The sequence below is a fragment of the Ictidomys tridecemlineatus genome, unplaced genomic scaffold, assembly GCF_052094955.1.
Source record: "Ictidomys tridecemlineatus isolate mIctTri1 unplaced genomic scaffold, mIctTri1.hap1 Scaffold_78, whole genome shotgun sequence".
Lineage (NCBI taxonomy): Eukaryota > Metazoa > Chordata > Mammalia > Rodentia > Sciuridae > Ictidomys > Ictidomys tridecemlineatus.
The window spans coordinates 442,744-514,832 of NW_027525752.1; the positions used below are offsets into that span (position 1 = coordinate 442,744).

A 72,089-nucleotide genomic window follows, 5' to 3' on the forward strand; every position below is an offset into this window, starting at 1 on the left:
AAAAACCATTTTTTTCTTGCTTTAAATCATTGGAGATTAAATTCAGAAAGCATGTATCCCAATTTAGAGTAAATTAGTTTAAATCAAGGCAACTAAAATAATTTTTTAGATAAAAAGATTTAATATAATTAAATTTCCATCAAAAGCTTATTGAAGTTTGATAGGAATATTATATGTATTCTCTATTATCCAGAGTTAAATTAGCTTTACTTTGGAAGGTAAAAAACAAACTTTTTAAAGTTTCTTTTCTTCAATTAACGTTGCAGATATATAAGAAATTTGGAAGGCCTTATTTAATAGTACAAGATTAAAGTAAACCATAGTATGTACTTCTAAATACATATGAAATTTAAATCAGACAATAAAAGAATACTAAATATTTTGTTAGTAGTAAGTTCTCAAATATTCTGTACAACTTTTTCTACTTTTCAGAAAATTTAAAATGTTAAATATTTATACCGTTCAATTCCTAAGTGATGCCTCAATTTAAATGAATAAGCCATATCTCATAATCAATTTATAGCAAATAAAAATGAATATTAAACTTAAATACTACCTGTGCATTTCTCATGTTGTTCATCCGTTTGAGATTTAATTTTAAATAATTTCATAATCAAGTTATTTATAGAATTATATAACTCATTAGGAGATTTTAAATAATTAGATTTTTAATAAACCCAATTATTTAAAAGGCTGTGTCTTTAAAGTATTTCCAGTTTGTCTTAAATGGAATATTTCCACCTTAATTGAAAATTAGAATAAAATATGCAAAATGATTTTAGGAATCACATATGCTTAGTTATTGGTGCTATTAATAATGGCAAAAAAAGAATGATGGAAAATGTTAGACTGTTTTTCATTTAGTTTTCTTTCTTTTTCAAGTCTATCATACTCTAGCAAAAAAAGCATTTATGAGTGAAATTTTTCCCAAAAAATGTGAAGTCAGGATGCTGCAGTCTGGCTGGGCACAAATCACTAAGCCACCACAAAGCACTTGTATATCAAACAGAAAGCTTTATTGCCCAAACTCCACCAGCACTCCAGGCACACTCCTCGCTTACTCTTCCAGCACTCCACAGGGCTCCGCCCCAACTCTCTGGGAACCCCATGACAACTCAACTCCAAAGTAGTGGGTGCCCGAGGCAGCAAGAGCTGCCCTATTGCCGGAAAGGTCTAATATACAACTGAATACACAGCTTAAATAACCATCATCATCTCAATGGCTTGCTGATGGCACCTTTCAACCATTCCCTCTGGCAAAATGCCAGGTGTCATTCTGACTAGGCTGTGGCCCTCAACATCAGGATATTAAATGATGATCTTAATTGTCCAAGATTTATTTTGGTTTAAAAAATTAGAAATTATTTACCATTGCAATAGACTAGAAATATGGAAACAAGTTTTGCAATGGGAACAGCTATCCAAATACATAGTGTGTGTGTTTGTGTGTGTGTGTGTGTGTGTGTGTGTGTGTGTGTGTGTGAGAGAGAGAGAGAGAGAGAGAGAGAGAGAGAGAGAGAGAGAGAGAGAGAGAGATCCACCTGTCTGATATCCTGTTTCTTTTTTTAACCTTTAAATTGTGTTCTAAAAACTCCAAAGTTCTACAAGAAGATTTTTATTTCTGTCATTTGTACTGTATGATTCTGAAGGGACAAAAGTTTACACTTAAGCAAATCAACAAAGAAGCAATATAAATACAACAAAAAGTCTTATTACATTTCAATACCACATGCAAATAAACTGCAGTTTTTCAGTTTTACATTGGGCTGTATTACTCACAACTTCATCAATCCACCAAAATATGGAAGGTAATACTTACATTTAAATTGGATAAATAAAGTAGTGAATAAAAGCCTTCATAGTAACATTCAGATAGACCATGACTGTCAACTGTGACTTATTCAGAAGCTATATATTACCTCTATTCAAATGCATCCTCAGAAAGATCCAAAAGAAACTGGCCAGTTAGGAATGCTCTAAAGGTGGTACGATATCTTTCCTGCTTGGCCTTCAATGTCAAAGTCATCATTTTTGACCAAATGTTTTACTGATCAAATATTCACTATGTATTGAATGCCTAGCTCCTATTTAAATTAAGTAAATATTGGTGACACATCTGATATAATGAGTTAATATTGATACTAGTTTTCTCTCTTTGGTTGAAATACATACAGGATTGTGATATGCACACATACATATATAGACACAAACAGGTCATTTGTTTGCATACCTAACATACATAGATTGTGCTGTAATCACTCCTTATAAATAAACCTTGGGATGGTCCAAGACTAACAAGGAACATTGCAATTTTTATTGTCAGGGTTTTTTTTTTAATTGGGAGAAATATTTTAATAGCAACTATGCTGGAAAAGAATATTTTAATACAGAAACATCATCACATATTTCACCTAAATCAAAGGGAAAATATGATTTAATTTTAAAATTTGCATTTTAAAGCAATATTTTTGGAACAATTATCCATCATTTTTTTGGCAGTTAGTCTATGTTGTTATTACAGATAAATAATAGTTTTCCAGTACTATTCTTGGTTTAATAACTGGTTTTTTGTGCATTTCTCATTAGATGTGTTTGGGGTTTTAAAATTTTTTTTAGTTGTAGTTGAACACAATACCTTTATTTATTTATTTTTATGTGGTGCTGAGGATTGGACGCAGTGCCTCACACATGCTAGGTGAGAACTCTACTGCTGAGCCACAACCCCAGCCGCTAGAAGTGTTTTAATATTGTTATTTTAGGTGAGATAATTTTTCTATTATTTTTAGCTGGCTATTGTTGGTATGAAGTAAGGATATTTATGAGTATATTGAGCTTGAATCTATGTACTTTGATAAATTCTTCTATTAATTTTGATCCTTTGTTCATTGACTTTCTTGGAATTTTGAGGTCATCATATCACTTGCAAATAATTAATATTTTTCCTCTCTTTCCCAATAGTTAACTCTCATGTTTTCTGCTGCATTATACATTAGCTAAAGTCACTCCAAATAGTTGAATTATAGCTTGCATGCATGTTTTATTGTTTGGGATATAATAGAATTTCCATTACGTCTCACATGTATTTAACTTTTTTATATTATCATAAACAGGGTTTATCATGATAAATATTTTCTACATAAGAGATATTGTAGTAAATATTTACCAAATATGTACAATAGTCTTTTGATTAGCCTATAATTTTTTAAATTTATTTTTTAGATGTTGATGAAACTTTATTTATTTATTTATATGTGGTACAATGCCCTACTACTGAGCCACAAATCCAGTCCCTGATTAGCCTATAATTTTAAAATTAATACTTGTAAAAATATTTTTATATCATAAAACAAAATTTCCAATAGGAAGTAACAATGAGCGTTTTTTACTGTCATGAAAATTGAAAAAAAATGAGACTTATGTCTGTGGCTTGAAGTTTCAGGAAAATAGGAACTACAGAAATGATAATTTTTAATTAATGATTTGAATAAAACATATGAGTTTTAAAATAAATGTTTATAAATACACACTTGCATTTATTAAAATAACTTCAAAGTAAATGTGTGCTTGATTTTTATGAGTAGGACATATTTCAGGATGTTTTAAGCAGGAACAAAACCAATATTTATTTTTGGCACCAAAAAAGCCTAAAGAGTACAAACATGTATCATGAATATTGAATTGGGATCTTTGGGATTATGACACAAGAGATTCAAAAGACTGAAGTACAGAATTATTAAAATTGAAGTAGTACATGAGATATGAAGGCAAAGAACTGACTTTATCCCTGGTTATGTTTTTAACTATCTATATATTTGTGGATTCATAATTTATTTTTCATGAACTATAATCAGTCTATATGAAATAAGAGGTAAATGACATGTTTCTAGTTTTTCATCAAGAATGTCTCTGTTTTATTTACTTTGTCCATACCCCCATGGCTATTGTCAATATTCTATCATTGAATTAAAGTATTAATAGAGGAAAAACAATAATTGTTCTCTGATATCCTTGACTAATTTGTTTTCTGGAGTGTCTACATAAGCCTTTATAGAAATGAACAGTTGGTTTATTTATATCAAATTGTGATGATTAACTGGACTATTGATTATGTAAAATATATTGGTTAAAATATAAGCAAAAATAATGGAATAAATTTCTAATACAGATCTACACATAATCAGATCAAAATGATGCTCGCTCTTAAAAATAATTTTTCAAAACATTACAAATCTCTTGACATATCATATTTCATACATTAGATTCAAGTGGGTTATGAACTCCCATTTTTACCCCAAATACAGATTGCAGAATTACATTGGTTATGCATCCACATTTTTACATAATGCCATATTAGTAACTGTTGTATAATTTTAACAAAAGAAGTCAATAAATTTATATACGTCAAGAATATCTCTAATTTGGTTGAGTATTTGAAGTTATAAGTAGATTCACACAGAAATTTCTATACACAAATTTACATACTAAAATTTCTATACATACATATATCTACATGGATACACAATATTCATGCCTGATCCTTTACTTAAAAATATCTTAGACTAGGAAGATTATCTTTCAAGTTACTAGTTTTTTTTTGTTATCTTTATTCATAATAAATTTTAGTTTGGTTACTTAAGCTAATTTTTCCCTTAATAAAATTTACATCCAAGTACACACATGGACACTGGTACACTAATATATACAGGAAACAGAGAAAAAAAATAATAGGATAATCCCAAGGAATCTCTAATAAATTTTTGCTATACCAATTCCAGACCCACCAATACACCTAAATTTTGAGAAATATTTTGGTAATTTTTCTAATATCTACTTTTCTGGTTGTAATTGTGCAGTTTTCTAAGGAATTGCCATACTGCTTTCCATATTGGCTGCACCAATTTGCAGTCTCACCAGCAATGTATGAATGTGCCTTTCCCCACACATCCTCTCCAATACTTATTTGTTGTTTGTATTTTTAATAGCTGCCATTCTTACTGGAGTAAGATGAAATATTAGAGTAATTTTGATATGTATTTCTCTAATTGCTAGAGATATTGAATATTTTTTCATATATTTGTTGATTGACTGTATATCATCTTTGGAGATCTGTAAAACTAAGAGAACCATAATAGCTAAAGCCATCCTTTACAACAAGAGTGAAGCAGGTGGCATCACCATACCAGACCTTAAACTGTACTACAGAGAAATAGTAACAAAAATGACATGGTATTGGAACCAAAATAGATTTGTAGACCAGTGGTACAGAATATAGGACACAGAGACAAACCTACATAATTACAGTTATCTTATGTTAGACAAAGGCACCAAAAATATTGAATAAAAGTTAGCCACTTCAACAAATGGTGCTGGGAAAACTGGAAATTCATATGCAACAAAATAAAATCAAGCCCCTATCTCTCACCATGCACAAAACTAAGCTCAAAGTACATCAAGGACCTAGAAATTAAATCAGAGACCTGCACCTAACAGAAGGAAAAGTAGGCCCAAATATCCATCATGTTGGATTAGGCCCCAACTTTCTTAGTAAGACTCCTATAGAGCAAAAATTAAAATCAAGAATTAATAAATGGGATGGATTCAAACAAAAAAGCTTCTTCTCAGCAAAAGAAATAATCAGGGAAGTGAATATAGAGCCTATAGAATGGGAGATTTTTACCACTTGTGCATCAGATAGAGCACTAATCTCTAGGATATATAAAAAAGTAAAAAATCTTAACAATAATATAATGAAATAACCCAATCAATAAATGGGCCAAGGAACTGAACAAACACTTCTCAGTGTAGTTTTAATTTGCATTTTTAAACTTCTAGAGATGTTGAACTTTTTAAAATATATTTGTTTACTGATCATATTTCTTCTGTGAAATACCTGTTCAGTTCCTTAGCCCATTTATTGATTGGGTTATTTAGGTTATATTTTGTTTTCTTTTGGTACAGATGGAAAAAATTTTTCTCCCATTCTGTAGGCTCTCTGTTCATGTTCTTGACTGTCTCCTTTGCTATGAAGAATCTTTTTACTTTAATACTATCTCATTTGTTGATTCTTCATTTTGCTTCTTGTGCTTTAGGAGTCCTGTTGAGGAATTTGGTTCATACACAGATAGGATGGAGATTTGGGCCTAATTTTTCTTCTAGTAGGTGTAGGGTCTCTGGTCTAATGCCTTCATTGTTGATGTACTTTGAGTTGTTCAGCTCCTAATATTATCACCTTGTTGGCTAGATTTCAACCTATGAATATTGAAAGGCGATTAATATTTGGATAATGTTAGACTCAGTTATTTCCTCCATATAGGTATACAGATGGCCAACAAGCACACTAATAGATGTTCAACATCACTAGTCATTCAGTAAATACAAAACAATACTATAGTGAGATATTTTTATAGCAATCAGGATGCTAATATAAGAAAAATTTATATCAAACTTCGCAAGTATCGAAATAGGGAACATTTTGTGCACTACTGTTAGGAAAATGCAATGTTACAGCTACTGTGAGAAAAGTATGCCATTTCCTTCCTAAAAAAGTAGGATTCTTATGAATTATGTTCTGAGTATATATAACCAAAATATTTGAAAGCAATTCTCAAGTCAATAGTAGTACATCTATGTTCATAGCAGCATTATTCACAGCAGCTAAAATATACAGATAAGCTAAATATCAATTGATGAATTTTAATAAAAATATGATATATAGTATGTATACATACATATCTAAAATATGTTGCATTATATATATATATATATATATATATACACACACAAATTCATATGTACAAAGGATAATAATCAATCTCAAAATAAGGCAGTTCTCACATATGACACAATATATGTAAATCTTGACATTATGCCAAGAGAAATGAGTCACAAAAAAGACATTTACTGTATGATTTCACTTATAAAAGTAGACAAAATAATAGATACAGAAAGCAAAATGTTTGATGCTAGGTCTGAAGTCGGGGGAAAAAGAAAAGTATTGCATAATTGAGAAAAATTTTAGTTTTTAAAATTGAAAGCAGTATAGAGGTGGATGACACTAATCGTTATATTACATTATGATTGTGTCTAATAATATTAAACTGTATACTTAGAATTGTTTAAATTGGTAGATTCTTTCATGTATTTTACAACATCAAAAAATGGGAAAAAATGTATTGCCACTCTTTTTATTAATAAATTTGACAACAATGATACACAAGTTGAGAATAGGACTACTATTGCCTACACCTACTTAAAAAAAGTATTGTTATATGCCAATTTAAAAATAACTTTTTTTTTTGGTCAGAAGAGATGGCTATCATTTGTGTGGAGCAAGTCAAGTACTAAATAACTTTGGAATGCTTTATGCCAAAAATGTGTTTAAAGATTAGAGGTGGTGAAATAAACAGATTGCCAATCATCAAATTAAAGACTATTGGAATGTTAATAGTGATTATTGGGTTACTTGATTTCAAACACTGGATAAATAAAAATCCAAGAAGCCAAATTGCTACTAAAGAACAATTTGGAATTATATTTGTCACTGGTATATAATACATATCAACTAGTTAATCTAAAACTTGATTCAATTTTCTGGTCCAATGGGGACTTACTTAATGATTTCAATAGCATTTAGCAATATGGAAGTAATATTCCAGGTATGCCCATTCACATATATATATATATATATATATATATATATATATATATATATATATATATATATACAGTACTAATGCAGCTCTGCAAATGACTGGTTATATAATGGCCCTAGGGAAAAAAAATTAAGAATGCTCTAATATAGAACTTTGGATAAAAATATATAGTTTTCCCTCAATACCTGCTGGGGACTGGTGCTTGGAACCTCAGTAGATACTGAATTCCATGAATCTTCAACTCTCTTATATAAATTGATAGTATTTGTGTATAACCTAAACAAATCCTCATTTATACTTTAAATAATCTCTAACTTACCTGTAACATCTAATATAATGGAAATGCTACATATTTACTTGTTATGCTGTATTTTTCAGGGAATATTGACAAGCAAAAATTTTACATCTTAATTACAGACACACCATTTTCTCTAACTCTTTTCAATTCTGGAGTTATGTAGGATCAACTGTATAAGTACATGCTATTCAAAATTGCTCTTTACATTGTGTTATCAGGCAAGATAGTATTTAAGAAACATGAGACATGTAGAAATGATTGGTGCAACAGCCTTAAAGGGCATTTTTCCCTATTTAGTTGAATATTTATTTACGCTACAGAAATATTATAAATGTTATTTGCTTACCTTGTTTTGCTTTGTGTTAGAAAAGGCAGGCAAGGAGTTTTTTGTTTAGATATGGGGTCTCTCTCAAAAGCTCATGTGAGATAGATAATCCAATAAAGTTCAGAGGTGATTAGATGATGAGAGTTGTAACTAAAAAACTGGCTTTACCCACTGATATGGATTAACTGGGAGGAAAGTGTTGGCAGGTAGGATGTGACTGCAGAAAGAGGTCCCAGAAGGTGTTTGTTTTGAGGTATATATTTTATCTCTGGTGAGCTGAATGCTTGTGCTTGCTCTCTCTCTCTCTCTCTCTCTCTCTCTCTCTCTCCTGTTTCCATGTTCTGAGTTACTTTGTTACTTTCATCTGTTTTGTCTTTCTGCTGCCTCACTTGGGTCCAGAGCAATGGAATTGGCTCTCTATGAATTGAGACCTCTGAAACGTTTTTGTTCTACATTTCCTTTATCAGGTCTTTTGGTCACAGCACCAAAAATGCTAATTAAAACACAAGTTAGGGGAAAAAAGAACATAAAATTACTTGAAATGTGTTAATGAAGAAAATATATGCTATTTGTATACAAGATTGAGTACTGTTATTAGAGGAAAAGGTATAAAGATCCTTTTCATCATTTTATGTTTGTTAAATTACAACTGATGAAGAAAAGTCTATTTTTATAGAGGAATCCCAAATAATAAATGAGGAGAAGGGATAAAATTAACATATAAATTGTTTGTAACTTTAAGCAAGTACATATTCTGAAAAAAGTCACCAATAACCACTAAATATTAGATATGCTATGGTGATAAACAGTGTATTCCCATAGTGTGATATTATTACATAATAGATAAATTGCAAATTGCATATGTAATCAAGCTTGGGATCAATAATTGTAAGTCTTCTGATGTGATTCAAAATGAATTGCTTAACATTATTTACTGGTATTGAAATATTACTTTAGCTAAATTTAATTCTTTTGGTATAGGTTCTGATCTGTATGAAATTTATGAAATGAAATATTTTATAAGATATATATATATATATATATATATATATAAATATATAAAATCAAAAAGTTAATGGTTAAAAAGTGTCATACTTCTAAATTTAAAAAAAATTAAAAAGTATATAATATCAAGTAACAAGACACATAACTGGATATTTGATTAAAATATATAACATTTTGAGAAATGTTTAGAGGGTTTAAGAAACATTAAATATTAAGAAACGTAGATTTATTACTTTAAGTTTAATAAAAATGAATTCTTGTAGGAGAAATTCCATGTGCTTATGAAATGCATACTAATGTATTTAGGAATGAAAAGTAATTTTGTGAGAAGCATTTCTCCACAAATACTTTAAACAGGTTCACACTCACACACACACACACACACACACACACACACACACAAACCCAGAAACACACAAATACATGATAATACAAATGTGTTATGATTACTTTGGAATATCAACTTTATTTAATTAAGAGATGTCTAGAATTAAGAGATTCCTGGTTATGTCAATGAGGGCATTTCCAGAGATAATTGTTTTTTGGGACATCAAAATAAAGAGGGAGATCAGTGCTGGTATGGGCAACAGTGTCCAATAAACTGGGATACAAGATGGAGCAAAGGGTCAAAAAAGGAAGGAGCCCAGACAGAGGCAAGCATGATTCTTGAATAGGTGCATAGATTGCTGCAGCCATCATCAAAGGACAGCAGACTTCAACTCCAACTCCTTCACTTTTCTAACATGAACTCTGACCAGTTATTCTCCAGGTAGTTTCTAGGCTTCAGTCACATACTTGGACCACATTGTTGGTTAAAGGCTCCATCTCCTTAGACCGAGCAGCTGCTGGTTCCCCTAGCTCTCCAGTGTGCAGATTGCCATTATGTTTCACCTTCAGAATATGTAAACAAATCTACGAAATCCCCTTTTATAATCTTACATGGAGATATCCTATTGGGACTAGAAGTGGTTCTAGAGAAATAAAATTATACGTTGATATTTTCTTAGTTGATTTTTTGGTTTCTGGAGTTAATTGTCTACATTGAATAGATCTAATGTTCCTAAAGCTGGTAGTTCATGTCATGAACGCTTTAAAGCCATATACATAGTGAATGAATTTGACACTCATAATATGCCACTTGTGAGAGTCAAAATATTTAGTGACTCTATAAATGATATTTTTAACAGTTTTGGAAAACTAAGGAATATAATAATGTTCCCTGGATACTTCTTCACTGAACAACTAAGAAATATAATAATGTTCCCTGGATACTTCAAAACTGAACAAAAAAAGGAAGTAGCTCAGGAACTCATTTTTTTTTATTTTTCATCCCTAGGTGTGCGTATGCAATCTAAAGTCTTCTTAGTGTGTACTGAAGGATAAATTTCTCTCTTTCAGTCAATGAAAATTGACCATAAACCTCCAACCTCTCATAGATCGAATTACAATGCAATTTTAGCTCTTATCCATAAACAGTGTCTGCAATGAAAGTAAAGTTACTGCTAGGAAAAAAAGGACATTCTGTAATTTTGAGAACAGTTGAGAGGACACTGAATAGGCTGGGGAAATTCCTACATTCTGTTGGGTTTTAGAGGAAGCGACTTTCCAATCCTTAGTGCCAGTGACATCTCCACCCCCAAGTACATACTCTGGTTTTGATCTCTTTATCTCTCTGAAAGAATGGATTCTTCATTGCCTGTGGAAAAAAAGGATCCTTCTTGATTATATTGCCCAGCCAGACAATGCTGGTACTCCTCAGGGCCCACATTCACCACCTACTTCTACTTCTAGACCTATAACTAGACCCAAATCTAAGTAGCCTCATGAAGGAGAGTTACAAAGTGTGAACCATGAGGAAGTGCATTACACCAAAGGAACTTCCTGAGTTTTACAATGTATACAGAGGTCTGAGGAACATGTGTGTGAATGGATTTTAAGCATGTGGGATAATGGTAGAAGAAACATAAAATTAGACTAGGCTGAACCTATTAATATTGGCTGGTTAAGCAGATAATCTGAATTTAATGTAGCAGTTTAAATTGCTAAAAAATTTACTAATAATTTATTCAGTGGGTTGTCTGAATAAGGATCAAATTGTAATTGTGAATGAGCTTAAAATGCCTTATATTCCTTGGTTTACTGTTGATTATGGGACTCAAATTTTCAGAGAAACTGGAATGCTGGATTTTGCAAATAAGACCTTCTTCTCCACAATATAAAGGTCTAGAAGATGAGCATTCATTACTACTTTAAGAAAGATTTATGATAGGAGAATCAGTATCCTTGATGAGCTCTTTCATTGCTCTTCTTTATATGTCATTTTTATTATGAGAGCTGAAATTACCCAATTAGAAAACTGAAATGCAATGAGTATTATTGGATTTCAAAGTATCAGAGACCAAGTGACAGCACTCAACAACTACAGGCAACTTGGTTCATACCATAATGCATAGCAAAGTAGAAGCAATAACTAGAATCTTCTGACTTATGTACATCTAAGACCTTGGATAATCAGTCATGGTATTTTCAGAAGTCATTTTGATGGAAAATTAAAGTGCATACTCCATTTATATAAGCATAAAAATTTCAGAGCAAATGTGCAATAACAGAAAATCATAGTTTCTCAGCCAATGCCAAGACTTCAGTCAGTTTAAGTCTCAAGGGAATAAGTTAAGGGAAGGCAAGTTACTTTTGAAGAAGGACGTTGTTACAGTACCAAAAAGTTAAAATGTTAATCTTTCTCCCATTCTTCCCCTAAGGGGCCTATGGACTTTAACCAGGGTAAATGTAAATTAGGGAAAAGGCTATGATCTAGTCTTTGGGGGACTATTCAATACCATCTCTGAATTGACATTAATCCTGGGAGATTCAAAATGTCACTGTTACCCTCTGTTCAAAATAGGGACTTAGAGAGGTCAGTGATTTATGGAACATTAGCCAAGACTTGAATAGGAGTGTTTACTGGGTCCTGTAATGCATCTTGTGGTTGTTTCCCCACTCCCAGCATGCACATTCAGGATAGAAATACTTAGAATACTGGTTTTCTAACATGTGGATTGATGGTTATAAAGGTGCCAGAAAGGCTAAATCAAAGCTGGTAGAACTTCCTTTGCTTAGGAGAATAGTAAATCAAACACAAAATTGCATCACTGGTGGGATTACATAGATTAGTGTGACCACCAACAACGTGAAGGATGCAGGTGTGGTAGTTCCTACTACAGTCCCATTTAACTCCCCTATTTGACCTGTGCCAAAGGTAGATGGATCTTGGAGAATAACAGTTAATTTTCACTAGCATAATAAGGTAATGACTCCAATAACAGCTGTTGTAGCAGATGTAGTTTATTTTCTTGAGCAGATTAATAAATCTCCTACTACCTGGTAAGTAGCTATTGATCTGGCAAATGCCTATATTTCCACACCTATTCACAGGGCTTATTAGTAGTAATTTCCTTTCATCTGTCAAAGCCAGTAATACAATTTTAATGTCTTTTTCAGAGGCATCAATACTCCAACCTTGTTTTATAACTTAATTCACAGAAATTTTTTACAAAGTGTCACACTGCTCCATTGCATTGATGACATTACGTGACCTGTCTTTGAGTCTCCTAATATTTTCTTCCATATCATCTAATCATTTTAACTCCTCTATGAGATTTTTAATTTCAGTTATAAGATTCTTCAGCTCGATTATGTGATACATCTGGTACTTTGTATCTTTTCACTTAAATTCTCATCATTTTTCTTGCATTGTTTTCCGGACCTCAGTGAGTATCTTTGTGTTTCTTCTAATTCTTTATGAATCAAATATCTCTGCTTAGTTCCTAGGATTTATTTTAATACTTTACTTGGTATATATTCCCCCATATTTTCATTTTATTTCACTCTCTCTGTTGTATTCTATGCATTAGATCAGAAAACTACTTCTCAATCTTGTCAGAATGGCCTCATATACATGTATTTCACTAATTTATCCACCCAAAGATTTTAAGCTATCTATCATATCTATATTCTTTTCCAGAGTGCTGTCTCTTTTGTGGTTGCCCACTGGAGCTTCAGATATGCCACATCCTGTTAATTTCCTAAGACTGAAAAAGTAGAAATGAGACATTCTAGATGTAACTAGAGAGGTTGGAGTGTTGGATATGCATTGTGGTTTCTTCTTTTTTCACAATAAAACTAAGCAGAGGCATTTGTTTCTCACTATCTCTGCAGCAAGTCACAAAAGGATCCATAGGTAATTCTGAGATAACATTCAGGCTGAGTTTGTTAGTCCTGGGAAGGTAGATACTTAAAGTTAGCTCTTTGCTTCTCATGCTCCTTGTTTTCTGTGGTCTAGTATTACTAAAGAGTACAAAGTATCATTAATTCCTAGTTTTATTCTTTAAGAGAACTCTTTGAATGAGAGGTATGGAAATTGTGACATCCATTGAAGAACCAAATGTATAACAGAAAAATTGATAGACTCAGCTTTGTCACTGGGGTGAGCTGAGAGAAAATACAAAGAAGTCATGCCAAGGTCTGACACAATTTGCCAGAGGGCAACTATTAGTTATTTCTGTTTGCTTCCAAATACATGCTTGTTAAAAGTTAGTAGCCAGTGGAAATATGTTCTATAAGTTCCCTTTAAAGATTAAATAGGAACTCTACATGTTTGCCCCCTTTCTCTGGTACTCCAATAGGTTATAGCCCAGGGAAGTGTTCACATACCTGATTAAAAACATGTCTTTTTTCTGTGATCTAGGGATATTAAATCATACACCTTTCCCTTTATGATGCCAAGCTAAGTGGTTCATGATGAAGTACTTGGAAAGGTGGTTATAAAAGGTGGAGCATTCAAGTCATGAAATAAGCCAATTTCAGGCAAAAATGGGGAGCTAAATATTTTAAAACCCTTCTGGAGCTATGAAACCACTGGAAGTGCACACAAGCCCATAAAAACTTTTTTTGGGGATTTGAATACAGTTATGTATAATCAGTTTCTTGTGCTTCCAGCATTAGGAAGTTTAGAATACAATCCTGTTAAAAACTGTAAGATTGGAGTGATCAGTGCCTTGACAAACTCCTTCAGGGGATATTAGTAGACCTGTAGTTATCACTGGGGTGAGCTGAGGCAGAAAGTTTGGAAGTGCATGTCATCCTACCCCAAGCTGGGCACAGGATACTAGTTGTCTACCTCTTTAATTGCTAGATACAAGTTAGTCAGAACCATACCACCAAGTAAAGACTGAGAGATGATGACTGTCTTCCAGAGAGAAACAAGGGGCTGCATTTTAAAATTGCATCTCTAAAGTACTCCTGGGAGATGAACTGCCTCAATGTGCTCTGATTCTTGCATAACATTGCCACATTTATCTGTGGTCTAGTGTGTTTCTAATCTCTTTCCAGCCTAGAGTTAACAAAGTAAGATTTAAATTGTGGGACACTTTAGCATTAGGTACATAATTGAGGTCAAACATTTCTCTCCATGTGGTGAAGTTGAACGTTGGGTATTCTCATCATGGCACAGTGACAAGAATACAGTCTGAGTCCAAGGATGCCTTAGCTTTTATTATTTACTTGACAAGGATTTTCTCAATTGATTGGTGGTTCAGAGTTTCTCAGCTGGCCTCTGACGATCTCTGAGTGACTTGATCTATGGCTAGATGTATACTTGGTATGTCTCTTGGAGGTAGTCTACCATGTGTCTTGTGTCCCCTCTGCTGATTCCATCTATATTCCTCCCTATAACTCAAAAACCCATGTGATTTCCTTTTCAGACCTTTTACTTTTTCTTTATTAGGCAAGAATAATGTTTATTTAATTTACAATCTTACAACATCTTTCTTTTGTATTTATATATAATCATTCTTCAGTATGCATAGGGGCTTATTTCCATGACTACCCCCTCCCAGATAGCAAAGTCTATGGAATCAAAATTCTTAATATGAAAAAATACATGGTATCAGCATACAACTTACACACATTTTTTTCATATACTTGGAATTATGTCTAGTTTACTTATATTAATAAAATCTTAATATTATGAAAATATGGATATTCTGTATCATTTAGTGCATAATGACATAATATACATATTCAGAATAAATGCAGTTTCCTTAAAATGATTTTGATCTATGCTTAGTCAATGCAGAACTTACAGCTTCACATACTGACCTATATTTATGTTTTGTTGCTCCATTGCTCCATTTGCTTACTATGCAGTGTGATCAACAAAAAAAGCATTGTTATCACAATAGATATGAAGATTTTTGTGCCTCAGCTCAGGACCTCTGAAAAAGAATTTGCATTTCACATTATTTTTAAATGGCTCTGGTAATTTTTAAGAAGTGCTAGTTTAAAGGAAAATTACCAATTGAGATAAATTTCACTACTTACTCCTGACAAAGACCTAGGAATACATTACAGAAAAATAAAAGGTTAGTTTACTTTTTGAGTCTATAGAACAGATTCCATTCTGCAATATTTGCACATAATTTTTATTGATTGTTACAATCTTTGGCATAAAAACAATCATGCCCACATTGAAATACAGTTTCTTTTCTTGTTTCTAGTTTTTAACATTATAGCGAATACTTACAAAGATGTTTTATTTTGATTTTGTGTTTATTTTTCTTACCAGATACTTATATTCTTTTCTTAGCAGTCAAAAGGATTTTAATTTTCTGGGTTTTGCTAGAATTATTGTGAACATTATCAATCTATATGTTTAGATATTTTAAAATGATATAAATATATATATTTTCTATTGGCTACAGTCTATGTTTGTTATAAATATGTCATGTAGGAACTAAAATAATTTTTGTTCTCTTATGTATCTTGTAATTTAAATTATACAACAATTGCAGCAGGTGCAAATACTTTATAAAATTTTTGGAAGCTAATCAAATAATCAAATCTCTCAATGGATATGTAGATTATCTAAAGAAGTGTATCTTACAGCAAATTTGTCTTTGGGAGAAAACCATATTATATGATGATGTAGAATGCTTTGCTTTTTTAGACTATATATGAGTATAGAGATTCTAGATTGCAGCAGACATGATATAACTCTATGTGAAAGTATGAAATAAAAAACTGCCCTGAAGTGACAAACTGCAGTAAGTTACAGTGCTGTTACGATGTAGTGGAACTTGAACTTCCTTCATTTATTCATGCCTTTATTTCTCAAATATTTATTTAACATCTGATATAGACTGGACACTGTCAAATCTGTTGTAGATAAAGCATTGAACAAAATACTAAATGATATCTATAGTCACAAACTTACTTTTAGTGACAGGAAATGCAAGCTAAACAATTAAGGAACCAACATATATACTAAAAAGGGGAGGGTAAGTGATATGAATAAAAAAATATTCCTCAAAGAGTAATAAAGGGAACTATTGTAAGTAAAAGTGACCAAAGAAGTCATCACTGTTAGAAAATGACACTTAGATGATTAGCAAAATGCAAGGGAGTGAGAAACTCAGATATGGAGAGCGAAAAAAAGGAGAAGGTTCCATGCACAAAGGATTTCAAGGCAAAGATATTAAAGGATGATAATCTTACCATTGTAGAAATAATAAGTAATAAATATCTGGGTGTGGAATAAAAAATGCCAAATGACAGTGTATATACCAGTTTAATGATATTAGTTTTGAGTATAATAGGCAGACATTGGAATTTTTGGAGCAAAATAACATGATGTTACATTTGAGAAATATTTAATTTTGTTTGACTTGTTGAGAATAGAGCATAGATGAACAAGGATAGTAACACAGAGGCTATTTGGGGGTCTACTGTGAAAGTAGTATTCTGTGAAAGGGGTGATCATGTTTTGAACAGAGTAATGATGCAGGATATACTAATTCTGGAGACTTCTGTTAATCTCTATCTATATACATGTTTTTATATATACATAGACACATTTTTAAGAAGTTATAGTAGACAGAATAATAATCTCCTAAATATGCTTATGTCCTATCCTAAACACAAGAACTCATGAATATACAACTTTACCTGAGACAGGGATTTTGAATTTAAGGAACTTGAGACAGGGGTATCACACTGGATTATCTGCACATGCCCAATGCAATCATCATGGTCCTGAAAAGTTGGAAAGGGAGACAAAACTAGAGAGTTAGAAGGATATACAGATATAAGCAGCATTATTTTTCTGTGAAGATGTTGAAAGAGAACCAATTAATTTGGAAGAGGCTAGGAAAATTGCCTCTTTACACTCCTGAAAGGGATAAAGCTCTACTAATAACTTGATTTCAGATTAGTGAGACCTGCCTAAGATGTCTGACCTATGGAACTTCATGATGATACACTTGTGCTATTTTACGCCATTGTTTTTGGTCACTTACATGCCATTAGTAAACAGATTTTGTCACCTGAATGTGAAGTATTTTGATAACAAACACCTTAAAAAGTGGGTATAGCATTGGAATTGGGTGGTAGACAGAGACAAGGCAGTATTGAAAAGCAAGATAGAAAAGACTCAGATTGTTTCAAAAGACCATGAATAGAGACAAGGATGTTAGCAATTCTGCTAGAGACTCTTCAGTAGGAAATGAGGATCATGGTTCAGAACATACTTCACTAAACACAATACTCAAATCATCTGCTGATAGGAATATGTTTGTTAAAGACACTGCTGATGAGGACTGAATAGGAAATGAGGAATTCCTTATCGGAAATAGTAGGAAATAGAATCCTAATTATATACTGATGGACAGTTTAGCAGATTGTGCCCTGCAGTTAAGTGAAAATCAGAACCTGAAAACATTTTATAAGACATTTAGCTGATGAGATTTTTAAAGCAAAAATGTTGAAAGTGTGCACTGATGTTTTCCTGATGTGAAGAATAAAAATGTAATAGTCTCATACTCAATAAGTGGATTTGAGGTTGCCCCCCCCAAAAAAAAATCTTTGCTTTTACATAAATAGTGCCTATGCCTTTCTCCATTTTGAAGTTTCCTCCAACACACTCTGCAGTGGATGGCACCAAAAGGTAAGGAATGCCTTAGACACAAGGTTTAGTACCACACTGTGATTTTGAGAAGGAATGACATGACTGTAATTAATTGGCAAACAATAACAACCAAAAATTAAAGGGAAAATCAGTAATATGTTGACAAGACATGGCCAAGCTCTCTATGCTCATAAGGGGAATCAAGTTATTCCTTCCTACTAGTTTATGAAACAAGCTGGTATGCAGCTATATACAGAGCTGCCACCAAACTGCCCCTGAATTTGTGTCCCTACCCTTCCAGTGATTTCTCCCTGCTCCTTCTTCTGAGTTCCTCCACCACTCCCTGTCTCTACTGCTCATTTGGTTCAACATTCCATCTTACAGTGTGGTCAAAGTTGTACCCTGCCAAACTCCTCTTGAATTCCTTCTTGTGTAACATCCTTTATTTACTGCCCAACACAATATCTCATATAGAACAGATGCTCACTTTGCGAGTGATTAACAAAATGATTCTAATTTCAATAAACTTTGATTCATCTCAAACCAAAAACTCAAAAAACTTTCAAACCTTTCCATACAAATGACAGATGTCTACTAGGTAAGCAAGTTCATGTGAGTTTTTTCAAATTTTCAGATTATGATTCATAATCATCCTGAAATTCTGTAAGAACCTAAATCAAAGAAGCCAATCCTATCTTACTATTTCAGTGTTATGCACATTGATTAAATGCATATATTTTGGCAAATTGCAATTCAGGCACAGCATATGTGATACTTGGGCATAATAAAATACTAAATTAATTTCATCCTAAACCATTTGGAACTATTGCAATTATACCGAAGGAATTAGAAGGAATAGTGTTGTTTGTTTGTTTGCTTGTTTGTTTGGTACTAAGGATTTAACCCAGGAGAACTCTACCACTGAACCACTTCCCCAGCCCCTGTAATTTTTTTAAAAAATTTTGGGACAGGGTCTTGATAAATTGCTTAGGGCCTTGCTAAGTTGCTGAAGCTAGCTTTGAACTTGAGATCCTCCCACCTCAGCCCCCAAGCAGCTTGGATTACAGGCATGCACTGCGATGCCCCACTAGGAACAATGCTTTAACCCCCAGAGAAATAACTTTTAGAAATCAATAATGAATATAATATCTCCACTTACAAAAAATTAAAAAGAATGTGAACAATGAACAAATTGCTGAGAAATGTTTTTAAAAGCATTAGCCTCATGTATGATAACCTATAGGAATTAAAGCAGCTAACAGAAGCAATTTTCCTTTTAAAATTGGCAAAGTTTTCTGAGTGACAATAAATCTCAATGAAAGAAGTTTAAATAAATGAGCATTTGTCTATGCTACTGGTAAGAGAGGATTGTTTACAAAGCAGCTTAAAACAGGTATACTTTAAATCCAGGAATATCAACTAGGAGGATTAAAACATTCCTAGAAAATAATCAAATATAAGCATCAAAAATATATATGACAGTGCTTATCAGATAATTTCTATTTTTAATTGGAAACAATGAAATAAGAACTAAAAATAAAGGAATTACTAAGTTACAATGTATCCATGTGAGGAAATGTTATATACTCATTAAATATCTCAATTACAGTGATAGAAAAAAAAACATAATGAAGTGACATTGTTTTCTATTTAAATTAGCATGTATTACATATGGACAGTGACAGGCAATGAACAAAAGTGTTATATGCAGGCATATCTGGCAAATAGTTGAAGACATGTTTCATCTTTTTATGTGTCTCTATTATCTTAATTCTTTATAATAGGCATGTATGTATAATCAGAAATAATGTTTCTTTAGAAAAACACTAATTGAGGCAAATTTCAGGCATCCCCACCTCATATTGAAATGGTTCCCCCAATTTTTTTTTATTTTTAGGGTTTTATCTTTGCACATACTAAATACAAAAGAGAAAACACTACAAAATCTTCTTTCCCACAGGCTACCTCCTGAGGCATAATAATTACAACTTAAATATCCAAATGTTCAAATGCTCTCTCAGTACCTGTATGTTTCCCCTAGTTTCTGATTTATTTTTCATCTTTAAAAGTTTACAGAATTATCTGTCTCTGAAGACTTACATATGAACTGTATGATTTTTATGTCTCCTTCTTTGGAGAATAGAACTTAAATTATTACTACAACTGAGGGGAAAAAGACTCGTTTTATGTGGTTTCCTAAAGTAATTTAGATTTGTGTGAATTAAAAATGGCATATTTATCATTGTTCAAATGAAGTCCCAATTTGGGGGGGTGGGCATAGCTTTTGCTTTAAGGAACTTAATTTTTATGATCAGAAAACCACTCTTTAGCTACTAAAGTTTTCAACATATTGCAAATCTTTCAGATCTAAGTTCCAAATGAAGTTGCTCTTATAGTTTTTCTATTTCTTATATTTGGGAGAGGTAAGGAGGATTTGGGTCTTTAAAAGTCAGATCAAAATAAAGCACAAAATGTCTTAATAATATCAATCAAAAGAAAAAGTAATACAATGTCAATCAGGTTTGTCTTTTTAAAAATTCTCAAACAAAAAGTAAACAAAATGCACACCTTATTCTGCCCCCTCTTTGCTATCTTCTTCCACTCCTTCCAACCTACCCCACCCTCTGTGTGCATTCCCCACACCCCACATGCACTTCACTCTCACTTATTAACCGAATGTTTTTCAAGTTCCCTTTAGAACTCTTCTAGTCCCTAGGAAAGAAAAGCAATGGGGAATCTCATCACCTAACACCTTATATTTGTTTGAGGCTCAACCTCACAGGAACAGCTTTCTCACCTAGTTATTCTGATCCTGAGCAAAGCTAATTTCTAAACTCTAAAAATACCTTCCACTCTGGCAGGAACTCCACACAATCTCAGGAACAGAAGAAAAAAAAACTCTAGCTAACATGAAATCATCAAAAACTGAGAAATTTGGACCCCAAATTGAAGGGCACAGTGTCTCTGAATTCCCCCACAGGGCCTCGGGTCTCAGGTAAGGAGATCCCACAAAGTAAACCCTCAGGACATGATTAGAAGCTCTGCCTTGCTCTACATAATACCAATGCACTGGAATTTCTGTGAATCACAGCAGAGTAGAATCTCAGACTTTGAACTCCACAGGAAAACACACAGCAAAAATAATAGCATAATGCAATGTTTTCAAATGCATAAATCTTCATTTGTTTACTTTAAATATTTTAAAATATGTCCTATTACATTTATTCTTGATTAAACCTCTTCTAGATAGTAATTCATTAATGGTTTCTTTACAGTTGCTGTGCAAACAGTTCATTCATATCTATGACATATCAAATCTCAGAGACATGTTCTTTAATTGCATTTATTTATTTCTAATCTTCTTAAGCTCTTACTACTGTAATGCCTGACTAAATATACACTAAGCTCTATTATTTAAAAGGTAAAATATATTTAAGATATATTTTATCAATAAAATTCACAACTCAACAATGTTCTATAATAATAATAATAATAATAATAATAATTATTATTATTATTATTATTATTTTTAGCCTCAGACATTATTTAAAACTTCCTGGTAGGATAGTTGTGGTTAAACAAAATAAGTTCTGAATGGTTGCTTGAGATTTTGGATTGCCCACTAAAATGCCAAAATTTTCATTGTGACTGTAGTTGGGATCAGAGAACTTTTATAATACGATTTAGAAGAGATATCAGAAGAACCCATCTAAAAAACAGGATATATATCTTCCTATTGTTATGATTTTTAGGCCTTGAGCAGCTTCCATGGCCACCATGAAGATGTCTCAATAGTTGTCTACTACTGGCTGAGACATAAAAATGTACTCATTTCTTTGGCTTCAGAAAGTTGGGCCAGAAAGAAATAAGAGTGTATTTTCATCTGTTATTTTTTCTTTTTCTTAAGAGTGAGTGAGAGAGAGAATTTTTAGTATTCATTTTTTAGTTTTCCACGGACACAACACCTTTTTTTGTATGTGGTGCAGACACAACACCTTTTTTTTGTATGTGGTGCTGAGGATCAAACCCGGGACCGCACGCATGCCAGGCAAGCGCGCTATTGCCTGAGCCACATCCCCAGCCCCTGTAATTTTTTCTTGATTCAGTTTTTCTGCTTCTCTTAAAGCTGTGATTCCCTAATTTCAGCATCATCATAAGCTTGTTAAAAGACAACTCGCTGGGGCTGGGATTGTGGCTGGGTAGAACACTTGCTTGGCATATGTGAGTCACTGGGTTCAATTCTCAGCACCACTAAAAATTAAAAAATAAAAAGGTGCATTGACAACTTAAAAAACAAACAAACAAACAACAACAACAACAACAACAAAAAAAAACCCACTCGTTGCTTCCGCCCCTCAGAGCACCTCATTGGCAGGTTTAGGGTGGAGCCCAACAATTTGCATTTTTAACAAGGTTCCCAGTAGTGCTGAGGCTGCCAGTCAGGACACCATACTTTGAGAATTACAACAGTTGATATCTGGGATGAGAAAAACCAATGGTCTCAGGTGAAGGGGACTGCAATAGTCTCAGGTGAAAGGGATCACAGAGAAGATTAAAAAAAACACACACACTGAAAAGAGAGGGAACATTCCAAAGACAAAATCCAACCTTCACACTTTCTTCAGAACTTAACCTGACTGCAGAGACCACTGAAACACTTCTTGCCCACTCCTGGACCCTGCAACTGCCTGGAATGTCTGCTCCCTCCCAACCTTCTATTCCTGCAGATCCCAAACATTGGAAAGCTGCAAGACATGGTCTTCAGGCTGCTTCTCTTCTATTACTCCATTAGCTTTACATTCCATACACTGATGACTCCCAATCACTATCCCAGACCTTCCCACCCTAAAAACATCCAAGTGCCACTGACTATGTGACATTTACCAGCTTATGGATGAAGAGCATCTTAAAGTAGATACAACCACACAACCTTGATTGCAGTCACTGCCTGCAAAACTGCTTTTTCCCACTATTCATACAGGTCCCTCTGGCTCTCTTTTACTGACCACGCATATCCAATCCTTTCCCTGAATCTGACCCTTCCCCTCCCTCCCTTGCAAACCGTCATCTTCTCTCACCTAGTTAATTATAATAATGACCTAACTGCTCTCCCTACCTCCACTGTCTACCCTCCACAAAGCCTGATCCACACTGGCCAGAGGATATTTCATATCAAACATTAGATTATGCCATGCCTTTGTTCAAAGTGTTCATTGGCTTCCCAAATTTTTCCAGACCCAACATGATCTGACTCTGCCCATTCTTGTTGCATCACCTCCTTCCACTCTCCTCCTCCCTTACCCTGTGGCAGCCACAGTGACCATTCTTCAACATGCCCAGATGGTATCCACCTCAGGACCTTTACATGTGTTTTTGGAATGTTCTCCCTGTGGGTGTGACCATGGCTGGGTCCCATTCAAGAGTTTCTAAGGAAGCATTCCCAGAACACTCCCATCTCTTTGACCTACTTAATTTATTTTTCTATCACTTCTTGATATTTTATGACAGTTTATTTGTTTGTAAGTACCATATTTCCCACTAAAGTGGATGCTCCATGAGGCCAGGGACTTCTGTCTCCCTTGGGCACACTGTAGCCCTATCACAAAGTCCAGCACACAGAAGGCACGGGGGAAATAATTGCTGAATGAATGAACAAATCTTCCCCCAATCGCCATAGAGAGGACTCCACTCTAAAACATTTCTTACCATCTCTTTAATTATAGCAACAGAAATTAAGCTGATTCTAATGATAAAAATTTGTTTATAAAGTAAGTCCTATTGAGTGGACAGAAAAGACAGAAATTATATTGTAAAATATGTAATGTCTCTAAATAGTTCCTCTTGGTGTTCAAACACCCTTCACAAAAAAGTGCTACCCTTCACTTTGCTATGATCTTTAATTGTTCTAACTGGAGGGATGAAGTTGACACCCACCCTGCCCTGCCCTTTGTGGGCTGCATTCCTCTAGCATTTCTGAGCTGTAACACTGAAGGGATTCACTACCCAATAACAGCACAACAAATGCTTCACCTTGCCAGGATGGTAGCATTGACACTAAGTATAAATGCTGTGAGTTCTAACCTAATAGTCTCTTAATGACTTGTAAAAATAAAATGAAGAACCTTGTGTTGAATTTTGTTAGATCTGGAAAAAAAAGCAGCTCTTTCCCAGCCACCTATTTGGACAATATCAATTAGTGCAAGTGTTGAAGGAAGTGAATCTCATGGGTTCTTCCCTCCAGTCACCAGAACTTACTATAGTTATCATAACCTCTGAGAATAGAATTAATGACTGGAGAGCAGCAAAAATGCACAGACCCCCAAAATGCTCAAAACCCAGGATTCTACTTTTGTGATGGTTACAGTTGGAAGAAACAGCACACTCAAAGGTTGCATTACCAGAAAATGTTGCTATTCTCAGTGAGATGCAAAAAGTGGCAAGAGACTTGAGTTTAAAAGTACAAACACAAGAGAATCCCACCTTAATGGGTACTATTATGACATCCAGTTCAATATAATGAGGCTATTTCCAAGATCTGGCCAGCAGCCCAAATTAGCACAGCTTTACTGATGTGGATACAGCAAATTCTGTTTGAACAAGAAATCTCTGGGAAAAAAGATCCTTTCACAGGCTCTATTCATTTAACAATAAATCAAAGGGAAAATATCCTTCTGGTAAAGACAGTAGCTCCCATCCTAGTAAAATATTAGATGTTCTAAATAAAATAATACTCTATGGGACATACTTATTGATGGCTACTTTGTGAAAACATCATTACTGTTGATATTAAATTGGTAAAGAGAAAATGGAATTGGGCCTAGGAGTGAGGATATTATTGCATGCAGTTGAGTAGGTACCAAGTCCACCCAAAGAGTGAAGGAAATGAGTCACTTTGTGGAGACCCCATAGAAAACAAAAGAGTCAACTCTCCATGGACTTTTGCAACACATCTTCAAGGAGTTAAAAATTACTTCATAAATATTAAGAATCATATGAAATTGCCAATATTGGCAATTTCAAAATATTCTGTTTTAATACACAGAAATGGCAATTTCACATAGTTCACCCTAAAACAATATCACCATGGTAAAGACAGCATATCAAAGAGGACATTGGTGAGCACTGGAGTCCAGGCTCTGGGTTCATATGCCTGCTGGACCACTCACTAGCTGTGTTATATCAGCTAAGTCACTCAACCCCACTGACTGAGCCTCTTGCACAAAGTAGCAGGACCTCAGATGTGAATCCTTACTCCTTAAGTTTCCTAAGCAAGAAAATTAATAAAGCAACTTGCCACCCTCCTTCAGCTTAGAGCTACTGATCATCTTCCAGCTTCTCACAGACAGAGCAGCAATGCCTGCAAATTATCCCATACAAAGAAAAATAAATAAATAAAAATTTTGCAAAACCTAAAACAATTCACAACAATTTTTAAATGTAATACATCTGCAAAGACTATTTTGAATCTATAATGATTAAAATTCACCAGGAGTCATAATAGTATTCAGTCCCCCAAATATTGAAAATTCCTCTTCAAAGCAAAACAAAAAATGAGCCCAACATCACTCTAACAGAACAAAAATCAACTCAAATACAGCTACTCTTTCTTCTTGAGGTAATGAGATCACAGAGACTGCCTTGGTCCACATCCTTGTGAGAGTTACTGTTGGGCTCCTTAGCTTGCAGCCAGATACTTTGCTGCCAATTATGAACTCTCTTACTACACACACACACACACACACACACAAAAAAAAAAAAACAACCCACACCACCCAATGAGCCCAACTCTTCCTACAGCTTTCAGTACCCACTCCCATATCTAGTCAGCAGTCTCATAGCTCATATACCTGTGAGTTTCACACCCGTGAGCTCATTCCCCCAGGGTGTCCTGTGTTGTGCCTTGGCACTTTGGGCTCTCCTTTTTTTTAACTGTGAATGGCAGCACTTCCCTCAATGAAAGCAACTCAGTCATCTGCAAGCCTATGAGCAATCAAGTAGGACACCATTTGTACTTATGCTTGTTTCTTTTTTCTGCAGGCACTGTCATTCATTTGGATAGTCCTCAAACTTGTCTCAGCACCTATCATATATAGTGCTCAATAAATCTTTTATGAATGCTTAAAGACACACTCATACTAAAAAAGTGAAGGAGGGGGATGGGGTTGTGGCTCAAAGGTAGAGTGCTCACCTAGCATGGGCAAGGCTCTGGGTTCAATCCTCAGCACCACATAAAAATAAAATAAAATAAAATAAAGGTATTGTGTCCAACTACAACTAAAAAATAAATATTTTTTTTTAAAAAAGTGAAGGAGGATCTACCAGTCCCTTCCAGACACATCAGAATGACTTCTTTTTTTTATTCTTGGATAAATACCTCTCTCCCTAAGGCTCATGCTTTCCTTCCTTCAGCCCAATACCAACACATATCTATTGTGTGCTTACTGCAGACTAAAAATTATTTGATTTAATGTCACTAAAATAACCAATAACAATCAACATTTACTCAATGCTACTTTGTGGGAATCACAGTGCCATTATCTCATTTAAAGTTCACAATGACTCTGTGAAGTAGACTCTATTCCACCTGAATTTGCAGATTAAAAAAGAATAAGGAAATTAAGCCAATTACCCACAGGCATAGAGCTAGTGAGCGGTAGTACTGGGAGTAGTCAGCAGAGTCTAATATGCTATGTTACATAATAAAAATATGCACTGATATCTTATTTCATAACACATTTTTAAAATATCTTCTAATACAACCCTATGTTTTTTAGGACTTGAAACACCCAACTTAGAAGCCTAGGGGGTAGATGGGCATCATGGAGCACACCTGTAATCCCCACTAGTCTGAAGCCTAAAGCAGGAGGACTGCAAGATGAAGGCCAGCCTAGAACTCAAGTTTTTGAAACCCTGTCTCAAAACACTTTTTAAAAAGAGGTGGGTATTCAGGGGGTAGGGTGATTACCTAGCATGTCAGAGACCCTGGATACAATCCTCAGGATCTCTACCACCACCCCCCCCCCAAAAAAATAAATTAAAAGAAACCTAGAAGTTAGACTGCCTCATGTTCTAACAGCAGCAGAATTATAATGTCAAAGAAGGCCCTTTGGCCCTGCAAATCTTAAACAAATCATAGAGAGACTTTGCACCTCCCTGGCCTCCAATCTGCTATTTGATGACCTACTCTGTATCTCACACTTTCTTTCTAAAGATAATTTTTAAAATACAAGAATCCTACATGTAGAAGTACTGTTCAATGTGTTTAATATTCAATTTAGAATACTGGTATCCATAAAATCTTTAAAAACTGTGTTTTATGCATAGGTGCTAAAAAATATTTTATTACTAAAGCCAGGTCAACATGTTGAAGATATATCAGTAATAATTTGAGAAAGACAAAGGTTTGGGGGAAAGCAGTTTCCAGTTATGATGAAACATGCTCAGTTCCAAAAAAACAGTTCAGAGTAAAGAAGGTAATGAAGGAAAGAAAACCTCAGTTAGACAAGAATAGCAAGACAATCGCTGTTTGCATGTGATTTTCAGAGTGACACTGTTACAAGAGTGACTACTGGGAAAAGAATATGTGACAATGATCACAGGTAACTTGCTTATGTCAAAAATCCAATCCTCAAAATCCCATCCTTTTCCTGACAGCTCCACTCTCACTTTTAGCTCCTTTGAATTATGTGCCTTCAGCAAATAGTGTAAACTAACCATATCATTTCTGACTTGTTTCTTTTCCCCTGTATTCTTAGGTATTTCAAGGACTCTCTTCTATTTTGCCCACTAAAGTGTAACTGGTCTTGAGTTTTCCAGATTTCTGCTTCACATATCTTTGCAATTAATCATTGCAACCTGCCACATTCTGCCAAATAGTGGTGATACAGCCATGTGCTGGCAATGCAGAACAATGAGGAACACACAAAAGGCCTCAGCATACACCATAAGAAAGGCCAGTGTTTCATGTTTTATGCACTTTGCATTATACTTAGTAACATTAACAAGATCAACAAAACACTGGTTCCAACTAAATTAGAGATTTGGTAGAAGCTGTTTTTTAGAAACTTCTTTTTCCCTAGGAAAGTAGCCTGTGTAAAGCAGTTTCAACATCCCTGGAACAAAGAAGGCACTTGGGAAATTCTGGTTGACCCTCCCTCCAAGCAGAAATCTCTGCTTCCTTTAGAGCACATGATGATAAGAGCAAAGCACAGGGTGAGCCCAGCCAACTGCAGAAGTCACCACACACACAGAGCACAATGCTCAGAGGGCTGGGAGTCAAGAGACTGCAGAAAAGAGAGGAAATAAAACCTACATTTTTTGGATGTGAGGATTTAAAATTCACATTCATGAGGGAACTACTCTTTTTTTTTTCCAAAAGCATTTTAATTGACATCACAAAATTCAAAAAAGCTAATAATAGATCTTGGAGCCAAATACTTTTCTAGCTACTCCTCTATTATCTCTTGTAGTCCTCTGTAAATCTCTAAAAGGTGGGAACAAGTGTCTACTTTCACAAAAGGAAAAACAAGGGTTAAAGGGGTAGCATGACCTACTTAAGATCTCACAGTTATTATGGAACAGTTTTGATTCCCATCCAGACCCACCTGATGCCAAGACCCATGGCTACCCTGCCTGGTTGCTTAGAATGATATAGGGACTTTACAACCAACAAAATCATAAGCTCACTGCAATATCATCTCCTTGAGCAAAATTCATAGATGGCAAACAGATGGGCTAGGCTCAGAAAGACGCAAAAACATGAATCCTCTACAAATAGGAAGTCACCACACATCCTTCTCAGCTCTGTAATCACCATGGACAATCACTCTCCATGGCATGAGATAGGAGAAAGGGAACTGAGGTTGGGGCAGTCTCTCTTTAAAGCAAGGTGCAACATTAATGCTCCATTGATAGGGATTCAGGTATTCCAATTTGTCTAAACTCCAGACAATCTTTATTTGTATGGCACTTATGCATAGATACGAGCACTTTAACTCAGAGAATTTTTAATCACCATTTAATCATCTGGAAAGACATCACAAACCAATTAGAACAGAGATGTAAGCACCAGATAAAGGGAAAGCAATAGCAGTAAATATAATTTACTAAAATTATAAAGATAGACACATCCTCCCCCATTAAACATGCACATGCCGTGAACCAAACATAACAGCATTCCTCAAATGAGTAGACTAAGTAGGAAACAAAGACATGCTTTTGGGGGTTCAAGTAAAGCCTTCCTTGAATTTCTCCACCTATACACAATACTTGCATGAGTCCCTGCCTTCAAATAAGGCAATGATCCATGTCTTCCCATGATGTGACTCAAAGAAGACAACACTTTCCTCCCAAAAGCTAGACTCCAAGAAAACCAGAAGAGGGTGGGAAGGCAGGTCATTGAGCACATACCAAGCAGCCAACACCTAGGAACTAACAGGATGGTTCTGTGAGTCACTAGGTTAAGGCAACAACAAAGGAAAGACTGGAGGTCAGAATGGCCTGGGGAAAAGGAAGCAGCCAGGAAGTGGCCATGCCAAGGGGCCAGAGGATGGCACAGCATCCCAGAGAATGCTGGAGAGTTCTCCATTCCAGTTCTTCAATAGAACCCCTAGAGGAGAATGGCAGCTATCATCAAATCTTCCCCATTTCCCCCAAAGGCAGAAAAGAGTCAACACACACACACACACACACACACACACACACACACACACCATCTAGGAAATACCCGACTGCCACAACAGGTAAATCATGTCAAATCTGACAAAAAAGGATAACTTCTCTTACTAATCCACATATGTGTGTGTGTGTGTGTGTGTGTGTGTGTGTGTGTGTGTTTGGCTTCTGGGGATTTAACTAAAAGGAGCTTTACAACTGATATAAAACTAGAGAGTTCTTTTTTATTTATAATTTTAAGACAGGGTCTTGCTAAGTTGCTGAAAGTCTAACAAATTTCTAAGGCTGACCTTGAACATGTAATCCTCCTGCCTCACCTCCTGAGTCACTGAAATTATCAGCTTATACCATGCCACTCAACTGAAAATGATATATTCTTAATTGAATATACTGGAGAAGACATCACTGCTACATCTTAGCTAGTGAAATGTATACACTAAGCAGCAACACAGAGGTAGCTTTTCAAATCTTGAATTCAGGTCAAAGCTTATCTTGAAGCTGGATAAGCTGAACACTACAGGCTTTATTCATTTAAATCCATTCCTCTCTCCCTGACTTGTTCCTCTCCGAAACCACAAACCTCTCATTCTCATACACAGAGAAGGACAGGATTCCACAGTTGACACAAAATCCTTTAATTCTGGCTTTAGGAGGATGAGAGATTTGAAGGTAGGTGAGTCAATGGGCATAAAGCGATAATTAGGGAAAAGAAATGAGTTCAATGTTCTATTACACAGTAGGGTAGAATAATGTAACCTATTTCAAAACAGGATTTTGGGGCTGGGGTTGTGATTTAGTGGTAGAGTGCTTGCCTAGCATGTGTGAAGCACTGGGTTTGAGCCTCAGCACCACATAAAAAATAAATGAAATGAAAATATTGTGTCCATGTATAACTAAAAATATTTTAAAACAAAAAAATAAAAGAATTCAAGTGGTCTTAGCAAAAAGAAATCATGACTGAGGTAAAAAATATGCTAATTACCCCAATTCAATTATTTCATAACATGTACTAAAGCAACACACTATAGCCATAAATACAACAGTACAATTATATGCTAATAAACATTTTTATAATGTTCTGGTTTCATCACTTACTCATCATCTCTGAGCCTCAGTTTCCTCACCTAGAAAATAAGAAGTGTGATTTCTCTAAACCAAACATCACTCAGAGTGTTCAAGAAACAAATTAGGCGATAGTACTTTGAAAGAAATACGCAGTCAGCGAATGCTTTTTAAAATATTCAAAGTTTATAAGCTTATAAAAGATGAATTCTAAACCAAATAAATATACATTATTTTGCTAATAAATTATAATAAAGACTATATGAAGGATAAGATTAAATTGAGTAATGGTAGTGTGAATATCAAAAGGGATTAAATATCCCAACTCTTCAGTTTAATAAAATGTTTGGTATTTAAAAAATTACTATTAATACCAATGTGTCTCCAATTTGTTTTGGTAATCATAAAGGTACATAAAAGACCATCTGAAAATGACAACTAGAACTTGGCTATTCAATATTATCATAGTAAAGATTAAACACAATTGTGAATCAAATCTAATTTGTTGGTATACATTAGGGTACAATATTTTTGTAGTTCTAGAAATTAATGTTATTTTGAATTGCCAAAAAGATTATTAAACTTATGCAATGAGTTCTCCATAGATCTGAGGAATGAAAGTAAATTATTTTATATTTGCTGTAACTTGGGAAGTCAAAATGTGCTTCATCTGACATCACTTATAATATAAAAGAGTGGTTTTGCTAACAGCAAAATAAAATTTATTTTGATAATTATATATAATTATTAACTAAGTCTTAAGAAGCATGTCCTAAAATTTACTACTAATGACAATATCATTGCCCTTTAAATAAATTCTAACAAATTTGAATTTGAGCACCCCAATGAATTTAACACCAGTTATGTATTTAAAGAACAAACCAGTACGAGCATATTTTATGTTTGCTTCTTTAAAGAGGTTTATAAAGTTTTATAACCACAGAATATGCTAACATTTAAAAATTCTAATTGTGAAAAACACGTTTTTCATAATGGTTAACTGTGAGAACATGTAATAGTATTAAAACAAGAATAAAAAAATATGGGGCCATTATCATGTGGGCCCTTTCTCCCTTTGATATAAGGAAGGATGTTTCTCTGGCATTTGCCCTAACTGTTTGAGAGAGAGAATTTTTTAAATATTTATTTTTTAGTTTTTGGCATACACAACATCTTTGTTTGTATGTGGTGCGAGGATTGAACTCGGGGTGCACACATACCAGGCAAGTGCGCTACTGCTTGAGCCACATCCCCAGCCCTGTTCTACAAATTTAAAGGAGGTATTTAGAAAACAACAAGCATGGTATATAACACTAATAAGTATTTTTTTTTCTATCTGTTCTACTTTTAGTAGCACAGTAATAGAAATTTTAACATGGAAAACTTTTTTTTTCCTCCTACATGCTCTGTAAATCACTTTAAATGTAAAACATCATGTGAGATTTTCCACTAAAGCAGTGTTTCATCTAAACAGATTAAATAAGCAGAAAAGCTCTCCTTACCAACAAAAAGTGGTTTAAAATATTAAATCTGTCTGATTACACAATTACAAATTACTCACTAAATCTACTTTCTTACTTTCCAAGTACAATATCAAAATAGTACTTACTTATAATTCTCATTAGAATTCTAGTTTAAAATATATTAATATTTAGGACTACCTTCTACAGAAGTCCCCTCACAGAATATCATATATCAATCAAACTTATTGAGGTCATACACCAATGAGTACTTGATGGATATTAGTGGCAGATTGTTTCTAATGTCATCAGTAAACTAGCTCTCATCTGTATTTTTTGCAAGCTTCTACACACAGTAATTTTGAATACTATAAATATGTCATCATAAATGATACAGTGACTAGACAGGAGAATGCTATGTAAGTAGAAAGTACCATGATGTCTCTGGCTTACTTTAGAATTATTTAGCAGGGAAAAATAAACATAAAATAGATATACATATAGGTAGAGACAAAATAAATACAGCCAACATTAACATTTGTTGAAACTAGATGATACGTACATGGATATTCATTGTACTAGACTAACCACAGGCACCCACCAGAGGACTGAGTGTGTGTGTAATGCTTGTGATGTCTCAGACATACAAAGCACTTTGTTAAAGAATGTCCATTTCCTTTCCATGGTAAGTAGACATAATTTTTCACCCTCTAATACTTCTATTGCTCAGAGTGGCTTATGTTATGAGTTATGCATTGCCATTTTCTCTTGTTTATTTTAATAATATGAAAAATTACATTCATAAAATAAATGGTTTTGTTTCATGATACCCCAAAAAGTGTAAATTTTTCACTCTATATTGAAGTACAGTTTTCTTGCTATTGCAAAAATCTAATAATATTTAACACTATTTACTAAAATGAGAGTCTTCTTAATAACAAGCTATTATTCTTGAATACTGAAACATCACCTACACCAAATTCATTTTGTAAGTCTATTGAATTTACTTTTCTTATTAAACTGGGCACCGAGCAAATAGTTTTAATGCAAGCATAATATTTCCAACTACTACATTTTTAATTTGGCAATCTAAAACAATGTGGAATGAATCCAATTCTCATTGATTGGATTCCAAAAAGCACCCTTAACCCACCACAAAGACAAAACAGCATTTTTACTATCTGGTGTCAACGCTCTCAAGTAGAGAAATTCTGAGGTCCCCTAAAAATCACAAGAATTTCAATGTCTAAAAAACCAAACTGCATACACAAAAGGCTCTTTATAAAGGCTTCAACCCTAAGCAATTCTACTTTCACAAACATTATACAGAACATAACATACTTTCCTCAGGAAGTGCACACCCCACCATGTGATCAGACTGAAGGGCCACACCAGCTACCAGAAAGAATTATGGTTTCTAATAAGAATAGATTGAAAAGATGCTGCTGCAGCTTCCCAATGGGTTGCACCCACAGATGGCACCCAGAGCTTAGCTCCTCACCTGTGAAGTTGTCAGGACCAGGAGGGGTGCCCCACTAAGAGTTACAGCTTATGATTGGCTCTCTTGTCAGTCTCGGTTTTTGTTCACAACTTCAGTGATGTTTGCAGGTGGTGAAGCATAACAATGGAAGATATTTCGACTAGAAGCGCCCCTTTCACCAGTGCTAGGATGGGTGTAAGGTAGAGAAACAAGATGAGGCCCAGTGTGCCAGCTGGCCATCCCTGGGGCTCACACACCACCAGGGCCATTACCAGGATGAGGGTTTCCGTCAGTCGGTTTGCATGTGCTTAGGTTCCCACTCCCCACCACCCTGGGGAGCCACCAAGGTTGTTTGGGTGCAGAGCACAGTGTTCCTTACACAGGTGGTAAGCGCAGCGCAGATGGAAAGTGTCGCAGCCATGCACCTGGTGGCACAAGGTCTTCTCCATCAGGTCCTGAGATTCATACCCCATGAGCTCCGCCACCCTGTGGAGAGGATTTCGGGTGGGCTGGGTGCCCCAGTGCCCTCAACTCCCGACCAAACACAGTTCCAGACCTGGGTGCCCGCCCTCAGTTGCAGAACCTGGTTCGTTGCCTCATCTGCAGAATGGGTCATTCAGATCAAGGGGAATCTGTCCCTGACTAAGAAGGGTTGCATTACACTAGAAACAGCCATTTTTGGTCCTGCCCACCCACCCGGAGTCCAGAAAGATGAGCTTCATGTCCAGGCTGGCTCGAAACATGAACATGTTACTGTGCAGCTTGATCTCCGTGACAGCGCTAGGAGGCAGCGAGTGACCCACAGCCACCAGGCCCACATTCTGGTAACAGCCGTCAAAGGGGGACATGTCCAAGCTGTATTGGCCGATCTTCAGGGAGCCACTGCAGTGACTGACCTGTGGCAGAGTGGGAGGGCGAAGGACTCAGCCCCACTCAGGAAGAGCCCCAGAAAGATGAGGAGGGGGTTGAAACATGTGGAAACTACTCAGCCAGAAATATTGTCTGGGCCATGCCCTTCTGGGAAGGGGCCCAAAGTGAGAGGACTCTAAAGTATCTCAAGAGAGTGACTGCAGGTACAACTGAACTCACTTGGGAGCTTGTAAAAATGAAGATGCCTAGACCTCCACCAACCCTAACGGTCTTAGGATGTTCAATCGCATTCAACCTGAGAACCACAGCTTTGAGCTGAAGCTTTGATTCTTAACTTCTTTGGAGGTCCAAATCTGGCGCTCGGCTTAAACTCCTAGGAATCCACCAAGGGTTTCTCACCACTTCAGAGGTTTTCAGGATTCTTCAGACCCATCTCTGAGAGGCCCATGGCTGTGGAGTACTAGGCCAGTCAGACCCAGTCTTTAAGCTTCATTTCCAGTAGTTCATACAGTTCGGGGACCGATAGAGCATCTGGACCCGCTGCTCTTTGAAACAAAGGTACTACATATGGCTCACACAGGACTGTCCCTGATGTGAAAATGACCCTCAGACGCTGCAGATGCCTTGGGTCCCCGCCCCGTCCAAAACACCCAACCACTGCTGGGTGTCAATCTTTCACCTCAGCCACTTACCTTGTAGTCCCGCATGTGAGGCCAGCCTTCCGCTTGGCTAAGACACACTTCATCCTCAGGAAGAAGGAGCGCTCGATCTCGTGCTCTGAGAGAGAGAGAGAGAGAGAGGAGCAGAGGGAAGATCAGGACATGAGACATGCGACTGAGCGGCTCCAGCCACGACAAACTTGGGGAAAACCACAAACTGAGCGCCATGTGCTTAAGCATCGCAGACAAGTGTCTGCCTTACACTGTACAAAGTGACGGTGGTAGGGTGGGTGGGCGGTAGGCACTGCGGTCATCTCGTCGTGGTCAGAAGGGTGGATGTATTCAAAAATGCTGTTTCTGGTCAGCTCTATTTGTAAAGACAAGAGTATCATCACCTGTGCAGTAATAGAATGTCCCATGGAGAAGCTGAAAACTTGGTGTGTGGGGGGGTCTGTTGGGCCATGAAAACAGGAGCCAGCAATTGGCCCTGAGTTCTGATTTCATTTCTCCCCTTGCTACCTATTGCATCCTATGTACACCTCAGCTCCCTTATCTGTGAGATAATAACTAGTAGTCGTTATAGTAGTAGTAGTAGTAGTAGCAGCAGCTCTGGTAAAGAGTATCTTACCAGAAAAAAATAAGTATCTGGCTTATTGTAAAGCCTCAAAAAAGTAGCAATTGCCTGGGCTTTGGGTGGAAGCTAATGGATAAGGGAAGTCTAGGAATGAGAAGATCCAGACCTGTTTAATGAATCCCTCCATCAGCTGAGAAGTCTCTAGCCCAGAAATGCGGACATCAAAGGATTGGGGAAGCCCCACCCTCCTGCTTCCAACTCTGGCTGTAAACACTGCAGGATGGAAGTGTAGACCATTCACTACCTGAGAAAGACCCAGGTGAACTGAGGCTGTGTCTGATATGTACATGATCTTCCCATCTGGGGCCCCCACAAAGATGAAGCCGTCCAGGGTCTGGGAGGCAGAAATAGAGTGAATGGAGAGGTTTCTGGGCCATCTGTTGAAATGCAGGGGTGGGGAAAGGCAAAAGTTAGAAACATTCAGACACAAATGCAGAGAGATAGAAAAGAGAGAGACTGTTGGGAAACAGGACATAGAACCAGTCACAAGAGGCCCTCCTTTTTTTTTCATTCATTCCAATTTTGTAAGCATCTGAAGCATTTAACACACTAGAAGATATCCAGAGGAAGTTGTGGACAATGCTCATGTTGCATAGGCTCAGGATTTACCAAAGGGGACAAAGAAAACATGTTTGTAATAGACATGAACACAAATTCTGGAGATAAATCACAGAAGTAGATTAGGTTCTACTGAAAGAACCAGAGGTTTTCTGTGTCAGGCTTGAAGGGCTCTGTAGGGATGTTGTTAGATCATGAAAAGAATAATAGCAGTGTTTGGGAAAGATCCGATCCCTACTGCACTGGTCAACATGGACGAACCTAGAGTCTAAAATCTATAGAGACAATTAAGCTGGTCAATGGCACTAGAAAGTGTACAGGAAAGGGGGATTTAGGAGATGAGAGAAGGGGAGTCAAAGATGCCTTACAGGAGCTGATGTTTGAGCAGAACTTTGGAAAGGGAGGTTGGGCTAGAGAAGGGAAGAAGAGCATCCTAGGCAGAAGGGATAATGTGGCAAAGGCAGGGACTTTGCAGGAGGATGAATCTGATGTATTCTGAAGTGATGTGCTTGGTGTACTACAGGTGGAGCTGAAAAAATACACCCACAATGAATTTTTGAAATGTGGAATGTCAATTTGAGGAATCTGAAGTTGTTCTTATAGATATATAGGTTTCCAACAGAGGTTTTCTAAGCAGGAAAATAACATACTTAGATATATTATTTTAATCTTGGAAATGACCTACAGAAGGAAGAAAGGAATGGGGGTGAAGAGGTCGGAACAGATAGCTGCAGCGGAGATGGGTCAAGTCTGAAACTGAGTGATCACAAAAGAGATGAAGAAAGATGAGAATCTTTGCCTCTGAGCTGTAGCCCCAGCCCTGAGCCCCCTATTTTGTAGGATGAACAAGTTGAGGGAGGATAAAAAAATGGGCATCTAATTCTTAATGTCAAAATGTGGTGGGGCCTTTGTAGAGCCTAATGGGTAGAAGAGCTGACAGACTGCAGGGATGTTGGAGCAAATGGGGAAGGGAGTGAGCCACTGAAATAAGGAATGGAAGTCAATCCTACCAGAAGTTTGGGGTAAAAAAAGAAGAGATATTGGGTAAGAGCTAGGAGGGGTGAGGGATTGTCTAGGGGTTTCATTTTCTTGTTTATATTGCTAGAAGAGATTGGCTGGGATTATGGTAAAATGGGGGGACAGCTGAGAGACATCTGATGAAAGGTGTTGAAATGAAGGGAATTACAGCACCTTTTCTAGATAAATTCAAAAGTATGGAAGCCAGGCCAGCAAAAAAAGCTCATACCCTTTTTCCTTTGTTCAGTGCAACTAAAATCTCTTGTTTCTTGAGGGAAAAGAGTATGGGTACTAGTAGAACATGAAGGCTGTGGGACCCTGCGGAGAGATTATGTTCATTCGGGTCCTGGAGGAAGAATTGAGGGCTTCCCTTAAACTTCTTAGGTTCCAAGCTACCACTTCCAGTGGACTTGAATAATAATAAAGAGGGTGTGTGGTAGGGGACAAGTGTCAAACCTAAAAATGCCATCGGGAGTTTTATTATTTAAAATATTTGTTCTGTGACTTAGGCCGGCAACAGACAATTTTAAACCGTGTGCACTGCAAACAACAATGTAATCGGCACCTCACATGGGTTCAACTCATTACCTGGGGGTGTGTATGTGTGGAATCCAGAGCCTGGCCTGGCCTGGGGCCAGGGAGTCTGGGAACTATGAGGAAGAGATGAAATGAGTTGCAGACCCAGCTGGAACCCCAAAATGTAGGTTAAAGCACAGATGGGCACTTCTACCAGATTCCTGTTATTTCCTTGGGAAATCCTTTATTTCAGATGGTTCTGCGGCTCTATCTTGGCAGCTTGGCCCTGGGCTTCCAGTGCCAGTGGACGGAGAGATGACAAAAGATGCCCCCTGCCTTGGTCTCAGCACCCTGATGGAGCCTTGCTGGGCTGTTTTCCACACCCCAAGCCTTGGTTGCCACTTGCCTCCCTCTCAGCCTGGAGAGTCGCCCTCCGCCCATCCTCGCCTAGGTAAAAGCTTTAGTTCTAATTTGGAGATGCTGTTAGGCTGAGAGAGCCATGTCCAGAATGGATCTTTACATTTTACTTTTTAGTTAGTTAGTTTTTAAGAAAGCAGAGGCCCATCCAGGAAACCAGGACCTGGAAGGATGTGAGCCACTGGGAGACGTGTGTCCTACCTGGAGGATATGGGAGCCCAGTTCGTGGCCAACGTGGTCCAGGGGGCTGGTCCGACTTGAGTTGCCCCCTGCCTCACCAAGCCCTGGGAAGAAATAGAAACAAACTTTAGTATCAGAATCCCAGCCCGAGTGTCAATTGGGGACCAGTTTGCATTTTTTGTGATTTGTTACCCATTAATGCAAGAAGCCCCTGATAATATTTCCCGTCCCCTCCACCCAACCTGCACACTGGAAAAAGGTTATTCCAGAGAATAAATTTTGTCCCCTCCCTGGGTTCCGAACAGAGGCCAACCTCTGGCTCTGAGGAAACCAGGTGTCTCAGCTAGGAAGGCTCTCCTGGAGTGCTTTCCTGGCTGGACCTCAAGGGGCCTCTGTGCTAGAGAAGCCCCCAACATTACACGACAGCGATCACTTTTGCGTAGGTTCACTAGGTTGTTTAAGGAAAGGAGAGACAATCATTTATTGCCCAAAGTTTTCATCATCGTCCTTACCAAGAGGCAGAGGATGTCCCCCCACATAGTGAACCTCTGCCCGCAAAGTGGCCCCAAAAAACTGGCCAGGTTCATCTGGTCCCTGGCATCCTCTGTGATTGGCTGCGTGACTTTCTAGACATTCTCCTCTCCTGGATCTGACTTTAATCGCCTTCGAAAAAATCCTTGAGCTTGCGGTTGACTTTCAGTCTGACGCTTACCAGCATCCCTTCCTAATCCTTCATCTTCCTTTTCCTTGTGAGCCCCAGCATTTCACACCCTAGTCCTGTCCCCTCCACCTCCAAAAAGGGGCAGGGGGACTTTCCTGAAGTCGGTTACCCTGAGGTGCTAACAATTTCTTAGCAATATTTTCATTGCATTCTTGACATAGAAAGTAATTCCATTCTCTACTTGTCAGGTACCGTCTCCTATTAACAAGGACAGTCCATTCATCTCCTCTGTTACAAGGTTAAGATCTTTTGAGGCTTTGCCAGTTTTTATGGTGATGCCTAAAACAGCAAACCTTCAAGACTCTCATGGTTGATTTTTTAAAAATTAATAGTCTACTCTATTACCTGTGTACATAAAGAAATAAAAAGGCAGAAGAAACTTGGACAGAGCTATGTTGAATTTGTTATAGATAATATCTCTAACGGGGCTTGTGGAATGATATCATCTAGAGAGTGAAGTCCTTCCATTCTTACATCATTGTACAAGGTTTAACATGACATCTTTTTATTTTTTTAGATGACCTTCTTCATTAGGGGAACATTCTTAAAATGTACGATGACAAAAACACTCTAAATGTGGCGCTGGGAAGAATCTTTCACAATAAAGCAAGGAGTTAGGTTTTTTTCAAGGTGTTGGCCAGGAGCTGCTTCCTAAGCAAGCAATCAAAATCCTGGCAAAGAGTAACACTGAATGCCCCTTAAGCTCAAATAGGGTCTTTCTGGGCGTTTGAACATCTAACTAAATCTAAAGATTTCCCCACCGCTTGGTAAACACTGAGGTCCCTGCCTGCAAAGGGACTCCTGACAATCCCCCGTGCAGACTGACCCCTCCTGTCTTTTTAGCCCACCCCAACTTCCCTCCTCATAGTGACTCCACTGCCCTGGTTTCTTTCCTTCTCTGGACCATTCCAGGAGGTCCTTGTCACAGTCACCTGTAAACACCCCTTCGTGTTGTCTCCTTCCACTTTGCTCCTCATGATTAAACCAATCTATTCTCCTTGATATCTGGCACCACATTTTCTTTTCTTTTAAGTCTCTGTTCAGACATTGCTACCCAGAAGAAGAGTCAGAAAGAGCTGACTGTGGAGGCTAACAGGGTAAAGGAAAAGGACCCTGCAGAGAGTGCTGAACTACATGGTTTGCCAACATATTATCAACCACCATAAACTACTGGGAGGGTCATCTGGCATCCCATTTATTTCCCTGTTTCATGCTGATTGGTGGCTGCTAGGGTTGCTATGGATCCCCACCTAGCCTGACTGAGTCAGGGACACCTGGCACAGTAGATCTCTCCGGTTATTTGTAGATAAACAACTTAGCAAGGTGGGAATGTGCCTAGGAGAGCTCTGTGGGTTTTTCCAAGGACAAAGATGATGTCCCTTCCTTGGACAGGTTTTTCACTAAGTCTTCCTTGTGTGGGGAGACCGACTGAAGCCCCCAGAAGTGTTGGAAACCTGTGCATGGCCAACAAACGTCTTCAATGTGAAATTCTGTTGGTCTCCAGGAGCACCTACCCTACCAAATGATCTGAAGATCTCCCGGGCTGGGCTGTTAGGGGTGGGGGTGGGACACTGGTCTAGAACTTGCAGCCACCCTCCACTGTTTCTGGTATCGGGTAACGGCCTTATTATTATGTCCTATGAGGGAAAATAAGACCTTTTAAAGGTCAATAAACAGCCCATCAGGGACGGGTTAACAGAGACCTCCCTCCCCCTCACTTATCCACTCTCCACCCACCCCCACCACCTTTTTAAGGAACCTTTTTGCTTTCACAAAGCATTGCCTTCTCTTTTGGTTTCCCTTGGAAATCTCCGTCACTCGGTTGAGTCTGGCTTAAGGTTTTATAAGGAACAGGCTACCCTCACCTGTCCGTCTTCCCTGACATAATACCAGGATGAACTCGCCCTTTGGGGTACAGAGGACACTCCCCCAAGCCTGCATCAAGGGTCCTCCTTTCCAAAAGTCTCCAAGTGGGCCAGAGACCCCTCTCCATGGACCCCCTCCCTCTTGCGTTCAGTGTCGTGCTCTGGCACCCAATTTCAGTTGCGAGGGGGGAAGCTGAGATTTCCTTTCTGCACTTGACCTACTGCAGAAAATTTGCAAATCCTTTTGATTGTATGTTTAAAATGAGGAGGAAACCAGCTCCCTTGGCGGTGGGATTATAGTGGGAACAAGATCTAAAGATTCTCTTGTAATTCGGTGAGGCCGAGGGAACAGGGTTTTGCAAAGGAGAAAAGGAGCTCTGTGAGGGAGGCGATCACTAAATCATTTTTTTAGACAAAAAGATTTTCCCCAGCTAAAGTGGCTGAAGACAAAAAAAAAAAAACATTATCTATTTTGGAAGATTTCCAAGATATGCCACATTAACCTTAGAAGACAAATTTTGCTTCTCCCAGGCCCCCCTCTTTCCTTCAAGTCTGGTTTATCATATTTACATAAGTAGCATTAGAAGGGATGTATCTATTATGGATCTAAAGGGCTAGCTCACATTTCACGTGAAAACCCCTGTAAGTTTCAAGGTTGCTTTACCCTTGGTTCAAGGTGCCATTTCCATTTAAATACCCCCTGACCCAAGGATTACCTCGATGGACTGACTGCATGGGTTTTGAAATTTTCTGAAAATGAGATTTTGATTTATAAAACAAGAAACCAATTAGTAACCAAATGAGGCTAAGTAGGTCCACTAAAATTGACCTAATCCCACAGGCACCATTTAGGCCCATTCTTGCCGAATGAATAATCTGCCTCAGTCTATCTGTGCCCAAAGCATCATCCAGCTGTGTTATTGCAAGCAGCAAAAATAAATGGATTGAAGTTTTCCTTCCAAATGAATTTCATACCCTTGACAAAATACAGATTACAGACCCTGCATCATTGCTGCGTTCACTCTGACAGGAAGAGGTGGAAGGAAAGAGCGTGTTCTTTCTTGTATTCTGTACACCCTCTACTGCCTCAGAAATGCATGCTCCCTGTAGTTGTTCCCGGGACCACTATCTACTCGATGGATCAAGGTATGCCTTTCAGGCAAGAAGGGGATAAATGCATAAACTAGAGAAGCTGTCCCTCCTTTGGACGACCACCTAGAGACTGGGGCTGGGAAGACCCTGGAAGGCACAACTCCTAATGTTTAGTCCGAAGTCATTTGTCCAAGCTACCTGGGGTCAACTGCGACCAAGGGTGAGGGGGAGAAGGCTGGACCAGGAAGGAAATCCCAAAGCCTATGTATCCTGCAGAGCCTGGGCATCATCACTGAACACAAATGCTAGAATTCCTCCGCCACCTTGATACCACGCCACCTTGGTGTTGGGGTTTCCTGCGCCTCTGCAGCTGGACTCTCTGGGGAAGAGAGATGGAGATGGACACTTCCCATTGAGACAGACTCCTGGATCAGTCCTTGGGCAAAAGGTCGACTGGGGAATGGACATGCACCCTCTCCCTCCTCTGGTGCAGGGGCACTTCTAAGCCACCCGGCCTGTGTGACAGTGCTCCCTAGGGCATCGATGACCCTGCCCTGCCAGGCCTTGTCCTGCACCAGCTCCCCGGGGCCCCACAATGTATGACTCTCCTCTGTCTGCAATGCGTGTGCCCTGCCTTCCTTTGCCTGCCGCTCAGGGGCCAGAGACGCTCTGTGGCTGTGCCTGAGAAGCCACTAATGTTACTGCAAATGTGGGAATGGGGTGACTGGGCCACTGCAGAGAGAATGGGACTCACTGTGCCAACTTAATTGGCCTTGGACCTTCAGACCTTGATACAGGTGAAATGAACTTGAGACTGTGATATGGTAGCTGTCCCTAGCCTAGGCTGAGCCACAAAGGCACAGTAGTCGCCCACTGTGTGGGGAGACCTGAGGAGGAAAATTTGTTTCATTGTGGACATTCTTTTAGCATCCTCAGAATAGCAGGACCATTCCTAAATAATTGGGATTCCTCTTCCTAGCATAAAATTTAAATTTTTGTGGATCAAAGACTGGCAATGAATAACCCACTAAAATCATTAATATTATAAGAGTCTGAAACTTTTTTAAAAAACAAAAATTCCTGGATCTATAGAGAAATGCAGCATCAATCCGTGGCTTTGTATTCTGTGTCACCATTTGTCAGGAAAAGTTTCAAGCTACTGGGATTCCCTAGAACTGAAAAACAACTCTTGTAGAAATCAGGTTTTTTACTCTGTAAGCTTAGTATTGTTTTAGCTTCAAGTACATGATCATACCTTATTTGAAATCATCACCATAGCTTTTTATACCTGTCTTTTTTATATTTTTTCAGGTTATTATTTTTTGGTAGTTATCTGTCTCCTTAAGAAAAAAAGTGTTCCTCCCACCCCAGTGGCTAGACCTACAATTTCTAGCAAATAAATCTGCCTTGCAAATAATCTGCACAAAATTTAGTTCTTCACTCCACATTTTAAATCAACATCAAAACTAGAATCAAACGGAGAAAATCAGTGTAGAGCATAAACTGTGCTTAAAGGCTTTTAAATGAGAAAAACTTCTGTAAGAAAATAAACATGGAAACTTAATGGTCAATCATTTCCTTGAGCAGAAAGAAAAACAGTCTTGAATCACCGATGCACGTGGGAAATGGGCACCGCTTTCTTTTCTTAAGTTCTCTGCTTCAAAAAATATAATACAATTAGGGATTTCAATCTAGAGATGAATATTATAGAAAGGGTCTGTGGAGGTTTGCTTATTCATACTCTCTTTCCTGAACACTCACTCATTTCAATTGTGATTATTTTTATTTTCTAAAGAGGTTTTGACAATGAAATGGCAGATATTACCAAGACGGAACAGCTATAGACTTGAAAACATATTTGATTCCTTCAAAGTTCATTCCACATGCCACTAGGCCCAGTAAAATTGCATTATAGATGGATAATTAATATGTATTTCTTTTTAGTTGAATTTGTCCTATTTAGCACACAAACAAGGTCAAGACATCTCTTTTTTATCCTGTCTTTCCAGCTTTGATAGCACGTAAGATTTATATATTTCTACATGCCTCAATCTTTCCTTTTCTAGACTATTTAGAAAAGACTATTATCAGTCAGAAGATATGTGCTTTTAATGATGTCACAATAATGTTATCAGAATTTCTTTTTTACTTTACTTTTTTTTACTATTAAATCTCAAATTCAACATAGAAATCTAATGTTTTATTCTTAATTATTTGGAATATCCATATCCCATCCTCTTTTCTCTATCATTCCCCCTTTATTAGTTTATTATTCTCTACTCAGGTAAAATAAGTTTAAAAGCTGAAACAGGCCACCAAATAAAAGCTAATAGACTCTTGAGTGAAAAACCACACTTAGCAAGGAAGATTGGAAAGGAAATGATCTATATTTTAATTATTTTTCTCCTTTAAAAATAAGTATGGGGAATTTTATTTGTTCATTTAATTTATAGCTTTTTGCATTGTACGGTAATATAGTTGAATTTGATATGAAAAAAAAAAATTTACAATCTCATTATGCCTATAGCTATGTCACCAGATTTATAATTATTTGAGAGTGTCTTACAAGAATCTTTGTGTAATGGAATATTTACCATAATAATCCCCGACGTTTGCTCTTCAGTCCTATTGCATCCGAGATGACTCTGAGTACCTTTATGCAAAACATGAATCCCAGGTAACTCTTTCCGACCACCCACTGTGAAGACAACAGCATCAGAGCCTAAGAGATCTGTGGCTCCGCCATCACACCCTTGCCCCGATTCCGAGAAACTGCTGTGAAGGGGCCTCGGCGCCCTCGGCTTTCCTAGCAAGGATCAGTCATTTTTGTTTGTTTTTTAAGATACAAAGAAAGGAGCAGCGGGACTGAGCACCCTGCAAATAACGCTCGCCTTCCCTCACCCATGTCAGCCACGTTCTCCAGCCTACTGGGAACCTGCCCAAAAAACTAAATACATATTTTGGAAGACCCTCAGAAGATCTTCAGCCTTGGGTCTCTGCACTGGCGCCCAGGCCAGGCACACGTCCCAGGAAAGTAAGTTTCAGCCAATCAGAATCCTCCACAGCTCTGCGGACAATGCCTTTCAGGCCCGACCTTGGCAGATCTGGAGCTGGGTCTCTGTAACGTGGGTCTCAAGTATGAGGGTTTCTCAACAAGTGGCACTGACTCATCAAGCCCCTCGGGGCTCCAGAAGGGAAGAGACCCAGCAGGGGAGGTAACCCTGGGGGTACTCAGCGCCAGGTTAACAGGTGGCACACTCACCGGCAGCCGCTTAGTAGGCGCCGGGGGAGGGAAGCTTCCCAGCCTAGCACCCCCAGCCTCAGAGCTGGGACGACGCTGGGCCGGCCTAGGGTGTCTTCTGCTTTACCTACTTTCAGTCCTGGAGGGCTGCAAAGGGTGCGAAGACGCCCACCTCTTAATTGTACTCATGTCTATGGTCCAACTGAACAACTATGCCGGCCTCTCCGATTCCCGCTAGCAGAGAGGTGCAGAGCATTCCCTGGCTCCTGTCCCTTGATCATTAATTGGGGGAGGGGTACGTGACGGAACTAGGAGGATGCCGGCTTTGGGACGAAAGAGGTGGTTTAAGAATCCTCCTCCTCGGTTGTTGCCAGTATTATTCCTAATTGGAAGCCCAAAGCGCCCCTCAGTAACTTCTTTACAGCTCAAGGCGCTTAGCTTCCACTTCACTCCCGAGCTCCCTTTCTCCCACCCTTTCTCAATGCCACTCACCAGTCTTCCCACCTCCTATTGGCCGGATGCGCCTGAGGGCAGCGTTCATTGGCTAATGGAGCTGAGTGATGACAGGACGCCCCCACTGCCCCCAAGTGCCCCCGTCTGGGCTCCCAGTCCTACCACCCGCGGGGCCACCGCAAACCTAATGAGACCAGGGTGCAGGGGTCCAGTTGCCAAGCAGCCACCGTCTTTCCGGGCCTCTGGGGCCTGCTGGGTGTTGTGCACGCCCCGTGCTATCCCTGCTCCCCTGGTTGGGTGTCTGAGCACTCAGCTTGACGCACCAGCGTAATGGTGCTGAGAGCACTTAGAGGTTGTGTGCTGCAACCCCCAGGGTGCAGAGGGCGGGCTTGGAGTCTGGGGCTGCCGGCAGGCAATACCGTTGCTTCCCGGAATGAGCAGTCTGCCCAAACGCTATTTTCTCTCCCATTTCTCTGAAACCAGAAGGACACCGAATTCATCACCAGAGGAAATAAATACAATGCCTGTCTTTACTCCCAAAGAAGAGCGTCTTTTTTGAAAGGCGTCGGTCGGATTTGTGGCTCATTTGCTCACTGTGGAAATCTCTGTTGGGGGAGTTTCTTCCTATGGCAAGCAGCAAATGGACACTAGGAGAAAAGAGGCTATATTTCAGGTCCAAATAGAAGTGATTGACAGATATCTCACAACAACCCATTATCTTAAATATCAGCCGACTCTTTAGTTGGGTTTTGTTTCAAAAAATAAAAGCCCAACGTGAATATTCTTTACAGAAAGGATACAGTCTGCAAAATTGAACTTAAAATGTCTACAATTCCCCACTAGGAGCTTTTTAAACGAACACTCCCAAGTGTTGTTGCTGACAAATGATGGTTTAGAGATCCTCTAATTTGGATTGCCCTTTCTTTCTGTCATCTGAGAAAAGACAACAGATAGCAAGTCCCAGAATTGGTTTCCTAATTTGAGAATATCTTGAAAATGCAGAATAAATTTCCTATAGGAAGCCAAGAGACTGGGTCAATTCAGGATGTATTTGTATGAATATACCTCCTCACTTGCAGAACCATAGACATATAGAGGAATTATTATCTGATTTAGTTAGATGTAAGTAGATCTATCCATATCTAACAAAAATGCAGAATCTAGCAGTGTTCCTGCTTTCTACTGGATACAATTCAAACAAGTGGAATAAAAAAGAAAGTCATGTTTGGATTAGTAGTACTTTCAATTGAGCCCAGTATCTGATGTGTTGACAAAAGCACTGTTGGGCTGCTTCCCAACCAGACACATCAGAGGGACTGAACAGAAAGTATTAACAGGGCAGTAGAGGGAGCTAGGAAAAGGAAAAGCAACCTTGAGTTTATCGAGGACTGAATCAAGTAGGTAGGCTAAAATTCCCTTTGTATAGAATACAAATGTAGTAAATATGGGTGCATCTTCCTCATTGGGGTAGGCTCATTTTCTGGCAAGTTCCTACCCCCTTTGCTTTGAAATTCCTTCCAGTAAAGTCACTTACCTTGTGTGAACACCCCTCTCATTTTGAGATAGCTGGTCATGAGTGAGTCTGATTATGGAAGCTTTGTCCAGCTGAGAGGTGATAGCTGAGGGCAAAGGCAGTAATTCAGCAAGTTCATAAAACTCACTGTTTTCCTTCTCCCTCCTAGTCTGGGCAGCATTTTTGGACTTCTCTTTCATTGTGTCTCGTTCCCCCCTTCTTCTTACAACGTGAGCTCCACAGATTCATCCAAAACCAAAAATCAATTTTCAATTAGATATCATACTTGGCAAAAACATAAGACATACTTTAAATGAAGAGGCTGAAGTCTGCACCAGGGAATGCAGTGCTGGTAGTAAAAGGACAGCACAGAGAACAGAAAATATCTTCTTTGAAAAAGTGTACAATAGGAAAGTTGCTGATCCACGGCAATTTGGGCAATCCTGAGGTTTCTAGTCTCATATGCTGTCAGGGCAACCGAGGAACCAACCTTTTCTTGTATTCAGTGCTGTGAACCCCATTCCTTGGACAATCTTTATCCTCCCATTTATGGCGCTGATTGCTGCTGAAAAAAAAAATACTCTAGAGAGGGGTGTGTGCCATTCTACTGATGTTCAGAACACCTTTAAGAGTGTTTGTTTAAAAATACAGACATCTGCTATCTCCTTGCTGCTCAATGGCATAAGCTCTAAGTTGATGTCAGCTTTCTGGTGTTATTTTCACATCTGGGCAACACCTGGCAAGAAGGGGTCAAAGGTTGGGATAGTCAGAAAAGGGGGAAAGAACCAAACAGATTTTGTGGGTGTTTCAAAACTGGAACCAGCTAGTGGGCTGTAATCTAGAAGGAGGAGTCATTTCTCCAGTGGGTGTAGCCACTTGGAGACCTACTCTGGGCAGTACGCATCACCAAATGGTGTACAGTAGCAAGAGATGGTTAGGAAGATTGAGATGTTATGTGGTCTGGTCGCTTTTACACAAAATTCCAGAAAGATCAGATAAGGTCAAGTCAGCTACTACAGTAGCGGTAGCAGTTGGAACCAGTGGGAGATATTCGGAGGGCGTGAAAGAACCTTTCCTAGCTCTCCTCTTTCTGCCAGTGTGGACAGATATCAGGATAAGATGGAGCCACCGGGCTAAGCAAAGCCACTTTAGGGTTAAGAAGCAGTTTTCTATTGTTCTAGACAGGATTCCAGTGAAGTCTGCGGCTGCTCTAAACCCTATCTCTTTTGCAAATAGCGTGCAGGTGTGGAAGTGCTTTTCTGGAGTCTGAAACCTGTACTCTGTAGGGACTCTGGTGGGCGGGGGCGTGTGGAGAGCCTGCATTTCCCCCCTTTTCATGCAGGGTGAGTTTTAAACGGAAGAAATGTAGTATTTTTTCCTCAGAAGCAAAAGGGGAAAAATCAGTTTTGAAGTTTTTACACCAAAGGCGGATGTTGTGGGCTGCCTAGCGGGTTACTCCAAGGCCCCAAGGTATTTCTTTTGTTGATGAACCCAGTAAAGGTCATTTAATAAACAAAGTGAACATAGGGCCCTGAGGTAACAGCCCCTCACTAAATCCTTGGCATACAACTGTGTGAGCCGTGTTTACCCAGAGAGTGAATCAGCACAGCGACATAACACCTGCTTTTCTAATCTCTGAACTCAGTTTGGAGCAAGGACTCTTTCACTTCCCCACCCGACCCAAGGACCCGACTTGGCACCCTCTTGGCAATCCCTCCCACCAGCCCCGCACGCATCTGCGCCTTGCCAGCCTGGGACATGAACCCTGAACCAGAACTTCAGGTGCCTCCCACGTGTTCTGTGAGTTTGCCTTTGCCTCCAGCATGGGAAATTTTAAATAAGTTTCTTGAGACTAAGAGGCTAATCCTACCAATCTCTTTTCCAATATAAGAGGAAAGCAAAGAGATGGGCACAGCGAGCCACCCACACCCAACAGGGATCCTACAGAATCTAGGCTGTAGCCTCCTTTGTATTAAAACTTAGCCCTGTGGTCCAGAGGTGGTCTACACTGCCCCTGGAGGAGACCCAATTAAGTGAGGAAACTGATCCTGATCTATACAGACATCTCCCCCAACCAAGAAGGGCAAACAGACGAAAGGCAGCACGTTGTTTCCTGAGCCCCTTCCACCTTTGGGGCTCCCTAGAATGCTGCCTTCGTGGAACCTGCTAGCAGCTGTGGCCCAGACACCTGGACATGCATAAGCCCAGGGCTCTGGTGGGGTGAGCTGCGAGCTCGCTGTGGTGGATTGGGAATCATGCCTGTGCCTGCGAAGTCTCCTGCACTGCATGTGTTCAGAAAGAAAAAGAGGGGGGCCCCCAAGAGCTGCCTGACCTCTTCGACATCAGGCCAACTCTGACTAGAGATGCTGTACCTTGTATTATAAAAGAACAGGTCAATGCCAAGAGGAATTCCCAAAACAAACTGCCAAACTGGATTGTAGCGCTGCGGCACAGACCTGGGCCCATTGCCATTCCGATCCTGCTCCAGTATAGACCTCCGTCCTGTCTTCCTGTAATTACTCTCTGTTCCCAGCTATCTGAACATTTTAATCAAAATAAGAGTGATTTCTGATGCTTTTCTTTTTAAAACTGCCAGAAAGACACACAGTGTCATCTTCTCATATCACATGTGCACAGATGCACAAAAAACACAGACATGGATTTTACTCAATGAGCAAGGTCAGAATGAGGGATATATTTATAACCAAGATGAAAAATTCAAAGGTGTCCACTTAAACATCTCCGTATGATATATCCAAATGTTCACTCTTTACCATGGAAAAAGGAAATTTTATCCAGAAAACGTTAAGGTCTTTAGAAATAAATACTCACATGTTTCCTCCATGTATACAAGGTGGGTTTTTTGGTTTGCTTTGGTTTGGTTTGTTTTTGTGGTACTGGGGATGGGACTAAACAAGTTAATGTTAATCTTGTCCTTGACCCATTTTATTACTATAATTAGGATGTTGACAACTCTGTGAAGTTGTGATGTTGAAGCAGAAAGAAGGGATAAGCCTACCAGAAAAGAAAGGAAAAGAGGAAACAAAATAAAGGGGAAGTAGCCATTCTTAATGCCTTAAAATTACAGGAAATATTACTTCTTTGATCAGGAAGTTTTGAAAAGTATATTTTCTGCCAAAGAAAGAAAGAAACCACACACACACACAAACATACACACACACACACCCCCACACACAGAGAAAATAAAGCAACTTGAAAGATAAGAGTGGTGAATATAAGAAAGGATTCTGCACAGTTTCTCTAAATATTCTGAATAATATTATCCATCCAGATTTTCAAACCACATTCTAAAACATAACCTTTAATTGGTTACTGAAAAAATGAGTGCTTTAAAACATTTATTAGAAGTTGCAATAGCTACAAAGGAAAGTCTGAAACTGTTTATTCTGAAGAGAGAGTCAGGTGGGTTGCCTTCTGTTCCCAGAGAGGGCCATTTTTACAGTTTTTTCCCCTTCCAGAAACCAACTAAGAATGATGCGTGCACATAAGCCAGCAATTGTGGACCTAGGAACACAACAGAGATATTCAAACCTGATGATGAACATGGACTAACAACTTCAGGTTGAAAGATACTTTGATTCCTAAATTGTTTCTGTATTTCAGAGGAAACTGCAATCTTGGTAAAACTGCCTATGGGGGGACCCTGCTAACAGCCAAGAGGGACGGGGTAATGTCATTGGCCTGGGAAAGGCTGAAATCCCTGAGAATGGGCTGGATTCAGAGGGCAGGTGCCTATGTAACTTCAGGTCTTTAACACAAACTCTTCACAACCTTTGAGGCCTTTTGGACTAGGTTTCTAGAGAATTTCTACCTCTGAGTCCCCTTCTCAGGACCCAGGTGGCAGTGCACCCCAAATTATGTCACAAACACCTAGCCCTGCACTCTTGAGGCAGGGTGAATAAGGGATTCTGGTGAGGTGAATTCTTTAAATCCATAAACAGATTCTCTACTTCCAGACCTGGCTGATCCTCAGGGTTACCTAGTACAGAGGTGGGAAAGGAAGGCATCTTTTAAATATGGGCTGTGGGGGACCTATCTGATTTAGGAATCAGAAATTCCTTTTGAACTCCCAAATTGGCATTCTGTAAGATGAGAGGCAAGGCGAACCTGATCACCAGGCAGCCACAAACGTGGGTGGGAGTGGGAGTAAGGGTCCACTGATCCAGAGGCATGAGTGCATCTCCTGCAGCTCAGTAAGGGGGCAGGGATCTGCAGCAGTTTAGCAAGACTACCACACTGCAGGACTAAGGGCTTTGAATCACCTGGCACAGAGCCAAAAGTAGCTGCTGCCTGCAATTGCTCTTGTGGTGTTGCCTCAGGACCCTGGGCCAGAGATCAAGTGCTTTAAGTCTAGGTAGCACATCCCTAGGTCCATCTTTATCTCTGGGCCAAGGATACCCATTATCTGCCCTTGAAATGCTGGGTGCTTAGCGTGGTGTATTTGAAACTTGAGTATGCACAGAAATCTCCTGTTGTGTTGGTTAAAATATAGATTTCTGAGTCCCATTATAGAGTTCAAGATCAGTAGAACTAGAGTGGGACCCAGTGATTGACTTTTCAGGTGCTGCTGCTGCACACTTAGAGAACTATTGCTTTAGTCTGCTTTTTCTCAGTCTATTTATCTTATTTTATTTTTTCTTTTTTTCTTTTTAGATATACATAACAGTAGAGTGTATTTTGTCTTATTATATATGCATGGAGTGTAACTTATTCTAATTAGGATCCTATTCTTGTACATGATTTCAGTCTTGCTTTGATTAGGAGGGAAAAGATATTGTAGTGTCTAGGGCATGTGACATGGGATGATATGGCTGACAGATTGAGGCCCAGGAGTGAAAATCTCCTCTAGAAGAGTGACGGGATCTCTGAAGGTGGCTCCTTTCTGTTTTCTAAGGAAAGAGCATGGCCTCAAGATCAGGGAGAGTAGGCCATGACTCCAGCCAGACCACACTTCTATGGGGAGTTTGGCCTCAGAATGATAGAGAAGTGCTTTCCACCATTAGAATGTTCCAGGGTTTGGGGGTTTTGGCTCTTGCAAGAAAGAAGTCCAGAGAATTCAGGACAAAACTAGGCACTGGTTCTTCTGTTGGTCCCAATTTGTTTTCCTAATTTTAAAAGAATATGTATGGATAAAGGGTCCAAGGTATGTGTGGTATTGTGGCAGGGGAATAGTCCATAGAGAAAGAGGCCCTGACATTGGGCTGGTGAGGTCTAGGCCTGCTCCCTCCTCTTCAGATCACATCTTAACATTATAACTTTGTTGGCAATTAGGAATTTCTGTCATGTTTTTATGCGCTCCTTCCTCCATAAGAAGATATTTTAAATTATATTTTATAACTATTAGTATAAAGATGGATGCAATTCAGGCTGGATTTATTATCATATACTTATTATTATGTTTATTTTTATTCTGATTATAAAAGAAATTAGAGTTAAAACATTCTCATAACCCATAAAATTATATGGGATCAGGGAATATGGCTAAGTGCAAAATGGTTAAGTCAGCACTACTCCTGAAAGTGTATGGAAGCTGCTCATGCCTCTTTTAAGCTGTGATATTTATCTCTGAGTCAAGTTCCACATCTGGTGTGAAACTGGTTGGCCCCTTAGTACATCTACTAAAAAGTCTGTCCACCCAAAAACCGGGTAGAAAAATTCAGACAATTAGGTTACCAGCATAATCTTATCAGCTGGCCTGTGTAATTTATTTTCTTTATCTGAAAATCCAAATTATTCTATGAAATCCAATTGATGTAAACCAAGCAAATATATATTTGGACTATTCTTCTCTGCTGCTATCCAATGACTTAAGTTCCTAATATCTTTCTAGAATTTCTTTAAAGCAAACACTATGATTAATATTTTATACCCTTTTCTGCACCTATTTTTTTGTTTTTATTTTTTTACTTCTCATGACAATAATGCACGGATCTTCTTTATCCTTTCTTTCCTAAACACCATGTAGCATTCTGTTTTAAGGACATAGTGGTGCTATTTACAACTGAAGGCATCAGTTTTGTTTTCTGTTATTGATATCACAAGCAATACTGCAATGAATAACACTTTATACATGCCATTCACCTGTGTACAAATGTACCCACAGAAGAGTTCTCAAAAGGGGAGTTGCTGGGCCAAAGTTTACATGGATTTGTACTTCTGATATACATTGCTAAATTGTCCTTCATGAGAATTGTGCCAACTGACATTCCCACCAACAATGTGGAAGGACAACTGTTTGCTCTATGACTGAAGCATCTTATCACTCCCCACCCCTTACTTTGATGGGTGAAAGTCATCAGTTTATTTTAATTTTTTTTCTTTTATTAGGGAGATTCAGCCTAAAAGACATTTTAATTTCTCATTTGTGAACTGTCAATGCAAGAACATTTGAAAGTGGGGCTTTCTCTGGCTCTAAATTGGTTAAAGCCCCTTGAAAAGGAAGAAGAGGTAGAACATGGTTTTTAAAAAGAGATGAGGGCTTCTTGAAGCCCTGGGAGCAGAGCTCTCTAATCAACCTGACAAGTGGAGATAATTAGGAACACAGGTTCAAAGTTCAGAAGTCATCTACCAACACTTTTATTCATATAAAATATTTAGCACTCTCTAAGGCAAAACACAGAATAAAAATATGCAAATATAGTTCCAGCGTGTCTTCATCCAACAGACTTCATGACTAATTATAATAAATTCTATTATGTGTACATATTTTAAAATTGTGGTTAATTTCTGGATTCTGATTGCTTTGAAATTCAGTCACCCCAAATTGACATTTGATAAACCTTTTTCTGTAGTTTTACCTACAAACACACAGGGATTTTACCACAACAGCTCAAGTAGTGACATATGCTAGCCAATCACTTTTCATGATTTGAAAAAATAACTTGGATAAAACAAGGGGATAGATTCAGCTCAGCATCAGTTTCACAGGAGGGAAAGCCATAATGTTTTGGTTAAGGATCTAAAAAAATGATGCATAGGAGAAAACAGAGGAAAACAAGTGTACTGCAAATGTGCAGCTATGGCAGTTTAGATCTGATCTGATATTTATTTTTACTCCTGGAGAGCCAATAATCTGTTTTCAATGATAAATGTCATACCATAAGCCATCATGTATTCTCTCTGAATAATCAAAAGTCACAAAAAAGAAACCTTGATGACAATGTATTTTACTCCAACACTTATAATTTTATATTAACTCTTCTTAATTTTTAAAGACCTAATTTATTTAAGAGCCTGGCAGCATTGGGAGTATAACCCAGTTCGATATCAGATAGCATCCCCTCTCTTTCTCTTTCTCCTGACTCCTGCCTTCCTCCCATCAGAAAGACATGATAATGAGAAATTATTCCAGAGGAGGAGCTGCTTTAGAAACCAATAGATTTCATGGCAACTCCTGATTCCACATGACTCCTAATAACCAGCATTTCAGTTAAAAATTGTCTGTCTGACAATTACTAATTGGGCATTATGTAAAATTGTGGATGTGTAACCGACGTGATTCTGCAATCCACATTTGGGGTAAAATTGGGAGTTCATAACCCACTTCAATCTAATGTATGAAATATGATATGTCAAGAGCTTTGTAATGTTGTGAACAACCAATAAAAAAATAAAAAATTAAAAAAAAAGCAAAAAGAGGATCAAAAGCAAGTAATCCCTTCAGAAACCCTCCTGCTCTGAAAAGGCTTATACTAATTCTTTGTACATCTAAACCAGAAATAGTATTTAAAACGAAAAGACAATGTGTACTTCCTTTGTCTAGATCTGTTGGCAAGTAGACAGCAAGTAAAAAGAGCAAATCTTCAAGCCCCAATCACTCAACAGTGAGCAACCCACCCCTCACTCAATGCCGTCACCTGCCTGAAAGTGAGATAATTTAAATAAAATGCTATTTCCAGTATAAGGGTTACAATTACCCTTTCATTACCAACAGGGAAAGTGAGCAGCAGATTAAGCAGCTGAAGCTGTTAAAATAGTCCATTCTGGCTAGGCCTGCAAAGACACAAGCTGTAGAATGCCTGGCATACATGCTTAGCACTTTTTATTCATCACTAAAATTAACACTTAAAAAAATTGTCTGTCTGATATTCTGTCCAATGCTTGTGCTTTATGTGGGGTTTGCCCTAGTTTACATCTCAGAAATAATGTCTTAACCTCCAGTTTTATGAATAAGCAGCAGCAGCAGCAGAGATATGTCACCACCTGTAAGCATGATGGAGCTAGTGATTTGTCAAGTATTTTTGTTTCTGATTTTCAGACTACCTGATAGAGATGGACACTAAATGAGAAATGTCCAGAGCTGGTAGCACATAATGTAGAAATCTGGGAGGTGTGTTCCACTGCAAATTGACAGGGAGAGTCAAATGTTCTCATTCCTCTCCAGACCAAGCATGGATCAGGCCGTTGATGGCAGGTTGTGAGTGTTGGGCTTCTAGTCACAGACCACTGAACTGGAAGATGAAAACTAAATAAAAACAAAAATCATCCAAAATCATTTGGTTTTGCCCTAATGAAGAATGATCTGCTGGCCTCCCAAGACATATTGGCACCACTGTCAAAAGTCAAAAGAAATTTGTACCAGGACAGATTTGTAAAACCTCACATCTAACTATTTTATAATTCTTCACTGTAACCCAGAAGCAAATCGTCACTAGTGAGTCAAGTGATTGCTCTTGGAAACACTCCAAGTCTATGATGGAGTTTGGTACAAAAGTAAGGCTGAGCTAGTTTTTATTCCTGAGCTTCTTCCATAGTTTCTGGGTCCACTTAGGGAGCATGGGCCTCAACTATAAAGAAAAAGACTGGAATTCAGTCCTGAATCAGTCCTGTGTCCCAGGCAGAGAGTGTGACATTTTCCTGTTTGTACAAAAGCACTATACGATCTAGCTCCAGCTCTGCTGATGCTACCTTTGAGGATTTTTTAAAAGTTTGTGTGAAAAATGCCAAGGAGAATTTACCATAGTGCATTGGAAATAACTATGTGGTGGCTAATGGATAACCAGCAAATGAAATTTTTACCCCAACATGGTATTGAAATAACAGAAGGTATATAGCAAATTTGCTTAGTGAGGGCATATTTCAGAGAAAGTGAAAGAATTAAAAAAGAATATTTCTTTGAGGGAGAAAGAGATGAAAATGTGGAGGTGGGAAGCATTGAAACCAGTTTTACAAAAATCTTCACATCAACATGTACAAAATGGTTTAAAACTCAATTGATCAAGTTTAGAGGAAAATGCTTTAAAATATCTGGATATGTTTATTTTGAAATATTAAACAATCAGTTTGTGCATTAAAAAACCACTCTGCTTTGACTAACTGAAAGAAAATATAAAGAGATGTATGAACCTAGTGTAGACTCATAATATTTAATAATGTTATAAGCCATCCATTCTTTTTTTTTTAAAGAGAGAGTGAGAGAGGAGAGAGAGAGAGAATTTTTAATATTTATTTTTCAGTTCTCGGCGGACACAACATCTTTGTTGGTATGTGGTGCTGAGGATCGAACTCGGGTCGCACGCATACCAGGCGAGTGCGCTACTGCTTGAGCCACATCCCCAGCCCCAGCCATCCATTCTTCAATGTTCAGAAATGCTATAGTTTATACAGAACATTTCCAACTTTTTAGAATGAGCTGAAACCTGACCAGTGAGACCAGTTCTTCAGTGTCTATGAAGTAACCTAAATGTGGTAGGTGCTCACATTAGGAGAGAGTGCTTACCCCAGTTCCCAGTTGTCCTGTGATTTCTGCATGAAAGGAGTTAATTAAAGCTTCTGTGAATTTGTAATCTACCACATTCCTGTGAATAAAGGAACATAGGATATCTTCCTAAGTAGGCAAAAGGGAAGGCTGAAGAACAGAGAGCTGTGAACCTTTTTTAGAACCATAGTGGGATAATCTTCACTCAGTTAAGGATTCTCTGAAAAGAAAAAAAAAGACCAAGTAAAAAGAAATTAGATATATTGAAATTAGAGTAACCAAGGTTGGGAGGGAATAGCATCCCAATAGAAATGAAGGAAGCAGAAACATCTCTTTCTGAAAGGAGCTTAATAGTTAGCATAGATTTCTTTTCTTTTTTCCTTTTGTTTCTATTTTAGTCAGCTTTTTCACTGCTGTGACTGAAAGTTCCAACCAGAACACATGTAGAGGAGAAAGAGTTTATTTGAGGGCTCATGGTTTCAGAGGTCTCAGTCCACAGACAGCCGGCTCCATTCCTCGGGATTTTGAGGTGAGGCTGAACATCCTTGCAGAAGAGTATGGTGCAGGAAAGCAGCTCATGTGATGATCAGAAAGCAGAGAGAGAGAGAGAGAGAGAGAGAGAGAGAGAGAGAGAGAGAGAGAGAAAGATTCCACTTTCCAGATACCAAATATATACCCTACAGTCATGTCCCAATGATCCACCTCCTGCAGCCACACCCTACCCATCTTCAGTTACCACTCAGTTAATCTCAGCCAATTCTATTAATTCACTGATTGGTTTAATTAAAAATCCTATAACCCAATAATTTCTCCTTTAAACCTTTTTGTGTTGTTTACATATGAGTTTTGGGGGACTCCCTCACAGCCAAACATATAACATAGAGTTTTGCTAAGTTGTAGAGGCTGACCTCAAACTTGCAAACCTCCTGTTTCAACCTCCTGAATTGCTGGGATTTCAGAAGTGTGCCAGTACTCCCGGTTTGGCAAGGATTTCTTGAAGCTTTATAAACTTCTTATTTTGAACTAATGACAGACTTACAGAAAGCTGCAAATAAATACACAGAGAAGTCCAGTACACCTTTAACCCAGCCTGCTACATTATTAACATCTTGTATAACTATATTGCATATAAATAACAGAAAACTGACATTGGTATAATTCACAAAGCTTATTGGTTTTCTCTGGTTATATTTGCACTCATGTGTGTGTGTGTGTGTGTGTGTGTGTGTGTGTGTGTGTGTGTGTGGTTTTATGTGGCATTGTGACATGTGCAGCTTGGTGTACCATCAGCACAAGTCTCCCTTATACTACCTCTTTACAGACACACCTGTACCTTTCCCTCTGTCCCTATCTCTAATCTCTGGTAACCATAAATCTTTCTTTATTTCTTTAATTTTATTATTTCAAGAATGGAATATAGAAAGATGGAATCCTAGGTCACTGTTTGAAACTGAAGTGTTCACTAGGCATACCTCCAGAGAGTCACCCATGTTGTTCCTTTTTGTTGCTGAGTGATATTCGAAGGTATGAATTTGCACAGTTTGCTTAATCACTTACCCTCTAGAGGCATTTGGGTGTTTTCCAGTTTTATGATTCGTAAAGCTGCTATGAGCATTGTTGTACAAGTTTCTGCATGAATGTCAGTTCTCCTTTCTCTGGGACAGATGCCCAAGACAGCAACTGCCGGATCATATGGGAAGTCCCTTGTTTTGAATTTTAAAAGAAATGGCCAAACAATTGTTATCACCATTTTTCAACCCTACCAACATGTGTGAGTGACCCATCTTCTCTACATATCCACCATAATTTGGTACCACTGCTGTTTTATTTTAGCCATTCTGATGTTTGATATTGTGGCATTACTTTGTACCTCCCTAATGACTAGTAATAATGAATATCTTCTTAAGTACTTATTTGCCACATGTATGTCACTTTTGGTAAAATGTCAACTCATGTTTTTGTGCATGCTCTAATTGGATCATTTGTCTTTTTGATTTTACTGTTGAGTTTTGAGATTTTTATACATATACATACAAGTCCTTTTTGAAATTTGTAATTTGCAAATATTTTCTCTTTGTATGTAGTTTATCTTTTCATTTCCTTTACACTGTTTTTCATGCAGCAAAAGTTTAAAGTGTTGCATGGTATCTAATTTTTCATTTTTTAAATTGACTTTTTAAAAGTCTTAGGACAACATCACCCACAAAGGTCATACACCAGCATAAAACAACAGCCCCATGAGGTTGTTTCCATGATGGCAATAAGAACAGGAATGGAATGTTCATAGAATAGATGGATCAGAGTGGAGATGGAAAGTGGGGGAATGTGAGAGAAGAGGTCACACTTTGCATGCATTTTACTTTGAGCAAAATAAGGACATATGGCAAGGTCTTGGGCAAAGGGCTGAAAAGATTGGACTCGGTTTTGATAGAGTAACTCTGGCTATGTTTGAAGGGGGTCAGAAGGGAAACAGTGGGACTTCTATGGGGATCCAGGCCAAAACTTTAGCAAGGGGATAGCAGTAGAGGTGGTGACAAGTGGCTGAATTTTGCACATATTTAAAAGTAAGTACATCAGTATTTTCTGATGAACTGGATTTGGTGTGAAAGAAAGAGGAAAAAGAAAGACTCCAAGATTAAAGGTAAAACAATATAAAAAAATTCAAAGTTAATGAGAAGGAAAGGAAAGGAGGGAAAGAGAAAGAGAAATGGAGCCAATGAAAAGACAGCTCAGTTTTTGTATGGGGTGATTTATTAGTATTATTTAAAATTTAAAATCAAAATATACTTTTGTCCAACTATTGTTTAAATAAATCTGTCCTTCAGAGGTACTTGCCCATGTGCACATTTATATGTAAAAGGACTTGCTACAGAGCTGTTTGTCATAGTGATAAGCAGAAACAACCTCAACATACAGCATTTGGGGAAAGTTTTTTATATTATATTAACTATAAACCACCATGTCCCATGAAACTAAGTGACATATATCTACACAATGCTCTCCAATGTACATTGTTAAATAAAAAGAAAGCAAATAGTGGAGTAATATATGAACCAGGTGAAAAAATTACATACACGGTTGCTTCTTCACATATATGTAAACATCTAGGGACAGGTCCAAAGTGACACATAGGAAACTCTTCATAGAGCAAGGAATGATGAGAGAAGACATCTATTTTTATTTTCATAATATGTTTAAGACTTTATTGAATGCTGTTTCAATGAAACACATTGAATGGGATTATTATATACAATTTTTTTAAGTAGAAGTTTTTTTTTTTTTCTTGTTAATCAACTCAATTATTCACTACCTTCCTTAAAGGTCCAAGGAGGTCCTGGCCTCACTCTGAGGAACATCACTTTCCTGGTTAGGGAATGAGTGTGGGGTGGCTGGGGTCTCAGATGGCCAAGGACAATCTATTCAAAAATGCTCTGGAGAAACTGAAGGCACGTTTCTGTGAGTGATACACCCTCAAAGAATTTGTGAGCCTACCCTCAAATCCTGGACCACTTTGGCACTTTCAGTGTTTTGTGGAAGATAGAGATAAGACTTGGAATGCAAAACACTAGGCTCCAGTATACCTCTCCCCTGAGGCTCCTGATCATCTGTTTCCTCATCTATGAAATAAGGGATAAGAGCCATGGTCCCAGGAGAGATGGTGCTAGAAGGACTTTGCAGTGGCAGTGTTGGTGGAGGGGGCTGAGGTCTCAGGCTGCTAGGGCTGTCAAAGTATGAGTGTTTTTCTCACTCCAAGCCAGGGGGTGCTATGTTGTAGGACCTCTATAAATATGTTAATAAATGCATTTGCTGCAATTCAAGGAGGTATTTTTTCAGGCTAATCTAAGTATTTTGTGGATGTTTTATTCTAAGGTAAGTTTTTGTGAAAATGGTCTTTCTGGATCCATTTAGGTTTCTTCTTTTCATTCTTCAAACTTTACTTTCATTTGCATCCCCAGTGGCACTTGTTTGCAAGGGTACTCAAGGACAGAATGCCAGCAGTCCAATTTGCCACCTATAGGTGGACATTTTCATGACATGAGTTTCCCTGTGGCCCAGATAGTGGACTAAAGAAGCAAACAAAAACTAACTGCAAATGAACAAACAAACAAAAAAGTCATGCTCAAATCTCCTCAATGACTTCAACATCAACCTTACTCTCCACATTTCTGTTTTCATTATCCCATTTTCTTTTCATTATCCCATAAGAATTGATGTTAATTAGGGTCACTAGCCATGATTTTGTGATTGCAAATCTGTACAACTTTGGTTATATGAAAATTCATCTAAATGTTTTATCTTTTCCTGTTAGGATTTTATAATACTATTTCTTCCCTCGCCTTTCCCCTGACACTGTGCCTAGTTCAAATGACTTATTTCTTTAAAAAAACAAAAGAACATGCCTGTCACCCTGCCTTGTTTCTTATAGTACAGGAGGTGAAGCATGGAGCTGTGAGTCAACATCATTCACATGCTCCACTGATATTAGTCAGTGGAGGGAAGAACCCAGGACTTGTTTTACCTCTGAGCTTCATCATGGTCTTGCTTCTGAATAGACATTTCCTCATCTGCTGTGCAGTCCTTTCTAGCTCTAATAAGCTAGGCTCTATGGTCTAAATATAATTAAATCATAATAGTTCACATTGATTAATCCTTTTATACCTACCAGGCCGTGAACTAAGCACCATCTTATTTGATTTGTTTGACAAAACTGAAGTAGGTGCCACTATCACAAGTAAGAAAACAGAGAAATATGGAGTCTTCCTCAACTTAAAAGGTAATGCATGCTAGGCCAGAATTTGAACAGACAATCTGACTACTGAGTCCATTGAGCCTCGAGTCACTGTAATGTGTTTCCTGCTAAGTGTTGTCCCCTTTCATATAGATCCTGTGGATGTCTAACCATGTATTCCAATAATGTTGTCACCGCTACTTTTGGAGTACTGTTTAGAATAATAGAGTATTCAAACTAGTGTACTAATTTGAATCAAACTAGAAAGTTGGCTTTATTTGTGTTTGGATGATGCCAAGGTAAGCAAGCATCCTAGCCAACTGATGTTCTTTCTTTCTTTCTTTCTTTCTTTCTTTCTTTCTTTCTTTCTTTCTTTCTTTCTTTCTTTCTTTCTTTCTTTCTTTCTTTCTTTCTAAAGCCATGCTAGGAATTGAACTCAGCCACAACTACTGTTTTTTTTATCTATCTGCATCCCACATATATCAAGCTCCTAATGATCTATATACAAAGAGATAAAAGAAAGGGGTCTGCAAGACAGCATGTGCTGGTTGAGGGAGCTGTGGGAACTGCTGAGGGTCAAGAAAGGAGCTCCCTCCCAGGCAAAGTCCTTGTGAAGAAGGAGTGGAGCACAGCAGAGAGCATGTGGCATGTGAGAACAGTGAAGAGTTGGGCAAGTGCAGTAGGTATGTTTAACCAGAGAGGAGGGTTTGTCTCTGGAATCAGAGACAAAGAACATGGAAGTCTTGTGCGCCAGGTCAGGTAGTACAGAATTCCCTTGGGAATGAGAAACTTCTCTGAGCAGGGGTCTTGGGTGACCCTGCTTGGATCTTCACTTATCTTTTCTCACTGAGCTCTTAGATAATGTCCTTGATGCATTAGGGACTCCCCATCACCCCATTTCCATGGCTGTTCACATTTTCTTATAGCATAGAGCACTTCACATAACCCAGACTTGTATTAATATGCCACACCCATGTGCCTACTGGTTGTTTGCTTTAGGACACTCAGACTGAGCATGTACTGAGTGGGTTTCTCATTTGTTCATGGTCCTAACATAATGGAAGACACCAAGATCAACTGCTGAAGGACATTGTCAGATCTTTATCTCTTCTGTCTTTCACAGACCCCACCAGTCACCAAAGCCTATCACAGATGCATTTTCCATGGTTAAAGCAAACAGACTTTGGAGTTGAACAGATTTGAGTATGGATCTTGAATGTCATTATTAGTTGTAAGGCCTTGGCCAATCTTATTGAGCCACATTTTCACCATCTATTAAATGGGCAAAATGCCAACCTTACTTTCTTACCCACAGAATTAAATGAGCTACATGTAACAGAAACTTGCAGTGATATTATGGGAATTTTCATTTTCAATACTCAGAAAATGTCTATTAGATTGAAGGTTTCTGAACAATCTCATGGTAGCTAAGTGCTCTTCCCCAAGGGCCTCCTACATATCCATTTTGTATCCTTTCTACCCTGCAGCTCTGTGCCCCAAATGCTAAATATATACAGAGTCCCAAGAGGAAAACTGGACTTCCTCTATCTTCTAGTTTGGTTTAATCAGGGGGCATCCAATGGAGAATGGAGGAGAGAAAGTTTTAACTGTTTACTGCCATGATTTGACCACTTCTTTCCATGAACTTGACAATGGCCACATTCTTCTCTGGTGCAACTCTGATGAGCAGCCTCTATCTATGGCTGAAGCACTCACCAGTTTAGGGAATCCTTCTTTTCTTGCCTCATCTTGCCCAGGGCAAGACCCTAGTGTTGCTTGTACCCAGTGTTAGTTACTCTTTGGTGGTGCCCAGAACAGGGTCCCATTTCTGCAAACAGGTTAAACCTGTTTTAAACCCTTATCAGTTAAACCTTGTGCATATGCTCATCAGTTTGGGTTGGAATTGGGCTAGAATAATATACAAATGTCCTTTTGGAAAGGATCATCTGGTGGTGGCCCACAAGGTGGCTTGAAGGGATGAAATCTATCTGGAGAGAGATCTGGTGAGGGACTGGGTTAGAAGCAGCAGGCAGTTTAGTGAGGGAGGAGAATAAGGGCAGATGCAAATGTCCTCTTTGCTATGCAGCAGCCCTACTTCTGCTCCCAGCTACGTTGTCTAGAGGACACAACTGTTCACTGCATATTTCAAATGCCAAATGTCATTTTTAGGTGACTGAAAGATAAATCCAAGAAACAGAACATCTGATAGGCTCCCATTGTTCCAATGAAACCATAATCAGTGCTCAGGACTGTCTGCATCTCATCAGAGTGCCACCCTATCTTGGTCACCTTCACCATAACAAATTTGAGATTTGATTTAGATGACACTTTCCTAACTGAAGCATATTTTGCACTCTGTTCTTTTTCTTCTGGCTTTATGTGCATCCATCCTACCCACCCTCTTCCTTTCTGGCAGAAGCAGAACCTGCCTGGGAAATATGTGGGCACAGCAGGAGCTACTGGGTGACTGGGTGGTGCCTACCTTTGTGTTTCCCATGTGCAACACAGATTTTCTCTCTTGTCTTCTTCCCTGGCTTTCACTCTTTATATTTCAAAACTAGGAAATGTATTGTAAGACTGCTTTCATTGATTCCTGGATTAAAAGATGGTCTGACAATGCTGTGATAATCTCAAAAGGAGAGTGATACCCTGTCCCCAATAAACTCTTTCCTTTTTGTTTTTCATGTTTTTATCTTTTCAGCCTTGACTAGGCTCAATTAAAAACAATGGCCACCTCTTCAAAAAGGAACACCAAGCCCTTTGAATGGGCTCATTCTGCTCCAGGTTCTTGCCATCTATCTTCCCTTGGCAAGTGCCAGGAGAAGTCCGCAGGTAGTTGTCCAAATATAAATGAAAAGGCTTAACTCTAAAACATTACCATCTGAGAGGGGTTTTAGGAGACTTTACTCTGTGGTTTTGGCAGTGACAGTGTGTTCCTTTGCCAGCATGCAGAGAAATTTTGTCCTGTGTCTCTTGGGAGTTAGAGATTTTCATCTCTAGTATCACCACACAAGACCTATCCACACTTTCACCTCCCCAATAAATCAGAAAACTCAAAAATAAAAAGTGAACAGCCAAAAATAAAATAAAAGTGAATGGAGAGAAGGTAGGGGCTGAGGAAACAAAGGAAAGGGAAAGGTATGGCAACACTGAGTCTATATTTTATCCCTTATCAAAGACACATTTATACATGTAAAAACAGAGGATATTTCAATATCTGAATGAAGGAAGAAGAGAGGTGTTTTCAAGCAGATTCCTCCAGTACAAGTGTCTCCATGCTTACACTAGTGTGGCACATTATTGGAGTTATATATAAAAACAATGTATATTGAAGTGATCATCAAATTCTCAGGTAAGGACAGAAAAATAAAGCAACAAGAGAATATTAGAGGGAAAGACCATAGGGTATAAGCTTTGCAATTTACCCTTAATTTTTTTGGTACTTTCTTTTTTCTATGTCTCTGTTAGGCAGCAACCACCAGAGACAGGTCTTATGAACCTACAGGAAAATGTTACTTCCAGGCAAAATCCATTTTCCAAAGCAGATTCTGTTGTGTTTCAAAGTTGCAGCAAGTTTAACAGTAGAATGTGTCACATAGTAATATTATTGAGAACTTAGGGCTTCAATTATGAATCTAACATTAGATTCTTCAACTTTCTGAGTGAGTGATCCATTTTAGACTATTTAGAATACTTTATTTTCCATTTTGGTAAGCCATTCTAAGTATCTAATAATCTCAAATAACCACTGAAAAGGGATAAATATGACAGCTTTTTTTTTCTTATTTGGAGGCACAAAGCTTTGATTATTTAAGTAAAAGAACATAAACATCTGATCTCAACTTATAAATGACCTTAGAAAGAAAAGTTATATGAACAAAATAAAAATCCCCAGGTAAGTATCAGTAACAAAGGTAAAAACTCACATCAACAGTAGGCCAGTGTGGAGCCCTTGATCCTCCTTCTTGTTAGAGGGTGGGAAATCTTGACCCTCAGCCCTAAATATTGGGCTTAGGTCAGGGGACAGACCACCCAGCCTCAGTATCTGCCATCCCAAAGGTTCTGTGCAGACAGGCCACTTGTGCCTCCTGACTTAGAGTTCTCTTAGATGCCTGAGGCTCCTCCTCTGTTATGTGGCCCAAGGGAACACACACCCTGCTTTAGCCTGATGCTAGTTTCAGATGGGCTCATGACAGCTGACCACTCTACAACAGGCGTCCCCGGTAGCCTGGGTAACTCCAGTGTGTTCCCAAACACTCGGCCAGAATCCCATCTTAGCCTGCTACTGCTGCTGGAGGCTCAGCATGGAGCAGGGAAGATGCTCCTGTGCTTTCTTCTAAAAAAGAAAAAGGGCAGAGTTGGACCACAGGGAGGTACATAGTTGCCTCCAATGAGTCCAGAAAGGACATCATTAGAAAAAACTTTATCCTTTATTTTCCCATATGTACCAATCTTATTCTTTCCCTAGAATATGGAGAAATTGCCAAAAGAACTGAGCCCTAAGCATTATAAGCACCATGAGTGCAGAAATATTTTGTTCCTCAGCCCTTGTGATGGCATTACAGAGATTAGCACTCGATAACCTTGATGGTTGTGCACTTCTGAAGTAAGTAAAAGTCTCCTAATGAGCTCCTAAATTAAGGAAGAGAGGAGGCCCAGCTAACTTCTACATGCTATTAGCATCAGAAGCATGGCAAAGCTACAATTTAGCACTAATTTTAAAAGCTTATGAATGCCAGAAAATGATGTAAACTGAAGAATAAGTCTATCGAGCAAATCTGCTGTGTCCCCTCTATTAGATAATTAGTTCTGTGAGCTATAAGAGAACTAATTTTCTACATTAGACAAGAAATAAATTACTGATCCAGGTGAAAGGGGAAAAATTTATCATCAAGTCATAAATGTCTAATTAAAACTTTGAGAAAAGCAATTAGCAAAAATGAAGGCTATGATTTAAGCTGATTTAGGCTCAAAAAGAGAAGAGAACACCTTTTTACACCATCCATTTGTGATCCAGCAAAGCTTCATTTGTGTGAAAAAGACTTTCAAACTTCTCTTTGTGCACTAATTTCCAAATTGACTAAGACATAATCTCAGTATCATCTTGTTTTTGGCCAAATCTGTTTTTACCTAAATTGATTGTGTCAGATTTTTTTGCCATTTCCAAAAATTAAATTCTGTCTCCAAGAATGTTTGTCATCACAGAGGAAAAACATTCTTTAGGTTTGAAAAGGAATTCTGCAAAAAGTTTCAGAAGCAAGTGGGCAAGCTGGGCATAGTGCTGCATGCCAATAATCCCATGTTCTCAGGAAGCTGAGGCAGGAAGAGTGCAAGTTCAAGGACAGTGTAGGTAACTTAGCAATACTCTGTCTTAAAAAAACCCACACTAAAAGGTGGCAGAGATGAGCTGGGAATTTAGCTCAGTGGAAGAGCATTTGCCTACCATGTGCAGGGCCTGGTTTTCATCTCCAGTACCAGAAAAGTAAAAATTTTAAAAAGTGCATAATAGTTGCATTGTTGAACCAAGAATAGCCTATGAAAATTATTGTTTTGCAGAAAATAATATTAATTTAATGTTATTTTAAACTTTGGCTAAAAGTCAAATTGATTTATAATTATTTCTTTTAAAACTAAGCATCTATATAATCAAATTCATGAAAGTCTTTTTTTATATACTTTTTCTATTAAGTTATACATGATAGTAGAATGTATTTTGACACATTATACATTTCTGGAGCATAACTTCTCATTCTTCTGGTGGTACATGATGTAGAATTACATTGTTCTTGAAATCATATATGCACATAGGTTAGTAATGTCTGATTCATTTTACTGTCTCTCCTGTTCCCATTCCCCCTACCTTCCCTTCATTCCCCTTTGTTTAATCCAAAGTACTTCCAATTTTCCCTAACCACCACTTCCCTTATTGTGAATAAACATCTGCATATCAGAGAAAACATTCGGCCTATGGTTTATTTCACTTAGCATGATATTCTCCAGTTCCATCCACTTATGGGCAAATGCTATAATTTCATTCTTCTTAATGGCTAAGAAATATTCCATTGTGTATATATACCATATTTTATGTATTCATTCTTCTGTTGATGGGCACCTAGATTGCTTCCATTGTTTCGCTATTGTGAATTGAGCTGCTATAAACATTGATGTGGCTGCATCACTGAGTGCTGATTTTAATTCCTTTAGGTATAACCCATGGAGTAAGATAACTGAGTCAAATGGTAGTTCAAATTTCAAGTTTTCTGAGGAACCTCAATACTGCTTTCTGTATTGGTTCTACCAATTTGCAGTCCCACCAGAAATGTATGAGTGTACCTTATGAGAGTCATTTTTAATCAAAGGACTATTGTTGAAATTTATACAATTGCTTTTAAGGTAGTTGAAGAAAAGAGAAAATCTTTTGTTTCTCTTTAAAAAAAACACTGGCATGCTAAAGCTCTCCTTTTACATTCTTTGTTCTTATGAAAAGATCTCATTTCATTTTCCATGTCTATAATTATTGGCTAAGAAAAATTATTTCCTTTCACTTATTTTCCATTTTATCTTTACTCTGTCTTCCTCAGCCTATTGAAATATATGTTCTCTAAATTTTAGAGATTTTGACTGATTTTGAATTCCTTGAAATTATTTTCTTGTTGATAGATAGCTCTTAGGTAGCCAGGAAGTTGTGGGGTTCACCTAGAGTAAATAGAGATAACAAGCCCTAAAAGAAATCAGGAAATGTCTGAAGTCCTAGATTCTAATTCACTTTTCAAGATCTTTTTTCATCGAATTTCCCAGTATCTATCAATTGTAGTAATATGGAAGCATCATTGCCCTCAGCTCTGAATTAGTCTTTTCCTATTTCCCTATCTTCACATGCCACCTTCGTCTTGTGTCTAAAACTCACATTGACATCTCTGTAACCACTGGAAAATTTTCAAAGCTCCAAAGTTTTCTGAAGGGCTGATTTAGAAAGCTGAATTGCTTGAGGTGCATTTTTAAAACTTTTCCAAAGGTTTCCTATTCTTGTGGTAAAGCAATCAACATGGGTGAAAGAATTGCATAAAGCTCTAATCCTTGCTGAGTTATGAAATTATCACGTCTGCCTCACACACAGGTCAGTATACTGGTGCCTCACAGGGCACTTGGAGTGCAGAGGTTAGAGAGGTAGGAGGGTAGGTAGTGGTGATTTTTTGGAAATAAACAGCATTCACTGGTCAAGGTGTTTACATGATCTCTTTAGAAGCCACTGGGATAGAGATAGTGGGGCAAGCAAGGTGATTGTGACCACACAGTGTGGGAAGATAGGTTTCCAGGCAGGGAGGCCTCCATATGCCCTATCCTGGCTCTAAACTACCAGAACCCCAAAGAGTAGGAGACATGGGTGGCCACTGTGCTTAATGCTGCAATGTTGAGACCTGTGAGTTTTCCATATTTGAGTTTGACTAGCCAATCTCAAAGTCAGTGTACCAGGGTAGATGCTACAGCTGAATAGATATTTGGGGGTCAAAATTTCCAGTCTTGCTCTTCCCATGTATTATTTGCATGTAGAACTTTTGTGTGAGTGCTCTGTACCCTGTGTTTAACCATGTGAAAGGAGGTGTTCTGATTTCATCCTACAACTTGGAAACAAGATTCAAAGGTCTACGACACACAGGTAGGAAATGGCGGGGACATGGCTTCCCTCTAGGCCCAGCTCCAAGTCCTGTGCTTTTTCTGCCACCCATGGGTCTTGGTAAATGTTAATTTCTCCTCAAGAAGATTCCTCAAATTTTGAGATAATAGGGGAGAAGGAGAGTGGGGGAACAGGCAACCCCGGTAATAATCTGAGGAAGGCACTGGTACTTTATGGGGACCTGCTGGCAAAGGAAAGATGTGTTTTCAAACCCGTCCTTAATACCAGCCATGGTCAACCTGAGAACAATTTGCAGTGGAAAGTTGCACCCAGAAAATTCTGCAGCCTGATCATAATTAGGACCTAACCTCTTTCATCAGGTGAACTTTTTCTTTATTCCTTCACTGTAGAAAATGGACTTTAATTTGTTAGTGAAATAGCATATTAATATATGTAGCCTTATAATTTGTGGATGATTGAGAGAAAATAGTTTCATTGGAAAAATTGGGCTTTTGTTTCTAACTTTCCTTTTTTTACTTCTCCAAAATAATTAGTGCTTTAAATGTGTTCTTTCAGTTTTATAATAAAGGAGTGAAGGAGACCACTAACTTCTTCCAGAGCCTTCTTTCTTATCTACCTGTGTGTGTTATCTTCGTGGCTTTGTGGTTTCAAATCAGGGAGAGTTTATATATTTCCCAGAGGACATTGAATGGCAGTATTTGAAGTGGAGGCTGCAACCTCAAAGAAACTTACCAACAAATGAAATCAAGGCAGAAGCACATGGACACAAGTGAGAGAATAGGGAGTCAACATGCCCCAGAGAGTGCAGGTTTATAACCCAGATCTGACACCACTCTGGGGGACTTCTTTGCACCTTTGGACTCTTATTTCATGAATATTTTGAGTTGGGAGGAGCAGTGATTATAGAAGTGCTAGAAGCAGACCACATGCCCAGTTTCTCCCTATCTTGACCTCTTACCTTTCTAATCCACTGCAGGTTGCTTATATTCCAGGCAATGGCTCTTTATTTGAAGGTGTTTGAAAATGACATGCTTCTGTGTTCTGCCAACAGTAGGAAGAGGGCAGTTCCACTGAGGAAAAAATCATTGAGCACTTAAGTGTCAGGCCTTGGGAATAAAAGATGAAGAAACCCTGCCATGAGTGGGTTACCCCCACTGGACCAGGAAGACCCAAAGGCACTGTAAGCATCATGGGTAGGTGCCCAGGGAAGTGCTGGGGAGAACAGGGAGTGGACACTTGGACAGTCAGAGAGATGCCTCTGGAATAGACTTGAAGAGGAGAAATGTCACAGGCAAGAAGAGGATAAAGACCTTCCAACAGAGCTGGGCCTGGACATGTGGAGAGGGAGGCAAAATGGGAGGTCTGCAGCGGAGACACAAGGCTGCTGGTACTAAGGCCTGGCAGGAGTCTCTGAAACCTGTGAAGCCCAGGAGGTAAAAGGAGAGGGTTTCTTCAGTTTCTTAGGGCTTCCATTAAAACAAAACAAAACAACAACAACAATAAAGCCAACTCCTAATTGGATGGCTTAGAACAACGGAAATTCCCTATGGCCTCACAGTTCTGGAGGGTAGAAGTCTGCTTTCAAGGAGTCAGCAACCTGGGAAAGAAGGATCCTGGTCTCATTGGGTTCCCATCACCCTTGACTTTGGCTTCAGTCTCTGTGGACTTGTTCTCCTGGGGTCCTCCCAGTATTTCTTCAGGCCATGATCCCTCCACACATGTCTGTATCTGTGTCCAGACTTCCCCCTTTTTATAAGGACACCAGTCCCACGGGATCAGGGACTCCCTGATGACCTGTTTGCATTTGAGTGCTTCTGTTAAAAACACTATTTCCGACTCCGGTTACATTCTGAGGTACTGAGAATGAGGACTCAAACGTCCTTTTGCTGAGAGAGGAGTGGGAAGAAGACACAATTTCAATCATTCTAGGCATTAAAGGGGAAAATAACCCTGAGATTTTTTAAAGCATAAAACAAGCAAGACAAGACCTCTTTTAACACCCCTCCACACTAACCACCTCCTTCCTCCACCCAAAAAAACCACAACTTTTTTTTCTGCCTAAAGCACAATGCAGGGTCTACTTTTGTTTTAATCATCCTCTATTGCAGACTCATCCCTGGTGACCATCTTACTCAGGATCAGAGTTTTATGGAGGACTTGAGGGCTTTGGGCAGCAGTGGGGTGATTTCCCCAGACTGCAAACACTTTGGAGGCCTTGTGCCTTCTCGGAGGAGGGTCTCCCCATGGACCCTCTTCACGGATGAAAAATCCCCCTTCCCCCTAAGTTGTCCTTGGCAGGAAATAAAAGCTTTTCCCTCGACTCTCCATGGGATCCTCTCCCTTCATACAAACAGCT

General features: G+C 38.3%; 1 pseudogene; it reads right to left on the bottom strand.

Annotated features, from left to right (window-relative positions):
- Window positions 1-9,720: 9,720 nt before the first annotated feature.
- Window positions 9,721-47,850, bottom strand: LOC144374622 (single-minded homolog 1-like; annotated as a pseudogene).
- Window positions 47,851-72,089: the final 24,239 nt, after the last annotated feature.